Source organism: Ailuropoda melanoleuca, chromosome 2 (assembly GCF_002007445.2).
Source record: "Ailuropoda melanoleuca isolate Jingjing chromosome 2, ASM200744v2, whole genome shotgun sequence".
Taxonomy (NCBI): Eukaryota; Metazoa; Chordata; class Mammalia; order Carnivora; family Ursidae; genus Ailuropoda; species Ailuropoda melanoleuca.
The window spans coordinates 11,183,862-11,243,786 of NC_048219.1; the positions used below are offsets into that span (position 1 = coordinate 11,183,862).

General features: G+C 49.9%; 1 protein-coding gene across 4 annotated transcripts; it reads right to left on the minus strand.

Annotated features, from left to right (window-relative positions):
- Positions 1-23,279: 23,279 nt before the first annotated feature.
- AK2 (adenylate kinase 2) lies at positions 23,280-43,351 on the minus strand. Of its 4 annotated transcripts, XM_002921854.4 has the most exons (7): positions 43,160-43,346; positions 35,176-35,301; positions 32,564-32,674; positions 32,340-32,434; positions 27,469-27,541; positions 26,083-26,278; positions 23,280-24,174 (listed from the first exon to the last, which is right to left on the minus strand). In XM_002921854.4, the coding sequence occupies exons 1-7, from the start codon at positions 43,256-43,258 to the stop codon at positions 24,170-24,172; spliced, it is 705 nt and encodes a 234-aa protein (XP_002921900.1). In that variant the 5' UTR covers positions 43,259-43,346; the 3' UTR covers positions 23,280-24,169. The 4 variants fall into 4 exon arrangements, with proteins under 4 accessions (XP_002921900.1, XP_034504617.1, XP_011226559.1 ...); XM_034648726.1 differs by lacking the exon at positions 35,176-35,301 and having other exon boundaries at positions 43,160-43,351; XM_011228257.3 differs by lacking the exon at positions 23,280-24,174 and having other exon boundaries at positions 25,917-26,278; positions 43,160-43,348.
- Between the last annotated feature and the right edge of the window lie 16,574 nt (positions 43,352-59,925).

Sequence of the window (59,925 nt, forward strand, 5' to 3'; positions counted from 1 at the left end):
GACACTAGATAGTTGGAATCAGAGTGATGGTAGGGCAGGGCCAGAGCCTCAGGGGCCGGTCATGGGTGAGAGCAAACTCGGTTTTCCTTCTGTCTGTCCTGCACTAGCCTATCCTGGCCCTGGTTACCAGCTAAGGGCAAGGGATATTGCCTTTCTCACCCCAAGCTAATTCAGGCCACCCAGGCTCCATGCCAGGTCCAGTCGTGCAGCTCAGTCTGGGAACCATCTTTGGACCCACAAGTTTGGCAGCTACCTCCTACGTGGCATGGGGGGGTTTCCTGAGCTCCTGCCCAAAAGGAAGCTATCCAGCTCTGGGTGTTTCCCTGAATACCCGTCAGAGGACCTCCTGATGCTGTTTGCAGAGATTGCACTGATGGTAAGCCCTGGGTGGTGCGTTGTGCAGGCATCAGCACAGTTAACACGTCCCATTTCACACCCACTACAAAAAATGACAGGGGTTGCCATTTGCTGGGCTCAGCCGAGCAACACGTGCTTTGTGTCTGTGATCTCATTTAATCCTCATACAATCCAGAGGGATGGGAACGCAGGCCCGTGTTTTACAGATGAAGAAATGGAGCTTCTTCAGAGAGGTGAAATGACTTGCCCAAGGTCCCAGGCCATGACGGAGTCAGGACTCACACTCAGAGCTGGTGCCACAGTCTGGGAGTTCAAACCACTATAGGACTGTGTCAGAGCTGGAGGGGCTCAACCTGCCCCCAGTCCCCACTTTACAGATGGAAAAATCAAGGCCCAGAGAGAAGTGACTGGCTCCAGGTCACCATCGCTTGCCAGCGTCAGAGCCGATTCTAGGACCACTTCCCCATAAGCCTCACCACAACCTTCCAGAAAACAGAACGTGCCCCAGCATGAACAAGAAATCCTGTCTTAAGAAATCTCCAGTATTTCCTAGGAAGTGCAACAGTGCCTAGGGTTGGCAGACAAGGATGTCCTAGAGGTCTCAGAGCTGGGCCTGGAGTCCCAACCCTCCTCTAGGCAGCAAGGGGGCTGTGGGTGTCACTCTCTGGGGCCTACAGAGAAGGCATCATCTCTAACCATTTGCGTAGGCCGTTTGTGTGCCCGTAATATTCTCCTTCTCAGCTGCTCTGGCTGATTAATGCCCACCTGTCCTTCAGGTGTCGGTTCAATTTAACTTCCTCTGGGAAGGCCTTTGTGAGCGCCGTGGTCCCCCAACCATGGAGTCTCATGAGTCCAGCTCTTTTCCATAATAGCACTGACCACAGCATGCCCTGTGGACTCACGGCAGAGGCAAGTTTAACGAACACCAACTTCAGAACTCACCTGCCAACCGCGGACTGCAGGTGCACCTCCGGAATTTGCTATCATCCTTACAAAAGCCAGCGAATCTTTTAACACTCGCAAAGATAATGATTGCTTAATATAAAAACAGGTCGGATCACCCCTGCAGCTGCCGGGAGCACCCCCAAATTCCCTGCTCAATCTCAATTCATCTCTAAAGATGGGGTCTATTTCTTAAGGTCAGAGCGGCGTTAATGTCCCAATATCTCAAGACAGCTTTTCCTTTGGTCACCTCCTTCAGCCCAGGCCTCAGACCCAAGCATGCACAAGATTTATTGTGCATTACCGGTAATTTAAGGACTTTCAGATGCAGTTTTGAATGATTTGCCCTTTCCACCTGAGGGCTGCCTTTAGAGGCGAACCTCCGCCAGGCACAACCCTCACCATGTGAGAGAGTATGTAATTTCTGTCCTCCCCCTCCCGCCCCAGACCAGAAGCCCCATGAGGATCGGGTTGGCTCATCTCTCTGTACCCATATCCAGCACCATGCTGGGCACCAAGCGGGCACCCAGTGTTTGTGGAGGGAATGAATCACACTTGCTTACTTGTGGAAATAAGACCAGCGTGATCTGCGCGTTCTCACTCCTCAAGGCTGGAAGCCACCTAAACACCTACTTGCACTTGCTCTCCTGCATACCCAAGGCCGGAAGCTGTGCGAGTGTGAATGTGGGTGGGGCAGATACATTTGTGTCAATTTCCTATTGCTTCTGTAATAAATTACCATAAATCTAGTGGCTTAAAGCAATGCCAGTTCTATTGTCTTCACAGTTGGAGGTCAGAAGTCCAACATGGGTCTTACAGGGGCGAAAATCAAGGTGTTGGCGGGGCCTGCATTTCTTCTGGAGACTCAATGGAAGAATCCGTTTCCTTGCCTTTTTAGCTTCGAGAGCTGCATTCCTTGGCTTGCGGCCCTTCCTCCGTTGTCAAAGCCAGCATCACAGCATCCCGAGATTTCTCTCTCGGTGCTTCTGCCTTCACGAAACACATTGCCTTCTCTCTTAGAAGCACCCTGTGATTACATCGGCCCCACCCTGATAATCCAGAAATGGTCTTCCCCCTTTTTAAGACCCTTAATTTATTCACATCTGCAAAATCACTTTGCTCTATCAGGTTATGTTCACACGTTCTGGGGGTTAGGACCTGATATCTTTGGGTGGCCATTGTTCAGCCTACCTTGCTCCATTGAGCGAGACACTCAATACATGTTTGGTGAATTGCATCATAAGAAAGAGAAGAACTACCGCCCTGGCAGAGAGCCCAGAGCAGGAGAACCTGGGGCTGCAAGAACTGAGAAATTCTGGGTGTGGTATAACCCAGAGCCCCTCCAACGTGGCATCATCCCCACCTCCCCCTGGGCATCGTTGTTGCTCTGCCCCTGGAACACTGGTGACTCCTGACCCCCCGCCTCTTCCAGGCATCAAACTTTTGGTTCATGTTTTCTATCTTGAAGAAAAAATTTGCAAGTTTGTTCCCAAACGATAAAATCTTGATTTCTGTTTATCAATTAATCAAACAGAAGAACAGATTTGTTTTGATTAAGCATGAACTTTGGAGTCTAGAAGACCTGGATTCAAACCTGGGTTCTGCCACTTACTAGCTGTAAACAATACTTTTACCTCTGGGAGGAGCCTCAGATATATGTATTGTTTTGTTTGTTTTTGATCTGTAAAATGGGGATAATAACAGAACCTCCATTGTAAGGTAGTTGTGACAAATAGAGAAGATAGTGTCAATTGTGGTTTTCGAAGTGTGGTTCCCAGACCAGCTCCTTTGACATTACATGTCAGTTAGACCCACCCCTGACATACTGAATCAGAGACACTTGGGATGGGGCCCAGCAATCTATGTGGCAACAATCCTTCCAGAAGATTCTAGTGTAGCTCAAGCTTGAAAGTCATATATATAGAAGGCATATAAATATATGCCTTGCTTCTATATATGCCTATATCTAATTATATTATATATTGCATAACATACCATATGCTACATACACACTTAATATAATTATATTATATTAATTTATTAATAATATATTTNATATATTATATATTATAAATTATATGATATATAATATACATTATATGTTATATACATTATACATTGCATATTTATGATATATAATTAATATATATTAATAAATAATATATTACAATAATATAGTAACAATATTATATAGTATAATATAATATAATATATTATAATAATTAATATATTACATCGATATATTAATAAGTTATATATAATTATATGATATAATTATAAAATAAAATATATTATATTACACATAATGTGCTAGGTATAAGGCATACAATAAGCAGTCAACAGAGGGTTCTCATTATTCTTTTTTTTTTTTTAATTTATTTATTCGACAGAGATAGAGACAGCCAGCTAGAGAGGGAACACAAGCAGGGGGAGNGTGGGAGAGGAAGAAGCAGGCTCATAGCGGAGGAGCCTGATGTGGGGCTCGATCCCATAACGCCGGGATCATGCCCTGAGCCAAAGGCAGACGCTTAACCTCTGTGCCACCCAGGCACCCTGGGTTCTCATTATTCTTATCACCAATGTTTACTATTGATAATTCTAGCACATTCTCTTTGAGATGTTAAGTTGGGTATGTATCTCTCCCCCTTCATATCCTACCAACACTGTACGTGTTAGGGAGGTCTCCTACTGCAACCTATCACCTATATAGCTGCCCTTTAATGAAGTGGTCTTCCTGTCTTTCTTTGCTCACTATTTCTCCAGACAGGTTAAGTCCCCTGGTCAAGCCCTGCCCATACCCACATGCCAGCCGTGCATGCACTGTAAAGACCTTCCCCACCTGTCTGGTCTCCAAGGTACCTCATCTGTGCTTAGGGCTGACCAGCATGTCTGAACCTCAGATGAGGGCTGACCAGCCCTGAGGCACAGGGGAAGTTTCCTTCTCTAACCTGGGACCTACGTTTCTCCTTCTCTGGCTGGCTCTGGCAGCTACCTCACCCTGCTGACTCACTCTGCTCAGAGGTTGACCAAAACCCCCAGGCCTTTTTCTCAGGAACTGCCTGAGCTCTGGTGGCTTGGGTCACCCCAGTCCTTGACATGTGCAATTCATTTCTTAAAAATAACATTTACTTTCGAATTACAAGAGTAATACATCCTTGGTGGAGTAATTTAGGAAACAGAAAGGAGAATAAAATCACTGGTAATGGTCACTTTCAAATGGACTGATTTTCAAAAGTGATCCTATATTTTTGTAATCAAGAAAACCCCCCCACACTTAAGCAATTTTCATTTCCGGGGGGAAGAAAGGGAATTGGAGAAAACAAAACTAATGTACATGGGGTGGGGGGTCCCTGGGTGACTCAGTTGGGCAAGTGTCCAACTCTTGATTTCTTCTCGGGTGGTGATCTCAGGGTGGTGTGATTGAGCCCTGCATGGGGCTCCTTGATCAGCGGAGTCCGTTTGAAATTCTGTCTCTCTCTCCCTCTGCCCTGCCCCCCACTCGCACACACATGCTCTTTCTCTAAAATAAATAAATAAACAAAAAAATAAAATATTTAAAAAACTAATGTACATGGGGATAATCGCGAATTCTAGCATATATAGATATCTCTGGTCTCATATACAATTCAAACATATGTCAGTGTATAACAATGTAAACTCATCTTCCAGAGACTACCTTGCTAATATTTGGGGTATAGCCTCCAGGACTTTACAGTTAACATCCTGTGTGCTGAAACTTAAATTTAGGTCTAGGGGATGCAAATTGGTGCAGCCACTCTGGAAAACTCTACAGAGGTTCCTCAAAAAGTTTAAAATAGAGCTACCCTATGACCCAGCTATTGCACGACTAGGTATTTATCCAAAAGATACAAACATAATGATTTCAAGAGGCACCTGCACTCCAATGTTTAGAGCAGCAATGTCCACAATAGCCAAACTATGGAAAGAGCCCAGATGTCCATCGACAGATGAATGGATAAAGAAGATGTGGTATACATATACAATGGAATATTACTCAGCCATCAAAAAGAATGAAATCTTGTCATTTGCAATGGCATGGGCAGAACTAGAGGGTATTATGCTAAGCGAAATAAGTCAGTCAGAGAAAGACAAATACCATGATTTCACTTATACGTGGAATTTATGAAACAAAACAGATGAACATAAGGAAAGGGAAGGAAAAAAAAGATGAAAACAGAGGAGACAAACCATAAGAGACTCTTAATCATGGGAAACAAACTGAGGGTTGCTGGAAGGGAGGTTGGTGTGGGGCTGGGGTAACTGGGTGATGGGCATTAAGGAGGGCGCTTGAAGGAATGAGCACTGGGTGTTATATACAACTGATGAATCACTAAATTGTACCCCTGAAACTAGTAATATAGCATATGTTAACTAAATTGAATTAAAATAAAAATTAAAAAAAAAAAGAAAAAAAGAACATTTAAATTTAGGTCTAAACTTAGCACTACATTTGGAGATAGACCTGGTCAAATTCTGGTTCCCATATTTATTGGTTGTATTACTTTCGACAATTTATTACATCTCTTGAAGCCTCCGTTTCCTCATCTGTAAAATGGAGGTGATAATATCTATTCCCCAGGATAGTGGTAACATGAAAATGAATGGAAATAAAACACACAGGAAGAGTCTGCGAAGAGCTTAAATTGGGGTGGTTACTATTATTAACCGTTCACCTGGCCACCTGCTGTTCCGGTCCAGATCCAGGTCAGATGCCGCTCTTCTTTCTAGTCTTCCCTGGCAGCTCCCATACCTCTGGCTCCCTTTATCTTGCCGCTGTCCATCTTTCTGTTATAGCATCAAACACATACTGCTGTGCCCCCTACAACCTGAAGCTCCTCCGGGGGAGAGACTATGTCCATCTTGTTCATTTCTGTGTCCCCCAGGGCAGGGTTCAGCAGGAGACGTGACCCAGAGTGGCTGTCAGAATGCATCAAATGAGAGAATTAGGAGGGTCTTCTAAGAATTTGTTAAGGAATGAATGAATACACACCGGGGAGACAGAATGCGTGAATGGACGAATGCATGAATGAGTCGGGAGCGGCAGGCGTCGCCTCCCAGTCTAACTCCCTTTTCTCGCGGTGGGTGGGGGAGCGAACCCTCTTCTTCCAGGTACCTCTTCTCAGGTGGGGGGCGGGGCTCCTGCCTGGCCCGAGCCCGGGCGGAAACCCCGCCCCTCACAGCGGGAGTGTCGCGGGGGGCGGGGCCGGGCGGGGCTGGAAGGATCTGGGAGGCCAGCCCCGGCTGGGAGAGAAGGGGCTGGAATCTGTGCACCCACACAGCCAAACCCCCACAGTCTGCGGCCCCACCCAAGGCGTGCTCTCTGGAGGGGCCCCAGCCTAGAGGACCGAAAAACTGAAACCTCGGATGGGAGGCTGCAGCCGGGCCGAGTCCAAGCCCAGCCATCTCGTTCACTCGCTGTGTGACCTTCGTTGACACAGGTCTCCGTCCCCGCTCCAGTTTCCCCCACCCCGGGGAACCCTTCCCGCTTTGGCATGATTAAGTCTTAAGTCTTTCCCAGGCAATCTCCAAAAAACTCTCCGAAAGCAAAAGCAAAAGCAAAACCTGATACCTGACAGCACTGAAGAGACCTTTAGGAGGAGCAGAGAGCTGAGTCAGACGGAAAAGCCGCCTCTCCCCGTCCCCACCCCCCGCTCCTTCCCTGCCTTCTGTTTCCTTATCTAGAAAACGGCCGGAGGGCAGTAACGCCCACAGGCTGGCCGCAAGGCTCGTGGGGGCTGTTGTACGTAAACTGCTTTGACAGCGTTGGGAGCGAGTTACTCCCACTCTCCGAGCCCCGGTCCTTCCTGAGGCCAGCCCCGCACACCGTGGGCTTGTGTGGCAGGGGCAGGGTCAGAGGGCCTCCTGGTACAGTCCTGAGCCCGTTCGAAGTTCGAAGGCACCTCGAGAAGCTAGGCTGGGTCCCCTGTGCTGAAGGCCTGCTGGCCTCTGGCCTGCAGGGAAGGGAGTTCTTAGAGAAGGAAACGGTTGTGGTAAGACAGAATGATGAAGCAACTTCACGGGGATGCGGGTGAAAAGCTCCCTGCTCCCGGCGTGTTCCTGTCGTGAACGTGGGGCAACCACCGCAGTCAGAAAGACCCCGGTGTTCATGGAGCGCTTCATAGAGCAGCAGCAAGCCTTAGCTTGAGAAGCCTCGGGCCAGCCACCTGGGCCTCAGAACCTTCCTCTGCTCAGAGCGGTTTCCCAGGGTCACGCAGAGGCTGGCCCACCACCCAAGCCTGTGTTCTGCTCCTCCAAAGGACGGCCCTTGGGAAATAGCCTAGGGAGTTAGCTCCGGGCTTGCCGGGTGTCACGGGAGGTTTCCCCTCGCTGGACCCCAGTACTGGGTGAGAGGGAGTTGTACCTGGCTCTGCTGTGTTGTGATCTTGAACCCAAGATCCTATGGCCAAGTATTTTGGAAACTCTTGGGTTGGGGACAGTAGAAAGACCCGTGGACAGATGAAAGGACACCCAGGATAGCTGGAGGGCTTGGTCACTATTCACTGAACAGCTCCGAGAAGACCCAACCTTCCTGTGTTTCTCCTTCCTCATTGGCAAAATGGGGACCTTTTAGGCCTCTCGTTCCTTTTCTGTAAAACAGGAGGGGGATGGGCTCCAAGGGTCTCAGGTCCTGTGATTCTGCTTCCTAGCTGTGACCCTTGGCAAGCCACTTCACCCCTCCATCTTAGAAACGTTTTAGTCTCCCCATGTGCCCAATGGGCATTGTGCCCCTCCCCACTTCCCAGGGTTACTGAGTTCAAATGGGGTGAACAGGAAGAAAGCGGACACTGATATAGGCACAGCCCAGCTTCATGTCCCCCCACTTCCTGAGGATTCTGGGGTGTGCTGTTCCCATGGTGCTGGCTGGAAGTGATCTTGGGAATCCATCCCCCTGAAGTTCTTCTGAAAGGGCTTTAATGACTCTCTATTGCCCCAACGGGATCAAGGACCATTCAAAACCCTCTCCCACTCATACCTGATTCTCCTCACTCTCCAGGATATACCAATAACATTGTCAAACAAACCTTCTTCCCCCAGCCTTTTATTCATGATTTCAGGGTCCCAGCTGTACTTGGCATCAAGATCTGCCCGTCCTCCAACTGTTTTCGAGATTAGAGAAGGCTAGCCCCACATACCCAGCAGCTGAAGCCTGGAACCTGGGGGGTGTTGTGCTGAACTCCTTTTCCTCACCACCCCCATTTATACTAGCCCACCTCATGAAGTTTCTGTTCTCTGGGAGCCCACCCCCTGTGTCTCTCATAGGTACCCCAGGACCTTGTGGGACATGCGAGGACATTACTGAATAGCCTCACACCTTCGCTATGCTGGGCCCTGTGCTGACCCTGGGGGCACAGAGGTGGGTTAGTCTTTATCCTTAGGGGCTCCAGGCCAGTGGGGAGAGGGTCATGTAACCACTCCCCTGGACTTGCCTATTCAATCACTTTACATTTTAAGCCCCTACACAGTAGAACGTAGTAAGACCTACAAACATGGGTCAGAGAGAACTGGCTGAGTGACCATGGGGAAGCCTTCTCCCCCTCTGGGCCTCTGCTTTGCCATCTGCATAATGGTGTGGAATGGATTCAAAGAAAGGTTGGGTGGGGGCTTTTCCAGTTCCAACAACCGTGGAAGCAATGCCTCTCCAAGCCAGGGAGCAGGAGGAGGAGGGAGGGAAACCTAGACACAGTTGCTCAGATGCCCTCTGACTCAGGAGGTCCCAGTCCCAACGGGCAGTTCCTTGGAAGTCCCACTCTCTTGCCCTCGCCTCTCCTCCCAAGGCGGTGTAAAGCCTTGGTAAAGCCTTGCCTCCAACAGAGAAGCGCTGGTTAGCTCCTTCCCAAGCCCCGCTGGGCCATCTGACTGGCCCACAGCCTAACCTGGCTGGTGACGGGCTGCTTCTCTCCCGCTGGCACGGGGCTGGACTCCAGGCTGGGAATGGAGGGCCCCGGATCTCTCCTGCTGCAGCGAAGAGTTTGTGAGTCGGACAGACCTGGGTTCAAACCCAGCCGGGCCACGTTTGAGCTGTGGCGCTGATAGTTCATGTCATGTGTCAGCCTGACCAGCTCACAGGGAACTCAGACTTGGACCTGCGCTGAGTGAATACAGAGGCTTTGGGCAGTTTCCTGGCCCACTCGGAGCCTCTATTTTGAAATTTGTAAGAAATGGAAATCATAATTCCTTGCACAAGTACCACTCCCTCCTTTAGAATTCCCATTATTTATGGAAAAGAGCTCCGAATCTTCTTTGCAAGCATTTCCCCGTTCTCCACCCCGTTCCCTTTTCAGCCCCCATGCCTTTGCACCAGCTGCTCCCTCGCTGTGAAGTGCATGCCTAGGCTTGTCTTTTGTCTAGCTGGTCAACTCTCACGCATCCCTCGGGGACCGCCTCAGAGGAGAGCTCTTAGAGCCTTCCCGGACTCCCTTAGGAGTCCTCTCGCAGTGCCCAGCACAGCCCTTGGCTGTCACATTATTCATGCCATGCTGGGGTTGTGGGGCTGCGTGTCTGTCTCCCCAGACTGTGAGCTCCTTATCTCTGTACAGAAGTGGGTGATGGTTTCCCTTTCTTTGTGTTGCTTCAGCATTTTTTCAGTTTATGAAGTACTTTCTCAGATGCATGATTTCACTTAAACTCACAGCAACATGGGGAAGGAGGCAGAGCCGGGATTAAAAGCCCCCAGCTCATCCCCAGACAGGGCTTTTTCAGAAAGGAGAACTCGGATGCGGTGGGGTGGGGAGGGGGGGGAGCAGGGGTTGTTTCTTTGGCTTTCTGAGGCCTACAGCTCGGCAGGGGCTGGAAAGGCAAGGCCAGGTTGGGTTGGAGAGGGTGGGCCCCAGGCTAGCAGAGGGTGTAAGGGCAGATGGAGGCCACAGGACAGGGGCAGATCTGACTCCAGAGGTGTCCGTCTCTGTGGGGTCCTTGGCAGCCCTCCTCATTTCTCCATCTTTAATCTTTAGCTTAGTAAAGTGTTGCTTGGAAGGCCAATGCGGAGAGCACAGGATAATCGTGGGGTGAGTGCCCTGGGAATGAGAGGCACCGAGGAACTTCACAGACACAGCCAGTATGCGCACCCAGCTTGACTCACACACTCTAGCTGTTCCTGTCTTCCTCACGACTCATCTGTTATTGTGAGAACCCCCATCCCCAAGGCCAGAGCATCCAAAGACCCTTCATCAGAACTCGAAAATCCTCTCCACAAGGGCCCAGAGAGCCTCCCGCTGGGCCCAAAGAGGCCCATCCCAGTTCAGGGCTTGAGGGCCCAGTGCTAAAGGGCGTAGAGCTTCCTACAGTAGAGAGGCCTTTCTGATGGTGGTGCCCACATCCCCTGGAGAGGATTATGTGAACTTTGTGTGGGGCTCACGCTCCATTTCATTCAAAAGCAGTGCCGTTTGCATGCTCAAGGGCAGAAAGAACCACAGTTCGGTGTCTGCTCTGAGCTCTGGGCTGCCAGCAAGGCTGGGGAATCTGCTTGGGGTTGCTACTCTCCCTCAGGCTCAGCACGGGGATGTCCCCAAGTCAAAAATATCTCTTGGGTCGTTCTCATGTCCCTCCAGGAAGTTTTTTCCAGGAAAGTCCCTTGGGTGTCTGTCATCCCAGGGATGTCCTGACCCAAGGCAAAGCTGGGAAACATAGCGGTGATTTTCCTCCACGATTTTACCGTGTAGCTTAGAGCCCAGAGATGGGGGTTCTTGTCCCGGTTCTGACTTGCTGTGTGGACGTAGGTGAGTCATTCGGACCTCCTAGGTTTCAGTTTGCCTCTGAGTGGGGATTGTGGGCCCCACCTCACAGAGGATCCAGTAAGATCAAAGATACGGACATTCCTCACTGTTGACCTTGGAATGATGGGGGAAGATGACCCATGGGAGCTGGTGGGCTGGCAGTCAGAGCCCCCTTCTGGCCAGGTGACCGTGGACACTGTCCACCCGTGTTGCTTCTCGGAGGAAGCCGGCTGCTCCCCATCTCGAGTTTAAACAGCAACATCTCTTGCAGAGGAAAAATGCCTTTCCTGTCCACCCAGAGAGACTGGCTTCCTGCTATAAAGCTCTCCAGCCACCTATATGTTTCTAAACAACGCAAATAATCATAAATAATTCATTATTGGCATGCCGACATGTTTAGTGCCTGTCCTCTCAGCCGGACTGCGGGCTCCAGGCCGGAACCCTGTCTGCCCTGTTCTCCGGGGGTCAACACGGGGCCTGGCCCACAGGAGCTCAGTCACCGTTTCTGCAGGCACCTTGACTTCAGCTGCTCGCTGGGCTGCGGGAGGAACCCGGAGGATGGAGAAGGAGGCCGGAGGTGTCTGAGTGAACGGGCTCTCTAGGAAGGTCTTTCTCTGAGGCTAGAGGGAAGGGAGCGCCCCAGGAGGCAGGATGACTTTGGCATGGGGGAAGGGAGGAGGTGGTGCCGGCAAGCTGAGCTTCCAGAGGCTTTGCCTCACCCCGCCCCCTGCCCCCACCAGATGCCTATGAGGTCTGTGGGTGGGCCCTGCTCTTTCTAGGCTGGGATAGCCTGGGAACCTTCAGATGTGGCTTGACATCTGGTGCTCAACTCAGCCCCTTGCTGCCTCTGGCTGCCCGCTCAGCTCCTCTCCTGTACACCCGCTCCCCTCTCAGCACCTGCCACGCGGAGCATGCTTCTTCCTCCACAGACCTGGTCTTTTGTCCCACCAGGCCTTTGTACACACTGTCCCCTCAACAGCAATGCACACCCCTTCTCTGCCAGGAAGATGCAAGACACACTCGGCTCCACGCTCTTCCTGTTGGGAAGCCTTGCAGGCCACCACAGGCAGTCAGTGGCTCCTGCCATGGGGCCCCATGGCCCCTCGGGTCTCCTTCTCTCTATGCGGTTCAGGGCCTGCCACACGGGACTGTGAGTGGTTTCCTATCCATCCCCAACCCCACAATTGATTGGGAACCACTTGAAGACAGGGATCAGCTCAGCTCCCCCTCGCAGCCCCAGCACACAGCACAGGGACTGGCACCAAGGAGAGATCCTAGGTAATCTAGGGCCTGGGTTTCTTGGCAGGAGAGACTATTTGCAGCAGCCACAGTGTCCGAGGCAATACGTGGCCAGAAGATCAAGGACAAGGGCAATCTTATTTATTCACCCTCTAGGAAACAGAGGCTGAAGAGGCAGTAGGGATTTGCCCAGCATCCCATAACACATCGACGACCAAGCGAGGCCCCAAGCCCAGGGATCCCAATGCTTGGCCCCCAGCTCTGGGCTGTAGCAGCCTTGCACAGTGTCCCAGCAGCAAGCCAGGGTGCCTGGAGGCCCCAGGGGCCCCGGGTCTGCAGCTGCTCATTCCACACTGGCTCAGCCCTTCTGGCCGGGCTCTCAGCCAACTGCAGCACGAGGCTCTGTCTGGCTGCCCCTGCCAAAGGTCGCTGTCAGCAATTTGGGGAGGTGACCAGGCCACTTCCCCCTGGGTGGCTCAGACACGCACAGCAAGGCCTGGAACAGTGTCTCCATTGGGCTATGGGCTCTTCCAGCCGGACAGTGTCCTCCTTGCCAACCTGACTGAAACCGAGCTAACAGTCTGAAGTGCGCACAGCAGAGCCGCGCACTATGCGCTCAACAAACATTGACTGGCACAGCGTCATTATCACTACTGTGATAACGGGGAGCATGCGGGTGGCCCGCGGTGTGCCAGCGAGGGTGTGCATCCAGGCTCCCCGCCTACAAAGTCAAGCAAGGTACTTAGCTTCGTTATGCCTCATTGTTTTAATCTTCAGAAGAGGACTGTGGGAGAATTAAATCAGTTAATATGTAAAAGGTAATTAGAGTAGGGCCTGTAAGAAGTGATCACTGAAGCGTGTTAACCGTTGTTATGAAGGGGCCCAAATCCCTGGACTAATAATGCGGCCTCCTCCCTGGACCCTCTAACCCCTCTCTCAACATTAAAACACCGACTGACCACATCAGCCCTTCTCTGTTTGCAAAGCTCCAGTAATGGGCTCTAAGATGTGTGTCTGAACCCTTCTGCATGAGGGTCAAGTCAGCTCCTCCTTTGTCCCGGGCTGCTTCCTTGGCCTCCTCTCCCAGCCCCCTCCCATGCCCCCGCGGGGCTCCAGCTCTAAGAGACCCTTGCTGTCTCTGGAGCATCGCTGCACTTTTTCATGCCTCAGTGCCTTGTACAGCTAGAGTCTTTCTCTCTTGCGCCCCCTACCCCCCACGAAAGCCCCTGCTTGACTCTCAAGGCCCAGTTGGGATGGTGACTCTGCAGGCCTCCCCACTGCGCGCAGGTGAAGTCATCGCTGGGTCCTGTGTTCCCCCCGTGTCACCCACTGCCATGTGAATTCTCCCCAGACTGCCCTGTGCTTCTTGCAGTCTTTCTGGCTGGCTCACTACCAGCAGGACGGAGCAGAAGCTCAGCGTTTGCGGAAGTGGACGACTTCCAAACACCCATCCAGATGCAGCTCAGGGCCAGTTCGTGTGCTGGGCACTGGGGAAGCAGAGACTGAGGCCTGCTCTTTGTCCCTGAGGGAGCCCCAGTCATTTGGGGAGGTAGGACAATTCTGTGTATTTATAAATAGAAACGTGCCAGATGGCTCGAGTCGAGTGTGGGCCCAATCACATTTCCAGGAGATGAACTGGAGGTTGCCAGGTGGGTGTGGAGAGGCAGGAGACCCAGGGAGGAGACATGGTGGAGTTGATTTCGGGGACCTCTTAGTGGTTCCATTTTGCCGGAGCATAAAATAGAAAGGGGAGATGGAGCTCGGCAGGCCTCTGTGTGGCTGGCTACTGAGTTGAGACTTTGCCCTGCCGGTGACATCCCTTCCCTGCCCCCTGTTCTAGGAACTCTTGGCCTGGGGATGGATTTCTAGGGCCTTTCTTTGCTTTCCACAGGAGCTTTGTGTGGTCAGGTAGGAACCTAGAAGGGAAAGGCAGCCTAATTTATAAAACATGTTTATTTGACACAAAAACTTTCTCCCCAGTGGCTGCCTGGGAAACTCCCACCCATCCTTCAAACAGGGGCTCAGATGTCCCCTTCTTGGAGCCTTCCCCAGCCTGCCTGGGCTAGGTTCCTCCTTCCCTTCTTAGTACTTTTTCTGTGTCTCTGATTTTATACTTGTCTCCCCTGTTAGACTGGGAGGTCCCCGAGGGCAGGCACTGTCTCGTTCACCTTTGTTTCTGGGTCCAAAGGGCTCAGCATAAACAAGAGTCAACTTTTTAGTAAGTTTAAGGTATACAGCATGATGGCTCGGTTTACATATATTGCAAAGAAGAGTAAATTCGAATTGATAAATGTACTAGATGTTACTGCGTCTACTTTGCAGATGAGAAAACTGAGGCTCATCAGGGGAGTGGCACATAGAAGGCTGCAGAGTGAAGGGCAGAAGCAGGACTGAGCCCAGGTTTTGGGAGTCCATCCGGTGGGGAAAGAAGGCATGGCTTTGGACAGCTAAGGTCGGAGCTTGGCGCACTTTCAAAGGAATCATGCCTCGGTTCTGATCCTTGTTGCCCTGCCAATGGCATGCCTGAGAGAGAAGGGAAGAGACATACATTGGGCGCCTACAGTGTGAAGACCTAGTTTGGGACACTCACATACAGAATTGTACTTAATTTTGAAAAAGCCACCACCATCCTCAATGTGCAAGAGAGGAAGCTGCAGGGCACAGGGGGAAAGTGGCTTGTCCACCGTCTCCCAGTCAGGGAGAAGCAGAGCCGGGATCTGAGTTCCAGGCTCAGTGCCTCCACACCAGGGGTCAGGGGCTCATAGGAACAGGAGCCCAGTAGGACTCTCGAAAGGGGAAGACCATGTGGTTTTGGGTGGGACTGGAAGCCCACTCCTAGGATTGTGCCCTCTGGCCCTGGCAGCACCTCCACCTTGCCCTCGGGGCCTCTGCCCAGGGCTGTCACCCCCAGCTGCTCTCCTGGTCTCCCTGGAGCATGTGAGGGACTGCATGGCTGCTACTGCGGCCTGCGGCTCTGGCCCAGCTCCAGCCTGCGCCCGCCCAGGTCTGCAGCTCCCCAACACCTGAGCCAGCCCGAGGCAGAAGCAGCTGGGACCAGAGGAGCAGTGGGGGTGGGGGTGGGGGATCTGACCTGCAAGGGAGTCATAACAGCCCTAACCAGCACCCCAAGGCAGGGGGACTCTGGCCCACTCCCATCACAAGGTCACAGTGACTTCCTTTTTGTCTCTCAGCTGCTCTGAAGAGGTGTGTGGACTGGGGTGTAGCAGAGGATAGGACCCCAAAGGCCCCGCTGGGTGGGGCTGAGATTTCCACGTCTCACAGGCTACAACTCTGATAAAATCCCTCAGTTCCTGCAGGGCCACCAGGTGCCAGGTTCTGTGCTGAGAGCTCTATCGGGACTCATTTATTTCTCACAACAGGCCTGGCAGGCGCATTACAACCTCACCACACACGGGAGGGAGATGAGGCTCAGAGAGGTTGAGGGACTTGCCCAGGGCACACAGCTAGGGCACAGAGAGGCTGGGATTGGAGCTCAACCTGGCTTCAGAGTGAACAATGTTCTAGCCATGTCATTTTTGGGGTCCAGACTCCGGGGTTCTAGGCTCAATTGCATTCTTGGGCAAGTCTCAACCTCTCTGGGCCTCTGTTTCTCCTCCCATAAAGTGAGAGGATTGGGGCACCTGGGTGGCTCAGAGGGTTAAGCGTATGCCTTCGGCTCAGGTCATGATCTCAGTGTCCTGGGATGAGCCCCACATCCAGCTCCCTCCTCAGCGGGGAGTCTGCCTCTGCCCCTCCCCTCACTCATGCTCTCTCTCTCACATAAATAAAATCTTTGGGGAAAAAAATTGAGAGGGTTAGACCAGGTTAATCTCAGGGCTCTAACATCCTGAGTCTATGCTGTCCCTCCAGCCCTTAGAAGAGGTCACCATAGCAACTGTAAAGGGAAGTTCACGGTGACAAGCCCCCAAGATACAAAGATGAAGGGCAGGAGGAGCTCACAGAAGTCTAGCAGGAAGACAGTCGGACGCCCAATTCCATAGCGGTAGGTGTTACAGAGCGTCGTGTTATGCGGCTCAAGACGAGGTAGGGTTTGGACAGGTGGGCGGAGAAAGAATTCCAGGTGGAGGACACAGGCTGGGAGATGAGACTCTGGGAGCTGCTTTGACTTTTCACTCCCTCTGTGAGGGTGTCTGAGGTCAGGCCACTCCACTAGGGCACAGACTTTCTGTGTGACCGCGGCCCCCTTCACTCACGAGCACCGTGGCTTACCGTGAGACCTCCGGGTTTGTCTGTAAAACGGACATGACAAGGATATTGACCTCGCAGTCACCGTAAGGATTCACTGAGATGACGCACACAGAGGATTTAGCGTGACGTCTGGTACATGGGAAATGCTCAACGCGTCATCGTGGGATGCCCTTCCCTCCTCTCCGCCCACCCCTTACTCCTCACTGCCTCAGTCTCCCCTCCCCCTCCAGGAAGCCGCCCTTCTGACTGCTGCAGCCTGCACTTGCTGCCTCCTCCGCCTAACTCCTGTGACCCTTGTCTGTGCTGCACAAGTTGGCGTATTTGGTTCAGTTGGATTCCTGTTGGTCGCCACCCCGGGATCTAGACTGCTCTCACTTCTCTAGAGTCTTAATTCCCATTGGGAATTTACATGGTTTCAGGGAAGCTGAGTCTACTCCCCCCCCCCCCCCCCATTCTAGGGGTGAGGCACACACTCTGGGCTAAGCCACTGAACAACCTCTGACCTTAAGGGTTAATCCCCAGGTGGGCAGGTGACCTTACTCAGTCCACAGTGAATCTGAGGACTTGCTGGGAATTCTGGGACACAGATTCTATCTTCTCTGTGGCTCCGGATGGTGTGGAGTACAAATGTGAGGTCTGGAACTGCTGCAGCCATCTTGTTATCATGAGAGAAGGGAGCCTGAGGATGATGCTGAGGGTGCAGAGCTAGGCGGCCAGTGGAGAAATGGAGTTCTGATCAAACCACGCCTGACTGCTGGGCTCCACTGGACTTTTCAGTCACATGAGCCAACAAATTTCCCTTATTGTTAAGTCAGTTTCTATTATTTGCACCTAAAATCATCCTGATTCAAACCCCATCTAGTTAAACAATGTTGTTTACCAAGAAATATAATTATTCACTTACATGTTGAGTAGGCCTCTGCGCTACACCAAGCACTATGCTAGGTAAGCCGTACTGATGTGGTCCCATCCTCCTCAAAGAACTTACAGTCTAATGGAAAGAATTGGGGATTAAAATGCCTGCGTTGGGGGCTCTGATGTATGTAACCTGCTCAGCATCCATCCCCCCTCCTTTAAATAGCAGAACTCTGACTTTTCTTTGGATACCGTCTAAAGACCTGGTCAACTGACCACAGGGAACTCATTCAGTGATGGGCATGAGAGTCAGCCCTGAGACCGCAAGCTTGAAAAACAGGTCCTGTACTTCTGCTGGGGCTTACTCAACGGGGGAAACATGAGGCTGGGGTTTCCTCGAGCTGAAACAGCTCTAAGACTAGTTAATCTCTGAGCGCTGAAAGCAATTCACTTCTCTGACTTCGCTCCTTCACTCAACCAGATGTCAGCGCCCCTTCCCATGCCTGAGCCTGTGCTCTACCATGGGGAAGGAGGGATGAAGCGGATATGGCCCCTCCTTTTGAGCTCAGTCTGAAGAGAAGGACAGATGAACAGGTAACCCACAACACAGCACAGCTATACTAGGAGTAATCAGCTTAGCTTGAAGGCCTTCATTGTTGTTGGTAATTCCATGATGTGTTACACATAGGAAAAATTAGAGGACTCAAGAAAGATTTAAAAATTAAAATCTCCTGGGGCACCAGGCTGGCTCAGGCTGTGGAGCGTGCACAGTTCTTGATCTTGGGGTCGTGAGTTTGAACCCGATGCTGGGCGTAGAGATGAGTTAAATAAATAAACTTAAAGAAAAAAAAAGAAAGAAAAAGAAAAATCTCCCTTAGTTCCACCACTCAGCTGTAATCGTGGTTAATATATTTTTTTTAAAGATTTATTTATTTATTTATTTATTTATTTATTTATTTATTTGACAATGAGAGAGACAGCTAGAGAAAGAGGGAACACAAGCAGGGGGAGGGGGAGAGGAAGAAGCGGACTCCCAGCGGAGGAGCCCGACGTGGGGCTCGATCCCACAACGCCAGGATCACGCCCTGAGCCGAGGCAGACGCTTAACGACTGAGCCACCCAGGCGCCCCCACGGTTAATATTTTTGTCTACAGCCTTCCAGATGCTTTTCTATGTATACACTTAAAAAAACCCCGACTGAAAGCAATGTGGCATACTGAGTTGAATCCTGGAAGAGAAGAAAGGGCACGAGTGGAAGAACTGGTAAAAACCAAATAAAGTCAGAGCCTAGTAATGTCCCAACGTTCATCTCAGTTTTGGTAAATACCATGATCATGTTAACAGCAGGGGAAGCTGGGTGACGTGTATGCAGAAATCTCTGTGTGCTATCTTTGGAACTTTCCTGTAAACTGAAGAGTATTCCAAAATAAAAAGTTTACTTTAAAAAAAAATGAACTCATTCTCTATTGTTTTGTAATCTATGTTTATTCACTCAATAGTTTATCTTGAAATTCTTGTCTTAAAATGATTTATTTCATGATCGCACAGGATTCCATGAACGAATCATCATAGCCTATCTCCCCTTTGTTGGAAATTTAGGTTGTTTCCAATTCTTACTGTGATAAAAAATGCTGCACATACTTAGACTTAGTCATTTCCTTAGGATATACTAACAAAGTGGAATCACTGAGCCAAAGCCGGCAGCTAGGAAACACTCACTGAGCACCCAGACCATCACTGTTCTCAAGCCCCTGAAATACGTGAACTTGAGTCCTGACAGGCACACCAAGAGAGAGGCACTGCTCTCATTCCTTTATTCTAGGGCAATTTTCAGAGGTTTTCAAAGTGTGAGGCAACAAGTTCCCACCAGAGACTCTCAGCCCACTGCAGCACCTTCCTGGTGTCACGGCAAACTCAAGTGCACATGGATCTAGCCCATCCCATCGTGCTCTTCCGGGCTCCCTCCTGTCTGGCCTCCAGGAGGGCCATCCCCACCGGCAGCCGCTGGAGCGGTCCGTGGAATACGGGCAGGTACCAACAGCCCGACGTGTGATTTCAACAACAGCTCTTGTTGTTTCTGTCTTCAATGACAGAACGTCCTCCTCTCAGTGACCTTTGGCCATTGTAGGGGCCGTGTCCAATGTGACCCGGTAGACTGCCACATCAGCAGCCCTTCAGAGGAGCCTCGGTTCCTATCCCCACCCAGGGGCACATCCGGCCAGTCAGGAAACACTGCAGTGAAAAGCAGCCTGTTCTGGTTTGGTGCAGTACTCCTAGGGGGACGGAGGGGGCACTGGGGAACAGGGGTAAAGACACACGGTCTGAAACACCTGGAGGCAAAGAGCCATAGGAAAAAAGGTAAATAGGATCATTTCTTGGGCGATTTTTCAATTTGTAGGGACTGCGCCTCCCACAGATGGGTGCTGTGATCTTCCTCTTACAGACGAGGAGGTTAAGCGGCTCCCCAAGGCGCGCAACGAGCGCCGTCGGGGGCCTAGATCTAACCACAGGTCGTCTCTGTCACCGCAGAACCCATGCCCACATCACTAGGCACGTGACTGAACACAGCTGACGATGAAACCGAGAGATTCCCTTCTTTCCGGTCTCACCACAGTAAAGAGTCACCCAACTCAGGGTCAAAGCACTGATGCCATGTGCTTGGGACAGGTGGCAGGTATGGCATGAGGGCCAAACTTAAAGCGGCCATCAACTCTGTGTGCGTATCCTTGTCTCTGGCTCTTCTGGGTTCTTGAGCAGAAAACTTCCCTTCTGTTGTCCCTATGCTTCATTTGAAAAACACGGTTTCCAAGCAAATATTTCCCAAGCACCCTTGGAGTTCACTAGGTAAAAGCAGCCCTTAGTACTAGTGGCCTCTGCCTGGAATGTCCCACACTCTGCGCGCAGCCACCCACCCCAGTCCCACCTCCTCCTCTCTACAGCCTCACCTCCCATACCACGTAAGCAGCCCTTTCTTTACTCCCCACTTCTTTCCCAGACTAGACTAGAGGCAGTCTGGAAAGCCTCAAGACATGTCCCAGCACATTAACACTGAGCAAAATGACTGAGATTGGGTGAGAATTTTATTAAGAAACCCTGACAGAGGAAAGCGTAGCAAGGAACACAAGGGGTCTCCTCACAGCCAGGGCAATAAGAAAAATAGTAGAAAATGAAGCATTTCTTACCTAGTAGAAGAATGCAGACCAACTAAACAGGAAGCGAGATGACCTCCTAGCTCTAAGCTCAGAGAGATGTGTCCCCGAATTCTTTATCTAAAGGAACCCTTACAGAGTAAGGATTTGCCCCACAGCAATCTTACCCCCAAAGCGCAGAGATGTTCAGTCTGAGGGCACCTGCGCAGGACCTGGTCTTGCCCCTGCTGTCTGACGCCTTGTCTTCCCACTCACGCCTGCTCTCTGCTGGGGGCTCCTTGTCTCCACCGGGCACCCAGAAGGGGTCTTCTGTGAGAGAAGCTCATCACACTGCCCTGCGTGACTCTACACACAGGGCTGCCATGGTCCTGAGATGTCGCGAGGACAGCGGTCCCTCAGGATCATCAATCACGCGATGCCGTTAGCTGCGTGGGGCTGCGGAAAGCAATGGCTGTGAAGTGGAGCCGGTACAGACACCCTCCTGCTGCCGCCCTTTCCAGAACGTACTGGCGGGGAAAAGGGGCTCCTCTCTCCCCCCGTAACTCGCTCCTCTGGCCTTCTGGAACGGGAGTGGTTCCGAATGCAGTACACTGGACCTTCAGCTCCCACAGCAGGGAAACCAAGGATGAAATAGAAAACAGTCTTACCTGAGGCAGCGCTCCCCACGCGGGTCTGTCACCATGCCAGGCCAGCCTCCTCGAGTTTTCTTCTTCTTTCATTCAGATCCACGGCTCGTCGACGCCGCTGCATCACGACTGCCTTGAGAGTCTGTCCCCGCTCCCAGCCAAGTGTCAAAGCAATGCTGCCGCGGGGAAAGGCTGGGGTGTGAGCCACGGCCGGGCTCGCTCTCGGCGTCTGCCGTTCCTCGATGGGCGAGCCTCAAAGTGCACACGCGTCCCGTGGAGACAAGGACAGCACTCACTCCCACAGGCTTACCGACAAGAGGAAGTGAGATGGTGTATGCAGAACCTATCTTACAGTGAGCATTAAGTCTATGTGAAACGATCAGTAATTAGGAAGATACAAAAATACGGAATTCTGCATACAATTTTAGAGGCCCATGGACTTTGACGGGATCCTTAGGTTAAGAGTCCTTGGCCCGGTCCCCGAGAGTCTGCAAGACAAGAGCTGTCGCCAAGGCTTATGTTTTCTCTCTGCACACCATCAGCACGTCCTGGGTGTCTGCAGTGTGCCGGGAATCCAGGTCACCGTGCTGCCAGCACCCCTGCGGGACAAGCGTCCCTGCTGTTCTTCTGATGCGGAGATAACTCGCTCGAGGACTCACGGTGGAGAGGCGCGGCGGAAGTCTGCCTTCAGACTCACTGCGCTGTCTTCCTAAGAACGACTGCTGAGGCTTCCTGAGGACCATGGTTGCTCCTCATCCCATCCTGTCTGCGATGCTCTGTGCCCACAAGACAGCCTGAGACGCACTGCCTGGGTCCTCGGACTGGCAGCGAGCGGCCACGAACTAGAAGGCACCCGGAGGGGCCCACCGTGCTGTAGAGCTGCACAAGTCGCTAAATCACTTCAGCAGCAAGCTCAAGGGACAGACTCGGGTGTCAGAGACTGCTTTCGGCGTGCCGACTCGGCCTCTTCCGTGTGACCTCACCGCTCTGGGTCTCGATCGCCTCACCTGTAAGACAGGACAGCTCTGACCACGCGGATGCCCCAGGAGGGCCGAGCGAGGTCTTGGCTACAAGGCATGCGCACAGTACCTGGCCTGGCGTCAGCGCTCCAGGCACGGGAGGGGCTCCAATCAGTTTCCAGGTGAGGAAACCAAGCCCAAAGACGTGAACTGAGAGGTCTCCTGGTCTTCTCTCGGGCCATTCTCAACCACACCACGCAGTGGCCTCCTGGGGCTGGGTCCCCAAATCTTTCCCCCAGTTTGTTGCATGATGATCAGAGAAGGGAAGAATGTTTTCATGGGGCATTTAAATAGCTCAGGGAATGAGAAGATCAGAGTCAGTCGTGTTGGCACCTGAAATGACTGCAGAGGGGAGGGGAGGTGGGGAAGCAGAGGGAGGAGCTGGCTCAAGAGGCGGCATTTAACATGCCAGTGACCACTCTGGATCTCTCCAGAACAAGAAAGCCCGAAGAACGGCAGTGCTTCTAGCCCAGCTTCCTCTGGTTTTGGGAATAGCAGTCATTTCTCAGAAGCCGCCCCAGCAGGCGCAGCCCTTCCAAACAGCCTGAGAGCTTCAGCTTGGCACTTCTGCTGAGCAAGAAATGGCTTTGCAAAGAAGCAACCAGGAGTGTTAAAGAGACAGCTGAAGAGACAGCCAAAAATCTGGCTAGGGATGAGAAGCACTGGCTTTCTAGGCTGTGGACAGCTGTCCACTCAACAATTATCCAGCCCGGCACGAAGCAGGTATTTTTGTATATATTCGGATCCAACTAACATTTATCAAGTGTCTGTTGTGTGCCAGGCGCCAAGCTTCTTTTTATAAACTTCATTTAATGCCAACAAGTCTGAGAAGGTGGCATCACACTCCTCTTTTCTCAGACAAGGAAACAGGAGCAGAGTAAATGATTGGCTGGGATTCCTTGCACATCCTCTGAGCTCCAAGCACAGCGGGGTCTCCACGAAGCCGAGCTGCCTTGTCCTCGGGGGGCAGAAAAGCCAGCCTGCCATCTGAGCCCAGGCTCAAGAGGTATGGCTCATCTTAGGAGCGCACACTTGGACCTCCCTGCCTTGTGACTTCTAGTGACAAGAAGGGGCTTCCAAGCCAGTTTCAGAATTCAAGGCCATTTTTTTCTAGCCCAGATGCCCTCAAAAAAATGCCACAACAGGGGATACAAATTTTTAACATACTTTATTGATTTAGGGGCCAAACAAGGCAGCATTTGGTCAGTTAAGAAAGGCACCTCATTGAAAATAATACATCACAGTGCTGACAAGTGATCCCAGTCACAGGATTTGAGGACGGAAGGGACAATCTTTGGATGATGTTGCTTAGGACTCTTGCTCATTTATTAACAAGGGTCCCTTCCCACATTGTGGATGCAAGACGGCAAGAGCGCAGGGATGCTGGGTGGCTGCTGGGAGCTGACCCACGAGAACGGGTGGAGTGGTACACAAGCGGTGTGTCGTTAAGGAAAGGAGACCAGCCCTGTCTTCCCCACTCCAGTAAACTTGATTGGCTGAGCCACCACCCCCATGAACACGGGCCCCCATCTCTTTCCAACGTGGAGATGTTCTTTTGATCTCATGGCTGGGGAACTAGGGCCAGGAGTCAAACCCCTCCTGTTCCAAGCTTTCGGAAAGACAGGACAACAGTTTTGACTTCCTGCATTCACAGACTGGCAACCCAGGAGGCTCCGAGATAAAAACTGAGGTCTTAGGGCATTTGGCTTTAAAAAATATTGTCACCAATCCACAGTAAATGAAACCTGGATTCCTTAGAAACAATACTGCACCTTCCTATTGCTATTTAAAACCTCTAATCAGTTTTTTTTTTTTAATTAATTTCCCCCTTCCTCCGTACTTTTTCAGACTCTTCTATGACGTGTGAAAGAGATGGCCTCACTATCACATTGCTGCTCTTCATGACTCCTTTTGGGCCCTCACCATTCCTCCCTCTCCATCCTCACCCTGACCACCCCTCCCCTCTGCCCAGCACCTAAGAGCAGGGATCACGCCGCGGGGTGATGAACAGTGGTGCAGTCTCGCCTGGCCTTCTGTTACTAGGCTGAAATAGAGAGGAAAGAGAGAACAAAATGGGTTTTTAAAAACCAAGTAAATATCAGGGAAGGCTGGCATGCATGCCCCAGCAACCAAATGCATCAGACACTGGACATTTCTCTGTCCGGAGAAAACTCTCATGCCTGCTGAGGTTAAGGCTGTGTAATTAAACGAAGCAAAAATCTAAATCCTGACCACCCCCAAAAAGGCATATGCATTCTGCATGTTCTAGGTTCACCAGCAGCCCAAATATGCACACGTGAATGTATATGGATGGGTGACAAATACTGGAACAAGGATCACACACATTCAATTAGCAAACATTCAAGGTCCGCCACCACGAGGCCAAGTGCCTGCCACTGTCCCCTGTGAAAGGGGAGTCGATTCCAGGGATCTGTGAGGCCTCCCTCCCCCAGAGAAGGGCTCCAGACCCCAGCAGACACAGCTCATAGTTTTGGTTTCACTCCTCTTCCTTGAAGTCATGTGCTTCCCAGAAATGCCCCACGCCAGACTTGGTTTCTGTTTAGAATGGGCGGAGTTAGTTTACAGGCAGGGAAGCAAGCAGACACTCACTTGAATCAGACCAAAGGGAAGCAAATGGTCACGTACCCATGCCCAGCTTCCAGGTGGACAGGGGACAGGCCCTCTGAGAGTTCCACAGACAGAAGACTCAGGTCAGACGGGGACCGGGACTCTAGAGCCCACTGTATCAAGTCAGCAGATTATGGTGGGGGAGGCGGCATCATTTACTGGGCCTGCCACTGGTTTTCCAATGGTTTTTCCAGAGGCCACTGTTCTGTGGCCTCTCCCAACAGTCTATTAATTCACCTGTTTGCCACAAGTGAATTAGCACAGCATGGACCTCAGCAAACAATAGTTGGGGAGCTGAAGTTAGGAATAAAAGCTGGTCAATGTCATAGGTGATCTTATTTTGGGGAGTCTGTGGAGAGAATCTGAGATTAAAAGAGACACATCTGATCGGGGTTTCATATCCTGGAGAGGCTGGGTCTGAGTAAACGCTAATGAAAATGAGGCCAAGAATAGATCACCTCCAAATCGCTGTTTTGTTCATACTTGGAAACTGAGGCAAACATTAAAAATGAAAATAAACAAACCTATCCTGGTCTTTTTGGCAAGTGGACTGGCTGCTCTCAGGCGCCCGACCTGGATGCTCAGAAGACAGCCTGAATTCAAAAGTACCGTCCACTTGGGTTTAATTCTTGGGCAACAATTCAGTTTTCACACACGGGTCCCAAATGATCCCTACTTTATAGCACTGTGATGCAGATCACAGAAATATTCCAACTCAGCCTGGATCTTTCGATGGTGATACCTTTCTATGGTAAATGCCTTTTCTTTTCCACTTCGGAAAAAAATGAATAATCCCCATCCACACACTGACTCGTGTGGCTTTTCATTGTGGGGTAGAAAACAAGTGGAATTCCCTGCCAACAATCTGCCACCGGGAACTTTGGCCCCGCTTGACTCTCTGTGATCCTGGACTTCGACTCAGCTGCGGGAGATGGACTAAATACCATGAGGTTCCAGAACTGCGGTGCCCGGCAGATAACTGAGTTAGGTTATCTTGGTAAAAATAAACAAAAATCAAGAGTATGGCTAAAGAAGAAAACAGCTGGTAAAGCACCCTTGCCTGTACCTCAGAAAGAAGGAAGAGCGTACGTGTACTTAAACCAACGCGCGCGCGCGCGCACACACACACACAGATGAGATGAGAGTTGCATGCGCGCCAAAGATACATCAAGAGTTTTAATTGGTACATCAAACGGTATTCTTGCTGGCCTGAGGAAGCTTCCCTCTGCCTGCTCTGCAGTTCCCACCCACTCCCTCAATAGGGATAGGAAGAAAGAAATTCCTTTTTAGACCCAACATTAAATAAACATAACCAAGTCTTTACATGTGGCTTTGGAGAAGGCCGCTAGGATGCTGGCAAACACGACGTCGGGGGTCTGGGTGGCGTCAATGACAGAGTGGATCCCTCGTTTCCTGTAGTACTCCACCAGCGGGGTGGTCTGCGTGTGGTAGGCCTCCAGGCGGATTTTCAAGGCCTTCTCATTATCATCTGATCGGCGGACCAAGGGTTCCCCAGTGATCTGAGAATAGGAAGGGGGCAGTGAAAGTCTGGGACTGTTAGCAAGGTTTCCTTACCTGATGCCAGATGCAGATTTGCGATGTTGTCTGCTCCCAAAGTCCATCGGAGGGAAAGAGAGACAAATCTAGATCCCCTCCACTAAAGAACTCTAAAGAGCTTTGCTACTCTCAGGAAGTTGGTCCCAGGAGCAGACCAACCAGTCCACGGGAGCTGGGGAACCTAAGGCAGCAAAGCGGGAGGAAGGGGATTTGTGGGAGGAAGACGGGCAAGGCCCTTCTCTCACAGCTTCTGCTCAGGCTGCTTGCCTTCTGAGATGAACACTTCTAAGACCAGAAGCAAGAAAGACAGAGGCCCCTGAGACCAGGAGAATACATCAAAATCAGAGATGCATTCGCCACTGTAACCTTAGTCACCGACGTATTTGGTGTTTTCACTGGGGTGTCGGCCTTCGGTGTCCTGAAAAGTGGCAAGTGAAATGAGAAAGAACTCTGAATGGCAGAATTCCCAACTGTGGGAAATGTGACTAAGCTGACACGAGGGCCTGGAAACCTGTAGGACCTGATGAACTTGTTTGAAGTGACAAAGGCAAACCCAGGAGATTCTTACTACTGCCTACATGTTCTAAAACAGACGAAATGGACTAGTTACGGCAAATGTTACAGTGAACATGTATGAGACCCTCCCTGTTACATCTGCAAGCAACTGAAGACTGTCATGAGAGCTTGGCAACGTCAATCAAGCCCAAACAGTCTGATCCTGTAGGACACAGCAGAGTCACTAGAGAGAGGGGACATTCTTCCGAAGTAGGACCAGTCAACACGTTTCTCTTCAGTCCCGTTCTCCCAGCTTGGCTCTGCTTCTGGGCTTCCAAGCAGCCTTCTCCTGAGATTAGTCAATCATTTGGGTTACCATGATACCAGAGAGGGGCTTCTTTGGACCAAAGACAGGTATAAACCGGGCACTGTGAAGTAGCCGGTACTGGTGGCTACCTCAAAGGCAAACCATAAACCACTGGGGGAGGCGCTGTGTAGACAGAAAAGCCACAGCTCATGTGATTTACTTGGTAGTGATATTTCTTATGGTTAAGTTAATAATATTAGTAGGAATAAAAGGAAGATGCAAAGTACAAAGAGCAAAAAGGAAGGAAGGGGAAGGAAGGAAAAGGAAATTTCCTGTCCTGGGTTTACATACGTCATCTTTCATGGGTTCCTTTGGGGGGTTGAACTCCTCGTGGTAGGAACGGCCACTCAGAGGGTGAATCAGCCTGGAAGACAGCAAACAAACAGGAGTCAGGTTGCCTGAAAGTGTCCCTGCACCCAGGGGTCCCCAAGTTGACAAGCAACAACAGAGGAGCTGGACGTGAGGACTTCCACCAGGCACAGACCCAGCTTAGGCGTCTCCTACTTGGGACGATAACTGGCTTTCCAGGAGAGCTTATGCCAGAGGGAGTATGTTTTCTATTCTGACCCAACGTGATAATGAGTGTCTGGCTGCCGAGGCTGGCGTAAGTATCTAATTCAGGAACTTGGGGCTGGTCTCGCACAGCCATTCATTCTCTTCACCCACTCGCCCAACAAACGTTTACTAAGTGCTTAGTCCGATTCAGGCCTTACACTGAATCCAGGGGCCACACTGCAACGAGCCAAGATCCCTGATCACAAGCAGTGCTTACTCTAGTGGGAGGGACAAATGTGGGAAAAACCTAAAATAAATGTGACGATCCTTTAATAGAAATTTGTACGATGTGCTACAGAGGCCAGCGGACAAAGAAGCTAACCCTATTTTCTATCCCAGATCAGTTACAAAACCCAGAAAGGTGCGATGGAAAAATGTCCTGCAGATGCAAACGCCATCAGACCGGGCAGCAGCCCTCTGCGATCACCTGGATAACAGGCAGCCCAAGCATCAGAGGGCCAAGCAATAGGAACACTGGCACCAGGAGAAATGACTTACGAACCAAGTCATGAAATGGCCAAGGATTCAGTTTAGCTGGCGCCAATGTAGCCGGGCACCCCTTCTGTGCTGTGCCCCCCTGAGCCGCAAACCCGAGCTCCTGACTCTGAGTGGCCACACCACAGGAACCCAGAAACCCAAGAAGGGAAGGAGGCAGGCTGAACCCTGCTCTACAGCCAGGACCTGTCTGGTTTCCCAAGTTTGTGCCAACCCAGGCTTTCTTATTGAACAGATGTCTGCTTTCCTCATGAAGGTCTGTTAACCCAGAGCTTCCCAACATTTTTCACCTCTTGGCACACGCAGAAATATTTATGCAGTACTGGTGTGATCCCCTCCGGAATAACCCAGGCCTACCCCGCCGCTCTGATGGCTGAGGGGATCAGTATCTCAGCACATCAGCAGGGGAAGTCCAGGTCAGACTCCCAAAGCCTGGGCAGGGGCGCCTGGGTGGCTCAGACAGTGGAGCGTCGGGACACTTGGTTTCAGCTCAGGTCAAGATCTCAGGGTCGTAAGATCGAGCCCCGCGTCGGTCTCCACACTCAGTGAGGAGTCTGCCTGAGATTCTCTCTTTCCCTCTCCCCCTCCCCACAGCACACTTTTGGGAGGCCAAGTGGTCCATTTACAGCATTGGTGGGGGCAAGGGGATGGCCGAGTAAAATAAGCTATACTGAGTGGCCTGTGCCTGTTGTCTGGTGACAGGAAGTCAGGTCCTCTTTTAGTTGAGTCACTGGTGAGGTTCCTCTGGTGCCTCCACTGGGAGACCCAGGGAGAGGCTGCTGGGCTCGGCTACAGCTTTCCCTCTGAGAAGGGCTGCGAGCATGAGACATGGACCATGATTCTTCACTTTCTGGAGAGCACAAGGCACGCGGCAGCCAGGCTGCACCAGACACGACTTTTTCCTTTCCACATCCCTACATCTCTCGCTTACTCCGATTCCCTCAGCCCTCCAGTGACATACGACACACTGCTCCTTCCCCGCTCACGGACTTCATTTTAAGAGGAATGCCAGGCTCATTCCCTAGAAGGGAAATGAAAGAAAGTCCAAGATCCAAGTTTTCAAAGTGGGACTGGTCTCAGCACCAACCAAAATAGCTCTAAGAGCCACTGAGCCTGACCTAGCGGTGGAGGTCGTGATGGGGAGGGATCAAGGCTAGGGTTCTAGAGCCACTGCCGTCTTGAGTATGACACTTCAGGTGCCTGCTTTCTCATCCGCAAAGTGGGGACGGCTTGTACACCAGGACAGCCAACTGGTAGGATACTTAGGATATCAGAGAGCCAACACTGAAGAAGTTAAAACCACTAACCACCAAACCATACATACAAGTGACCCTAATATTGTCAGAAGTGAGGTCAGAGCTAATCAAAAAGATATTTACAGTGGGGTTTTATCATATCAGATTTGAATAAGATCCATATTGAACCAACTAGTTCCTGCCTCTTTTTTTTCCAACCATCACTGCAGTGGACCAGGAGGCAGAAAACGGGCTTTCGGTGTTAGTTCTGCTACTGATCCATAGAGGGAACTTGAAAAAGACAACTTTACCAGTTTGGCGTGTCCTGTTCCCTCCTCTGTGAGGGAGGGGTCACACCACACCCCTCACTCCCAAACCCAGAGACTGAGTCTTCTTTGTCCCCTACAACAATCCTGTAGTTTGCTCTTCAGAATCTCTCTGGTCCCCACCAGCCAACCGCAGTTAAAAGCCTCCACAACCCCACATGGGGATCACCAACAGCCTCCTAGGTGGGTTCTTGTCCATCTCGCCTTCCCCCCAATTTAGCCTGTATGCCAGGGCCAAACTAACGTTCTTAGAATGCTGTTTCTGCCATAACACCTCATGGCTTAAGAACATCCCATGACTCCTGATCCGTCTACCCTCTTCACCTTGGCAACCCTTCCCCAGTCGAGCTCCCATCCGACCTTCCCAACAGCACTTGTTCTACCACCCAGCCCCCCAGATCACTCCTCCAACTCTGGACATTCTGCCACCAGCCCCAGCTAGAGGCCATCCCCTAACCCATACTCATTCCCGCCTCTACTCCCTTCCTGGAGAGCCTCACTGAAATCCTCTCCATCCAGGAAGGCCATGTTTGACATCGCATCTCTCCTAGGTAGCCTTCCCTTCCTGCTCCCAGGCTCGTTTCTTAGGACTACCCACTGTGCTAACCAGCCCAGGTTTCTTGTATGGCTTGTAGACTCTCTGAGGTCAGAGGTGGGCATATTGTTCTTTTGTACCTTCCCCTGGCCCCCTTCCCGAGTCTAGTACGGTGCTGCACACAGAACAGGCACTCAGGAACATGGGCTGATTGATGCAAAGGCCCCCAAGGTCAACTAGTACTGTTAACATCTGCTTTGTACATCAGGGACCCCAGCCCTGGTGATGTGCCTCCCTGTCAACCTTACCACTTCTTGGCCTGCCTCTACTTTGTCTGTCTATTCTGCCAGTGGGGACGCGAAAATACAAAAGTTCCTGCATTGAAGGTTCCTATGGACTAGCTGGAAAGATGAAACCTAGACATCTGAACAAAAAATTAATATAAGGTGGATCCCACTGTATCTAATGCAGCTTCTCAGGAAAACACCTGTAACACTCACCCCACTGTCTGTTTACGTGGCTACCTCCCCCCCGAAGATATGGACGGCAGACCCATGGGAAAAAGGGCAACCTCACAAGGAAATCAACTTAATAAAATTTACAACGAAAAAACAATTTTCCCTCTAATTAAATCCAAAAGTTTACATGTACTATGATGGTCACAGCATCAAATCCACAGCAGACAACTATAAAAAAAACACAACTGTACTGCAATAAGGGGACAAACAAGTACATGATGGCTCGTCTACTGTGAAATACCAAGCAGCAAATAAAAATCATGGTCATGGATGTCTGGTTCAAGACGGTAGGCTGACCACCTTCCTGAGACTCCATTAAAATGACTAAGGGATATAAAAGCCATAACCCACAACAAAGATGAGAATGGGAGGAGGGTCTGTCAGAGGCTGAGAGCTTCCCACGTATTTCTGGAAGACACAAAGCAGATGGCGGAGTGGATGGTGAAACAGGGTAGAGGAAATCGTAGCCTAAAGCAGTGGACCTTTCAGAGCAAACTTGTTCAGAAACAGAAGCATGTTTGTGTTCAATGGGGACCACTACAGAGAAACAAGTACTTTAAAGATTTTATTTATTTATTGTTTTAAGTAAATTCTACACCCAACATGGGGCTCCAGCCTACAGCCCTGAGATCAAGAACTGCACGCTCCACTGACTGAGTCAGCCTGGCGCTCCAAGAAACAAGTACTTTATTTATTTATTTTAAAATATTTTTCAATTTATTTTAGAGAGAGAATGAGAGAGCAAGGGAAAGAAAAAGTGAGGGGGTGGGCAGAGGAAGAGAGAGAGAGGATCCGAAGCAGACTCCATGCCGAGCGCGGAGCCAGTCACGAGGCTCCATCTCACGACTCTGAGATCACATGAGCCAAAACCGAGTTGGACACTTAATGGACTGAGCCACCTAGGCGCCCCAGAACAAGTACTTGAAAACGAAACATGCAACAAAGCAATAGTGGGTCTGGCTGAGGACGCTGCACCACGAGCAAAATTTTCCTCCGTTTCCTAAACTTTGTGTAGGTGGTCGTATTATTTTCACACTACAAAACCGACAGCAAGGTACGGCAGCTTCCAACTGAAACCAGATTTCAGAGCACTGCGAGGGAGATAACCGTGTAAGGAACGGAATCTTTCTGAAGCACCCACCGTAAGCCAGGCTCGGAACTATGCATGTCGTGGCATCCAAAACGCACGACGGTTTCCTGAAGCAGGTCTTATTAACCCCACTCTACACAGGCGGAACCAGCCTTGGAGAGCTTAAGAAACTTGCCTAGGGTCACGGTAAAAGGTGACAGGCCTGAGATGCTGTCTGACTTCAAATCCCTTGCTCTTCTTTCCACATATCCCCGTCCCATGTCACCACTTCAGTGGATGTCACCAAACAAGACCAACCCATGTTAAATGGCACTACGCGGCCTGGCTGAGATTGGGCAAGAGCAACTCTGCTGGTCTGATAAAGCTCTGAGGAGGCAGGACCAGGGGGGACCTTCAGAGGACAAATACCTTCCTGTGATTCTTCGGATCAGCAGAGAGTCTGGGATGCTGAATTCAATCACAGAGTCGAGCTTCTCTTTCCTCTTCTCCATGAGGTCGTCGAGCTGCAAGAGAGTATACGGCCCACCTAAGCTACCAGAGCTTGAGCGGGGCCATCTCTCTCAAAGGAATTACGAGATAAAGGGCCAAGAGTTCGTTTTCATGCATCAGTGACACAAATGCAAGGCACCCACCATTTCTGCCTGCCTCACGGTCCGAGGGAAGCCATCTAGAAGAAAACCATTTTTGCATCGAGGGGTCTCCAAATTCTTCTCAATGAGCTCCACGACCATTTCATCGCTCACCTGGAAGTTAAGCACAAGACAGCCTTGGGTTTAAATCTGTTAATTAGGTGACGTGAGCCCAACTCCAGGGCCACAAGTTGGCATCTGTATAACCTGATTACTAAACAGCATGTTTTCTTGACCCCAAAGAAGCAAAAAAAAATCAGAGCAAATGTGGAGTGGCTCCACATTCCAAAGAAAATTCAGTTTCATGATTTTCGTGGTTGCCACATATGTGTTCTCTTCCCTTGAGATTCCAACAATCTGGGTGAGGGAAGAGGATCCCACTGCCTGTCACCTGGACAAGAAGGAGGCTTTTGTGTCTTAGGTTCTGAGGCCCTCTCCAGCCATTAGTCAGGGTCCTTTCCATCAGATAACAGCTCATCAGCAAGCAGCTGTCCTCAAGGCACAAGAAAGGTGAGGGCTTCTGGCTGAGAGATCACTGAGGAGGGCTCCGTGGGAGAATGGTACCAACTGTCCCTATTTCACAATTCTGTTTAGGCTAACAGTAAAGTGGTCCTGGCCATCCTGGACATGAAGTAATAGAGAAGGTCACTGAATTGGCAAAACTGGGTCAAAACCAAGGCACTGAGGTGCCAGCCCAATACACCTCTTAGTCTCTCTAAAAGCCCCAATGAGGACTCCTCCCAGTTTCCAAAAACCAGTTTTCCTCCTGAGCTTTCACAGAAAGAGAAGTTCCCTACCAGTAGGACAGCAAGAATGCTAACGCTCTTATCTCCTGCCACCGGCTGTGAACTCTGCGACAAAGTGAAGGCTGGAGATAAGCAATCTCACGGCCATATCCCAATTTTTTTCTCAGTACAAGATCTTCTGCCAAGACCCAAAGTCCAAAATATCTAGCTTTCTGGCTTAGCTCAAGGTCTCACAAACACAAAGGGACAGCTAGAGGTAAAGGGGCAGGTGGGCGGGCAGTGGTACCCCTGATACAGCTACGGGATTTCAAAGCCTGCCGGGAGGTAACTTGGGGATAAAGGCAAAGCCCAGCTCCCTCCCCAACCGACATTCTAAGATATGAGAAGACCAGAGGGCTAAGTACCAAATGGCTTCTGAAGGTGATTCCCAGATGATAAATACAACTTTTTCTCCTCCCCTTTCTCCTAAATGGTAAAGCTGATCATTTTCATGTATGAACTTAAAATAGGGAAATGCCGGGCGCGTGGGTAGCTTAGTCGGTTAAGTGTCTGCCTTTGGCTCAGGTCCTGGGATCAAGTCCCGCATTATTGGGCTCCCTGCTCAGCAGGGAGTCTGCTTCTCCTTCTCTTGCTCTCCCTCTCTCTCTCTGTCAAATAGACAGATAAGATCTTAAACCAGGGAAAATGTTAAGGAAGCAAACGGTTCATAGCTCTGTAAGTACTTACATCACGGTGTTATCTTCTTGCTCGTGAGTATTCTATACTATAATCATTCTTTTTGTAGTTTAATTAAAATGTTTTCTTGGTGTTCCAGTTTATTAAAATGCCTGAAGGTGATTCCCAGAGGCCAAGTCCCAGAATAACTCAGTTACAACTAAGCACTGGCACTAATCAAAGAAGATTTAGTGAATAACAGATTGTAATCGTCCAATTACAGCAACTGGACTAAAAATATAAGAAAATGCTATTATATCCCCCAAATAGGAGGAATTACTTTTGTCAAACACCAAGCAACTCCACTGTTAGAGACACAGAACACAGAGCCCCCAAAATAGAGTTAAAACCCTGTTTTCCTGCATCCTTTCTTGGATACACCCTTGAGTCTGGCCTAGGGATGGCAGTTTCATTTTTGGCTCTAAACACTGGGCATATTACAAAATGCATCAGGGGCGCCTGGGTGGCACAACGGTTAAGCGTCTGCCTTCGGCTCAGGGCGTGATCCCGCAGTTATGGGATCGAGCCCCACATCAGGCTCCTCCGCTAGGAGCCTGCTTCTTCCTCTCCCACTCCCCCTGCTTGTGTTCCCTCTCTCACTGGCTGTCTCTATCTCTGTCAAATAAATAAATAAAATCTTAAAAAACAAACAAACAAACAAACAAAAACCAAAATGCATCAGCACAAAGGAACCTCAAGAATACGGTAAACAGGGGCACCTGGCTGGCTTAGTCGGTAGAGCACGCGACTCTCAATCTCAGGGTTGTGAGTTCAAGCTCCACATTGGGTGTAGAGCTTACTTACAATAAAAATAAAATATATATTTTTAAAAAGAATACTGTGAATAAAATAAATGCCAGGCATTCACAATACACCACATAACCCGCTACTCTGCAAGTTCATGTAGTATGTGTTTGTCAGAACACCCCGCAACACAGGGCTGTCCGACAGAACCTTCTACAGTGACGGACATGTTCTAAACCTGCGCTGGCTGACAAACCCCTGAAAGGCGGCAAGTGAGATGGAGCAGCCGAATTTTCGATTCAATTAAATCTAAATTAATTTCCACGGTTCCACACAGCTGGTGGCCCCCAAATGAGGCAGGGCAGATCGAGACTCAGGAATAGCCTCACTCATCGGGACCACCAAACCTACCAGTTTCCCGGCATCCATAGTGGCCTTCAGCTTTTTCCCCAGTTCTGAGCCAGATGCCACCATGGCCCTCAGCATGTCCCCGGTCGCCAAATGGCAGACGCAGAAGTTTTCGGCCAATTTGGGTGCCTGTGGAGAGGAAGATGAAAACCAAGATACAGGTAACACGGCAGGCCCTGGTATCAGGCTGCCCAGGTGTGTACCTGGCCCCGTCAGTCACTGGCCGTGTGAACTCTGGCAAATGCCGATTTCCTTACCTGTAATAGAAATAAAAGTACCTGATGCTATATTCTAACGTAGAACGATAATAGGGTTATAGTACGAATTCTATGACATAATACCTGTAAAGCGCTGAAAGCTGCACCTAGCACCCAGGAAGGGGTCATAAATATTAGCTATTCTCGCGACAGTGACACAAAAGCCTCAGTTTACAAATGGGAAGAATCAAAATAGCAGTATCAGTACCTCACACGGCTGCTGCGAAGCTTGCTTATTTATTTATTTATTTAAAGATTTTATTCTGAAGCAATCTGTACACCCAACGCAGGGCTCAAACTTACGACCCCGAGATCGAGAGTTGCACACTGGCCCGGCTGAGCCCGCCAGGCGCCCTGGCTGCCGTGACGTTGAAATGAGTTCATGTATATAAAGCACTCAGGACAAGGCCTGGCACAGGATGTGCTGAATGAATATTTGCAAAGGAATGAATGTGCCGCTGTCAAGTACAGTGGTCACGGGCCTGGGAGGCAGCTGCGGCCAGGGGAGGAACGTGCGTTTCCCCCAGGCGCACCTGGTTCTTCCCCTTTCCTCTCAGAGGCTGTTTCCTGGTCTGTTTAAAGCGAAGGCAAAAGGGCTCCGTCTCCGAAAGCAGCTCTGAGGATCAGACAGGACACAGAAAGAGCATCTGGCTGGCAGTATTTACTTATTTACGTAGCAGCTTCAGGAGGCAGTAGAGCCTTTTGGTTAAGAGCATGGACTTTAGGGGCGCCTGGGTGGCACAGCGGTTAAGCATCTGCCTTCGGCTCAGGGCGTGATCCCGGCATTGTGGGATCGGGCCCCACATCAGGCTCCTCTGCTGGAAGCCTGCTTCTTCCTCTCCCACTCCCCCTGCTTGTGTTCCCTCTCGCTGGCTGTCTCTATCTCTGTCGAATAAATAAATAAAATCTTTAAAAAAAAAAAAAAAGAGCATGGACTTTAGAGTCACAATTCCTGGGTTTCAGACACCAAAAATCGCTAGATAGGTGACTTGAGAAAAATTATACCACCTTACTACGTGTCAAATTTCCTCTAAGTCACATGGAAGCAGTAGCAGGACCTCCAACACTGGGTTGATGGGATCAAACGGCGTTCGACATCTGTACCAGGGACAGGCACAGAACACTGAACATTGGCTAGTACTGTGACTCCTGCCCTAATTCCATGTTCATTCATACAGAAAGAAAACACTGATGCCTCTTCCTAGAACCCTGCTGGGAACCAGAAAACCAAAAGACACGGACCCTGGCCTCTACAGGCTCCTAGTTTGGTGGACAACACAGCAGAATAAAGACTAGAACAGGAAGAAACTCTGGACGGTCCAACATTGGTTTTGTAGTGGCAAACCCCCGGCAGAATTCACAAGGAACAGAATCAGTTCAAGAAGCTTAGTACTTAGTGTTCTGGTTCAACTGTTTTATAAAATAAGGAGGGCTGGATTCTTATTCAAACCAGTGCATTAAGAGTTTTCTTAGTTGCACACAGAAAAGGGAAATAGATGGGGCTCAGTATAGCAAATTCTAGTTTGTGATTCATGGACTGATTCAGTTCAAGCAAAGACATGACTTCATAGCAAAATGGAATCCAGATGAACAAGGCATTAAAAACCGCACTTTGGAAAACCAATGAAGGTCAGGATCCTCTGGCAGTGGAAAACTTCTGGTTCTCCGGGCTGGCGTGGTGGCTGCACACCCAGCTAACTGAGCTTTTCTGCCAATCTTTCTCCTTGGTGGCTGAAGTTAACTTGAGTGAAAATTTTGGAGATCAGGCTTGTTCAAGGCGGAAGGCTGACCAAAATGCCAGAGTCGAGCTGTTACCACAGAACCTAACTGGTCTGTTTTTACCATCCCCAAAACTGCAGGATTCTTATTGCTGTTCCAGCTGATAGGACTCGACAGCTGTGTGGAAGAACATTCCACTAGGGAAGACATGGCAAGGCAGAATTATAAGTCCTTCATCTGAAGTCAGGTTTACACAGGAATCCTGGCTAAGGCACTCAACAGCTGTGTGACCTTGGGCCAGTTACTTCACTTCTCGGCATCTGTTTCCTCACCAGTCAAATGGGGATGCCTACTTCATCAGGCTGTTGTGAGGATAAAGTGAAATAAGTACCCAAAACATTAAGACACACAGTAGGCCTTTAATAAAAGACCTCCCTCCGTGGTCTTTTTTTTTTTTTTTTTTGCATTACTCTTTTTGCATTACTCTTTATTTGCAAACTACAGAAGCAGCCAGATTAAATAACTTTATTATATTCCCCTCACACTCCAAGCTTACGCTTTAGAGCATTGCTTCTACTCCACATCACCTGGGGGTGCTCCTAAAATGCAGATTCTGATTCCAATGGGTGGGGCCTGAGCATCTGCATTCTTAACAAGCTTGCAGGCCTGGCTGTGCTCTTGGCCCCTGGACCCCACTCTTGCTGCTGAGGCCCTGAGCCACTTGTGTCTCACTGGCCACGGACTGGGAAACAGGCTCATCACCTCTGTGACAACCCTGTGGAGGAAGGCGTAGGCTTTTGGCGGGCACAGGTAAGAACGGCTAAAACCGCCGGAGAGGTAGCATGGTGGGTTTCATGTTTTCGGTCTTTGGTGTATTATCACCATCATCTGAGGCACATGCCAAAAATACAAAGCCAGGCCCGCCCTTAAGGTTTATGCCTGAGCAGTTCTCAGGCAGCACTCTGGGATTCTGAAGCAGTTTGTGAAGCCCTGGGGCGGTGGCACAAGATGGGGTTTTTGGTGGTATGGATCTGGGTTGGAAACTGGGACCTACAACTTACTCACTGCGCCCCCCTGAACAAGTTATGCAGACTTCTTAAGGCCTCAGTGTCTTCATCTCTGGAGTACAGATAATAATGTCTACTTTCAGAGCCATTATGGGGATTTTGATAAAATTATTTATGTAAAAGCATTCAGCATAGTGCCTGGCATTTAGGGAAATAAAGGGAAACTATTAGTTGTTGAGGTCTGATTTAATCTTAAACTCACGTGTTTTCTCACCTTGAAATTCTCTCTCTGCCTCCCGTCTTTCCCACTCCCACGTCCCATGCTCCTGAATATGCATCTGGAATCATCTCCTAAAATGTTGGGCATGCTCCCCGCCCCGCTCCCCAACACACACACACTCAGAAGCCTTCCAAGTCTCCTTAGTGCAACAGGGGAGAAGTCCAAAGATCTTAGTCTGGCACTCAGTGTCCTACACAATAAACTTCCTACACGTCCCAAGCTCTTCAAATTTACCTCCACAGGTCCCCTAGCTGTATGCCTTGCACCGCTGCAAACAGCAGCTCTATGTGATTCCCAAATACATACCATAAGCATCTCTGAGGACCTTGGCTCCTCTCCCTTCTGCCCCTCCCTGTAGGCAAATTCTGAGCATCTCTCTCCCCAAATACTCCCAACTATCCCTTCTTCTGCTGATAAGGACTCATCAACATCAGCTAACTTTTGAGTGTCTGTAACATGCCAAGCAATTTTTCCATGTACTGTTTTACTGTATTTAGTATGCATGATATACAATAAGCCCATGAGGTAGGAACTATTTTTATCTGCATTTTATAAATGAAATTCAGAGGCTAAATTGCCCAAGATCAGGTAGCTAGCAACAGCAGAGCTGGCAAGCCCTAGCTCTTATCCATATTATACGGCCTTATTAAAAAAACAATAACCCACAGAGCCTTAGTGGCTGTCCTTGGGAAAAGGGTGTGTGTGTGTGTGTCCAGAAGGGAGCACAAGGAGGACTTCACCATGCTGGCAACATTCTGTTTCTTGATATGGATGTAAGCTACACAAGTGTAATTGTGAAAATGCACATTGTGAAAATTCATCAAGCTGCTCACTTATGATATTTGTACCTTTCTCCATGTATATTATACCTCAATAAAAAGCTTTTTAAAAAGCACAGAAACCTGTGTTTGAATATCAATTCTATCTTAACCATGTAACCTTAGGACAGTGATTCTTTGAGACTATTTTCTCATCTATAATTTGGGGATAATATTACCGACATTACTGGCTGGGTAGGAGGAAGAATGGAATACTCTTGACAAATTATAGTTCTTGTTCTAACCCTGAACTACCCTAGCATTTGTCAGAGTCACTCGCCTTACACTTCCCACATGGTACTCTGCCCTGGTACGCATTGTATGCGTGCATATTCATTTCCCCCTCTACACCTAGACTAATATCAGTAGTGTAAGATGGCGACTCTGCTCAGGAATCAGTCATGAGTTCAAATCCTACCTTTGCTACTTCTTTATGTATACCCTGGGGCAAGATACAGCTTCTGGGCCTCAGTTTATCAGTAAAAAGGCATGGATAAGGACAGGACCTACCTCCTAGGGTGGTCGGGTTCAATCAGATGACACATGCGAAATCTTTGACAAGGGATAACTGAGCAAAGGGTGACTATTTTGTTAGATTGTATCTTCTTGAGGGCAAGGGCTGCTCTCTGCATCTCTGACACCAAAACTATCAAATACAACATGCATAGGGTAGGAGAAAAATCTAACCCAGGGTAGGAGGCAGCAACAGGAAGAGCAGGGGCTTGGAGCCATTCAGACAGAGGATCTGCCAGTTACTTGCTATGAAAACTAGAGAACAGGCCCTTTGAACTTCAGTTTCTCTAACTGTAAAGAGGAAAATAAAAGTATGGGTCTCACAGAGGTGTCATGTCGCTGCACTAACAAAGCTGATGGAGACTGACCTGCGAAATGAAGAACTGGTGTAAGCTGGACACATGGAACGAAATGTGAAAAGGGCTGGCAGAGAAAACAGGAAACACACCCCGGTCATGCTATCTGGGAGCTGCTTTAAAATAATGTGAAGGGAGAGTGGATGGGGAAGCAATGGCCACCAGCTGATGGTTGCTGGGGCTGCCTACTGGGTACATGGGGACCAGTCTTTTGTATTCAAGCTCAGGGCACCTGGGTGGCCCAGTCAGTTTAGTGTCTGTTTTTTTTTTTAATTAAGATTTTATTTATTTATCTGACAGAGAGAAAGACAGCCAAAGAGAGAGGGAACACAAGCAGGGGGAGTGGGAGAGGAAGAAGCAGGCTCCCAGTAGAGGAGCCTGATGTGGGGCTCAATCTCAGAATGCCGGGATCACGCCCTGAGCCGAAGGCAGACGCTTAAGGACTGAGCCACCCAGGCACCCCAGTTTAGTGTCTGACTCTTGATTTCGGCCCAGGTCATGATCTCAGGGTGATGAGATCAAGCCTCATGTTGGGCTCTGCAATGGGCATGGAGCCTCTTAAGATTCTCTCTCCCTCTGCCCCGCCCCCCACCACCTCCCTTCTCATGTGCTCTCTCTCAAAAAAAAACCAAAAAACCCCCACAAATTCTTCATTAAAAAAAAGTGAGGGGCACCTGGGTAGCTCAGTCGGTTAGGCATCTGCCTCTGGCTCAGGTCATGATCCTGGGGTCCTGGGATCGAGTCCCATGCTGTGCTCCCTGCTCAGTGGGGAGTCTGCTTCTGCTTCTCCCTCTGCCCTCACCCCCGCTCCCCCCATCTTGTGCTCTCTCACTTGCTCCCTCTCTCTCAAAATAAGTAAATAAAATCTTATTTAAAAAAACCCCACAAAGTTAGGCAGTGGCGCCTGGCTGGCTCAGTCAGTGGAGCATGCGACTCTAGATCTTGCGGTTGTTGAATTCAAGCCCTGCGCTGGGGGGCAGAGCCCACTTAAAGAAAAAGTAAATATTAAAAAAAAAAGTTAGGATGTGTCTGCAGACTAAACGCTGCTGGAGGCAGCCACTTTGCAACCTCTGATTTATGAACACTGCTGTTTTTTTAAAACTCCATAAAACTACAACCACTAGTATTTCTATTGCCCCACTTATGAAAAGAAAGGTGTATAAAGGTTAAAAGACTTGTGTTTCCTCAAGTCCCAATTACATCCCCTTCACTTCCAGAAAACCTTCTCTGACCAACGGCTGCCGTATGCACACCCTTGTAAAGCAGTTCGTAAGTATAATTTCCTTCAAAACTTCCTGAATACATCACCCTTTACCCTGAAATACATCTGAGTTGGGGGGAGGGGAAATGGATAAGATGAGGAAGTCAATAATTACTGAACGCCTATGAAGTGCCAGGTTGTCATCTAGGTACCTAGGGGTGCTTTACACATGTATAGAACACAATCTTCCAATATCCTTGTCCGCTTTTGGTTTACATGATTAAGGACCTTATCAGTCTTGTTCACTCCTCTCCAACGTTTGGTACTCATGAAATGTTGAATAAGTACGGTAGGTATTATCACCATTTTTCAGGCGAAGACATTTAAGCTTAGAAATTACAAAGCTTGCTAAACTATAAAACCCTTGTCTCAGCACTCGGATGGGTTGTTCATTACGCAACTAATGAAATTATTAACTTCCGTATGAATTAAGAAAAAATAATTGTGAACTAAGAAAAAATAATTGGTGCATTTGAGCTACCCTGTTTATACTCACTCACAGCAAAAGTCTGCAGAGTCTGGGATTAAACATTCCTAGCCTGCAGTTTCCCTAATAACGGAGCATGGTAGCAACAGGAAAGGCATTCAAAGTTACTGAGGTCAAGGGGATTAGGTAACAGTGAGTTCCAAGGATGAAGCAGCTCCAGCCATAGAAAAGGGAAAGTGGTCGTTCTTGACCTAGTGCCCAGAGCCAAAAAGCAATTACCACAGGAATGAACTGAATCTCCAGACTTCCTTGTCATCCTCCACCTTAATCTGTCCTTCATCCATTTCCAACCTCATCAAGTGCCAAGTGACGTGCCGGGTGCCAGAGGGGTCCCAAGGGTGAGTAAGACAAGATCTTTTCAAGTGCTAGGGAAAATGGGCACAGAGATGTCCCCAGAACACCATTCACTTAGCTGTTCAGACTTTCAGGAATTCCCTCTTAAGCACCTAACAACCAACAAGAACCTGTGGCCTGGGGGGCAATGCCAGACCTTATGCAGGAAGGGGACATTCATAATCCAACCTATGGGCTTTCAAATCTTAAAACGAGATCATAAATCCCAACTCTGATCTATGGGTTCATTACAGCCCACACACCAAGTGAGGCCCCATAGTCTGCTAAAGTAGAAGGCAACTTTAGACTCCAAACGCCCGGAGCCCCATGGCTCCTGAGGTTCCAGACTGCATGAAGTCAATTCTGCTATCTTCGAAAAGCAACCTGACCTCTCTGGGCCTGCTTTCTTACCTGTATATTGAGGTACTCTCTCCCATTTCCCCAACTTAACTGGCTCTGGCAGGTCATACGTCATTTCTCTTAGAACTCCTAATCAGCACACGCCAGCTCCCCCTCTGCCCCACGTGCTGGGGATGCTCCTCCACCTCCAGTCATTAATCCTAACAAGCAAGGGTCCCCCACCCCGAATGCCTGGAACATAACCCTGGACAATCCACTCCCATATCGCAGGGAATCTGGGGTCCCTGACTCCACTCAGGCTGTAATCTAGATGCCTCAACCGAAGGCTCACCTTAAAGCTCAAACCTTCTCAGCTTTTAACCCCTTAAGAGATCTAAATCAGTCCTTTGATTCCCCCAACATGACATCTCAAGTCTTGATCCCTGCAGAAGGACCCTCTCCCAAACGCCTAAGCAGAACCCCAGGGGCCGGCCAGGACCCCCCACACCCTCCCCAGGCCTAAGCCCACGGTCCCGCGCCAGGGCCATCCGGACCGCCGGCCGCCCTGACCTTGGAGTTCCACAGGCTCCGCCGCCAAGCCCGGCCCTGCAGCTCACCTGGGTACCCTTGCCGGCCCCGGGCGGCCCCAGCAGCACGGCCCGGATGCCTTTAGGACACTCTGGGGCCGGTTCGGCTGCGGGGACGTTGGGAGCCATGGCCGCCAAGCCTCTCACCGCTCAACGCGCCAGCACACACCTCGCAGGTCCAGCGCTTCCAGTCTAGCGCGCCGCGCACGCCACGCACGGCTCGCTCGCCGCTAACACGGGTCCGCCGCCACGTCCGTCAGGTCGCTCCGCCCGCCCCCGAGCGTGATGGACACTTCAACTTACCAACCATACAGCCTGACTCGAGAAGGCTGCTTTTGACTGGATAGAATCCGTAAGGGAGTAAGGAAGGGGCGGGCCATCATATTCCGAGGGGGGTTGGGGCTCGCAGCGGGTGTGCGGAGTGGGCGGGAAAAAGTGAAGCAAGACGGGAGGCCAGGCTGAACTTCCAGGTTGGCTTTGACAGTTAATGACACCGGCAACTCGGGTGAAGTCCTATGAAATTGCCTCTGGGAGTGCAAATGGGTGAAATAAGTCTTAGAAGACAAATTGATAATATGTATCAAATATCCTTTGGCCCAACCACGCACTTCCAGGAATTCAAGATATAGTCAAAGAAAGATATGCATGAAGATTTATGTAACACAGATATTACTTGTAGCACTTGCAACAGCCAAAAAGCCAAATAAACAAGCCAAAGAAGAAAACTAAAACAAAGGCAATATCTCAAACGCTCAGCAAGAGACTGGTTAAATAGATTGCAACAAATTTGTATACTGAATCCACCCCATTGTATAAACTATTTAAACACACGGGAAAATGTTCACCAAACAGGATACAAAATTGCAGTTACAACAAAATCTCACTTTTGAGTTACAAGTGATGATCTCTGTACACTGTGATTACAGGAGCCTCTCCCCTTCTTTGTGCATGTTTCTATTTTGAAAAAGTTCTATAATCAGTTCCATAATAAACAGATACTACTTTTATAATAAGAAAACAACCTATTTAAGTCAGGAAAAGGTAGTTTTTCTCAAAACAGATAACCTTCTCTTGAATAGGAAGAGAATTTCTACAGCTTTTTGGTGTGTGAAAGTTTCATCCACACCCCCTATGAAGCAATCCCTGAGACCCTGGCAAGACCAGCCCCAGGGGCCCCTTTGGACCTTTAGTCAGGAGTGTGATTATGAAACAATTATGTTTCCCCACAGGCCCTCAGCAACTCATTTTCTACATCCTGGGGGTGAATTTGCTCTCCCTTCAGTGTGGTCTCTTCTACTTTACCAAAAAGAAATGAACATTTATTCTCCCTCTCCACACTGGACTTCTACAAGGTGCCTGTCCTTGAAAGAAGCAGAGATTGTTAAACCCATTGTTCAGGGAAATATGCAGTGGTTAGCCCAGAGCCACCCAGGGGCAGGGTCACAATTTAGACTGTGGATGGTGAGCTGGTGTCCCAGGGAGCACAGGGTTTGTGGGGGTGAGGGGGAGGGTAGGGAACAAGCACATCTTTTCTGGTGAAAGCTTTTATGTAGCCCAAATTCACTTCACTCCAAGAAAGCCAGAGTTTATCGAGGTTTACTGTGCCCAGGGCACCAGGCAAGGGGCATAGGAGCCGTCTTCCCTTTCTACCACCAATCCCTACAGTGATTTCTACCAGGCACGGATCCCTCAGGAAGGAAAGCAACAGAGACTACACAGAAACACACAGTGTAAAGTTCATTCATTCAAATTTTAATAATGTCGTAGTCTTTGGGAGCATTCTAAAGACCATAAGGGGGATATTGACAGCCCTGGGGAAGGAAGGAGTGCTTCATTCATTTATTCACTCAACTTAATTTGTAATAATAACTGCTGCCATCTACCTATTATTGGGTACTGCATGCCAGCCCTGTGCTAACGCCTTACATGCATTACCTCATTTAATTTGCACAATAAACTATATGTGTAATTACTTTATTTTCTGCATTTTTTTAAATAGAGGAAATTGAGGCACAGAGAGGTGAGCCTGTGGCTGAGCAGATCTGAGCACAGGTCTGTCTGACTGGCTGGCGCCCAGCACTGCCAGATAACAAGACAGGCAGTTTCTGCAGACGTGGGACCCACGGTGCAGCTGGGTTCCAGCTAGAGGGATCCTGGATGGTTCTGTGAGAGGGATGGACCTTGAAATGTACAGAGGATTTGGCTTTGGGGTGGGAGGGGACATTTCAGGCCGGGAGAACATTCAGAGCAAACCATCAGAGGTGAGAGAGAGAGAGCGAACCTATAGTTTTCATCCAGTGGGCTTTGGGGAATTGGGAAGTTTCTTAGGTAGAATCATCATGATCAGATTCACATTTTATAAGGATCAGTTGCAGGACAAACTGGAGAGGAGAGAAAGAGATGAATGCAAGAGAAGCTAAGAAATACCTCTGTTTGTGTTTTGTGGTAGGCAGAACAACCCCTCCCTACCCCCTCAAAGATGTTCTCGTCCTAATCCCTGAAACTTGTGACCATGTTATCTTACATGTCAAAAGGGACTTTGCAGATGTGATCAAGTTATGGATTTTGAGATGGAGAGAGATTATCCTGATTATCTGGGTGGACCCAATATAATCACAAAGATCCTCAAAAAGATAAGAGGGAGGCAGAGAGCCAGACAAAGAGGCATGATGACACAACCAGAGGTCAGGGTGGTGTGATTGTTGACTGGGGACCACAAGTCAAGGAACGATGGCTGCCTCTGAGTCTGGAAAGGCAAGGAGACAGACTGTAGGAAACAGACATGTTAGACCCATAGGACCCTTTTTGGATTTCTGACCTCCCAAACTGTAGGATAATAAATTCTAACCTCTGCTTGTTCTGAGCCACCAAATTTGTAGTAATTTATTACAGTGGCAGTAGGAAACTAATAAATGTTCTTTGGGCACAAGAACAGAAACAGATTCTGGCTACATCAATCAAGGAAGGAATCCGCTGGGATGATACAGTTGTACAACAGGTGGCCTCACGAATGATGGGAGCCAGAGCTGCTTTGGCTAATCTAAATATCAGGAATAAATGGACAAGACGGAAGGGAATATTTATTCCCGCCTCTGGCTTTTTCCATGTGGAGGGATCTCTTTTAGAGGAATATTCTTGCTTCTGGCCTCTCACTTATCTGATTGCTGAGTTTAGGGAGGATGAATGAAGCTCAGTTCAGCTCTCCCCTCTCTTTTCTCTTTCAGACCTACCCACCCACAAGAACCACGTTTATGTTTTGCTCTCGTCCTCCATGCTCTGAATTTCCCAGGATCTGGCCCTCACAGGGAAGATTATGATTTCCCAGCACTGCCTGAGACTGAGTGGAAAAGATTGTTTTCTGGGGTTCAGTATTTGTAATTCCACTTGTCTATCAGACATAAAGGCGCATCTCCAACAGCATTGTCAGTAATAAAGGTGATATTTTGATCTCCTTCTGTCCTACTTCTGTAGCTACCTATCATTGTGTTCTAAACATGGGCCCGGCTACCCTCAAACCCAACAAATGAGTTCTCATGGTGCTATGATTGGAATGACTCAGCTTGATTGTTCCCAGTATCTATGTCATTCTACTCAAGATTCAAAGCTCTGGCTTGGCTTGGATCTCATGTTCACCCCTTGGCAAAGGTGGAGAGTAGCTTGACTAATAGTTCCCTCACAATTGCGGGAGTGGGAGAAGTCCTTCCCCCAAAGCACATGACGACAGTTTCTGAAATAAGAGGGAAGAGCCGTTGGGCATGCAGAAATGACAGATGTCCACAGCAGGGAGTATTGCAAAAGTCCAGGAGAAAGGGAATGAGGGACTGGCCTATGGAGGTAGAATTAATGGGAACTGACACCCGACCAGATGGGGATAATAATGTCCGAGTCTTCGGGCCAGGTGACGGTGGGGAGGGTGGTGTCATTAATATTCATCTCAGTCATTCTTTAATGGATTCGTTCAACATATATTTAGGGAGCATGTATTATGTGCCCAGCGTTGTCTTGGTGCCATGGATCTGGTGCTGAACAAGGAAGGCAGGGTATCTACTCTCCTAGATCTTGCAGTCAAGGGGGGGAACAAAACTCGAGTAAGATGGCAATTTCAGTCCTGGGATGAGGGCAATGTTGGGGAAGGTACAGGCTATGGTGGGAACACAATGGAGGGGCACCTGTCCTAGATTTGAGGGGGAGTGACATCTAAGAGACACGAAACCTCGAGGATGAGGAGAGTTTGCCTGGAGAAGAGAGAGGGGACACAGGGAGCAGCATGTACCAAGATCTGGAGACAAAGGAGTCAGTGGCAAGTCAAGAACCTAGATACTTAGCAGAGGAACGCCTCTCCTATGTTGAAATCCTACTGCAAAGGGCTCGCGGGGCAGGGGACAGCCACGTCTCCTCCTATAGAAGCTGAAAGGGCAGAATCTTGCCTGCCTTTCTGGCAACGGGGCAGTGAGCACATGACCCGGCCTGCCCAGTGGGATGTTTCTCCCCAGGACTTTGACCTTTGAGGGAGAGAGGCAACGTGGCAGGGCTGTTCTTGGAGGGGACCTGGGAGTCTTGCAGCAGTGGGTGGCCAGGGGCCAGTAGTGGCTTTCCAACTGGGCTTCTCCTGGGCCATGTCTTTGCCTGAGTTCTTAGCCTAAATGCTTTGGGTTCCCATCTGTGTTTGGAACCCACGAGCACCACATGTTATTCAACACAACCCTTCACTCTGTAGGTTAGCCACCAAACAGTTGGCATAGAGCTGAGAGGGGGTCAGCCTGGCAGGAGTTTCAACTCGAGAGGGTGTGGGAAGAAGCAAGAGGGTGGGAGGCAGGGCTTTCCCTTCCAGTAGAAGAGAGATGCCTCAGAGGGAAAGCTCCCTTGCTGCCTGCCTTTAGATGTTATGGGGGCAGGTATCATCATCTGCACTTTATTTTTTTAAGATTGTTTTAAAAGATTTTATTTATTTATTTGACAGAGAGAGAGACAGCGAGAGAGGGAACACAAGCAGGCGGAGTGGGAGAGGAAGAAGCAGGCTCCCAGCGGAGGACCCTGATGCAGGGCTCGATCCCAGAACACCGGGATCACACCCTGAGCAGAAGGCAGACGCTCAATGACTGAGCCACCCAAGCGCCCCTAAAAAAAAAAAAAGAGATTTAAAAAAAAAAAAGATTGCGCCCTGAGCCAAAGGCAGATGCTTAATGACTGAGCCACCCAGGCACCCCTGAATAAATAAAATCTTTAAAAAAATTGGGCCACCTGGGTGGCTCTGTCGTTAAGCGTCTTCCTTTGGCTTGGATCATGATCCCAGGGTCCTGGGATTGAGCCCTGCATTGGGCTCCCTGCTCAGCGTGAAGCCTGCCTCTCCCTCTCCCACTCCCCCTACTTATGTTCCGTCTCTCACTGTCTCTCTCTCTGTCAAATAAATAAATAAAATCTTTTTAAAAAATCTTAAAAAAATAAAGTGCGGATGATGATACCTGCCTCATAGGATCAAGAAAATATCAAATTAGATAATGAATATAGAGTACTTAGCACAGTCTTTGCTCGTGGTAAGCACTCAGTAGATGTTAACTATGACCGCCTGCATCAAAACCATGGGGCAGATGGAGTTGTCCTAGAAGAGACTAGAGAGAAGAGAAAGAGAATAAGGACAAAATCCGAGGAACCAACCTCTGAGGGGAGAGAGGTGACCAGCAAAGTAGTCAGAGGATAATTAGAGAGCCGAGAAGAAAACCTGAAGTTTCATTCTACCCAATACACTCTTTTTCATCTGGAAAACTCCTACTCATCCTTCAAAGTCCAGCCTAAACATCCCCTTCTTTATGAAGGCTTCCTGTGCACTCAACCCACCGTCTCACACTGTGAATTAGTTGTCCTAATGTTCTGGCTCCCATAGCATACCCTTCTTTTCTAGCACTTACCATGATTGATTGTGATTTTCTAGTTTTGTATCTGTCTCCTGCTCCAGACTGTGAATGAATTCCCCAAGAGCTGGGGTGCCCTGACTGCATCTTCCACCCCAACCTAGCACGGGGCTTGGCAGCTGGTGGTAATAACAAAAGCTAATACTTGATGATTGATTATCCTGTACCAGGCACTGTGCTAAGTGCTTTACATACGGAAAATCATTTAATCCTCATGACAACTTTATGAGGTAGATGCTACTATCAGTCTCAACTTCTAGATGAAGAACTGTCAGAAGTGAGAAGTTACTGAAACTCAGGTGGTCTGGCTCTCTAGCCTGTACTGTTACCTACTATGACAAGTTGTCTCATGTGTAGTGGCCACTGATAAATGTTTGTTGGTTGAAATGATAGAAGGAGTGTTACCAAAGCCAAGGGAAGAGTTTCAGGAGTACATTAGTCAGCTTCAGCTAAGTTATGCTGCAGTGACAAGGAACCCCCCCCCCCAATATCAGCTTATGGAAAAGTTTACGTCAGCTGCAGGTCAGCTATGGTTCTGCCATATATCATGGGTGCTGGCTGAAGGAAAAGGCCCTATCTAGAACCTTACTGCTCTCAGGGGAAAGAGAAAAGATAGACAGGATGCTGGAGTGGGCTTGCACGAGGGAGAGCTGATAGTACACATCTCTTTCCAACTCCATGCTCAGTGGGACCACATTGGCAGCTTGAAATCAGCCATGGTGGGAGCATTTATACTATGGAAATCGGCAAATTCTCTCCTCCCACCCCAAGAGCCTGCCGTTAAGCATTCACCAGCACAGCACTAGAAAAGGATAATGATCCTGGCCCTTAAAGCTTCTGCTCAGCTATGGCACAGGTCATGGAATTACCACAGGTCACACACACTCACATTTTACTCGTCAAAGCAAGTCTTATGGCCAAGCTGCAATTGATGGTACCAGGAATATAATTCTCCCACTGGGAGAGGTCCACTAGGAGGGGCAGTGAATTATTCGTGAATAATGAATAATGCAGTCTGCCTCTATGAAGGAGTCCAAGATGAAGACTGAAGAAAGCCCCTTGGAACTGGCCTTGAGGAGTTCATCCATGACCTTTAACAAAGGAGTAACTTCACTTGGAAGCTGGGGTGGGGATTGGATTGTGGGGGGTGAGGATGAGTTAAGATGCCTCATTCCTGAGGCTGTCTGGGGGAAGGAGGGAGGCAGGTGAGCTGGTAACCAGACAGGGTGGCCAAGTGGAAGGCAAGGAGCCTTCCAGAAAGAGGCAGCCTGTTTCTCTCAGTGGGCTTGAGTGTCATTTTTAGTATTAACCAATCCCTTTCTGCAACCGTGGTTCTTCCACCTTTAATGCCAGGGATGACACTAGGGAAAGCAAAGAATGAAAGAGAAATGGTCTCATTCTGAGGGTTCTAAAAGCATGAGAAGGGGGAGGGACCGAGGGGGGGGGAAGAATCTCAAGCAGACTCTGTGCTGAGTGTGGGGCTCATTGTCTATCTCATGACCCTGAGATCATCACCTGAGCAGAAACCAAGAGCTGGATACTTAACCAACTGAGCCACCCAGGCACCCAGCATCTATTACCTTTCTGGTGGTAGGGAGGGTCCAAGAAAGCAGAGGATCTCAGAGCCAGAGCCCCACCTCCACCCCAAGAGCCAGAGCCCCACCCCCACCCCAAGATGCAAGACCAAGGACTTGAGACACCCCTGGGGGTTGTCTCATGACTCCATGTGCTGCAGGGGGCAGCAGAATGTGTTGCTGTCCACTGTGGATCGGAGGATGGTGGGCATTGGTGACAGGTGGACTAGAAGTGGCCTCGAGGAGGGGACAGGGAGCGTGCAGCAGGGACTTTTGTGGACGGGCCTGCATGCCTTCTTGGGAGGAGGGGAGTGCAGTGGTCAGCAGCTGCCACTGCCATTGCCACTAGAACAAGCCCACAGTCCCTTATCTGACGCCAGAGCTGATTCAGAATTTGAATTCTTTTGGACTTTAGACATAGGTGATTTGGGACGTGTGCAGTGTGTTATGTAACACTGCTTAGTATGGGAAATATAAGCATATTTCTGCAGCAAAGAGTATGGGATACATAAAGGTTCTAGAGCCTCATATCGTTTAAATCAGCATGTCTTTTAGGTCAGATTTTGCTGTCAAGTTACTTTTGGTACCAAATTAAAAAGTCTTTCCAGTTCCATCCTCGGAATCACCCTGGCTCCTTCCTTTCCTTCCTTGCTCTCCCCCAGATCCGAAGGGTCAGCAAATGCCACCCATCCTATCTCCTTAACACCTCTCATGTCCATCCATCCTTTTCTTTCCATCCCTCCTGCTTCGTCCTGGTGCAGGCCACCTTCCTCTCTCACCAAGACTGGCACACCCACCTCCTGGCTGACCTCCTGCAGCCTCCAGTTTCTCCTCCATACTGCTGCCAGAGGAGTTGCTCTAGAATGCAAACTTTTGGCCCTGGCCTGGGTGTCCCGTCAGGATAGTGATGTGTTTACCTGAAAAATACCAGCAGAATTGAAGAATGCTAATTTCTTTCTTTTTTTTTTTATTTAAGATTTTATTTCTTTATTTGAGAGAGAGAAAGAAAGAGAGAGAGCACAAGCAGGGGGAGGTGCAGAGGGAGAGGGAGAAGCAGACTCCCCACTGAGCAAGGAGCCTGATGTAGGACTCGATCCCAGGACCCTGGGATCATGACCTGAGCTGAAGGCAGACGCTCAACCTACCGAGCCACCCAGGTGCCCAAATGCAAACTTTCTTTAATGTTCTGGGCATGGAAACTGATCTTTTGGAGTCCTCGAAGCAAGAGACAGTGGGCTCCCAGATGGAGGTACGGGGGGCTTGCAAAGTTCCACACTGACGTATAAGCCGCTGCTGCTTCCCACAGAAGGAGGGCTCTGCTGGGTGCAAGAAGCTCCCCCGTCCCACCCTCTGCCCCCCATTCTCAGGAGTCTGGCTCCATTCTGGCCCCTCCTGACTTCTCATGCAGGAGCCGGGTATGTGCCTGCCTGCTTGTCAGGTGCAAGTAATTTGTGCAAAACACACATCCCAGGGACAATTTCTCCGGCATAAGATCAGGCTTCAGTTTGCCTGAGGGTTCTTGCTGCAACTCCAGAATCCGGTGCCGACCCCCAGAGAGTCTGGTTGGTCACCTTCATCCCTGTTTCATCGGCTACCTTGGCCACGGCTGTCTGAAACAAATGCAGGCCAAGAGGCCAGCTCTCCTTGTGCCCACAAATGCAGGCCAAGAGGCCAGCTCTCCTTGTGGCCTCTGACCCCAGCGGTTGCATGTACGAGAGGAAAAGGAGGTCGATGGCTGCTCCAGGGTTCTTACTGTTCAATCTGCAATGAAAGAAGCGTCCATGAGGCTTTCATTTTACTCTTGGTTCTCCAAGAGTAGATGATCAAGGTTCTCCATAATTTAATGTTTAAAAAATTACCATTTATGGAGCAAGACTTTATATCAGGCTGTGTGTTCAGCTCTCTCTATACACTCTCACCGAATCAGTACAATCTTCCCGCTATGTCAGAACTATCACAATCTCTACTTTCTGGCTGGAAAAACTGAGTCCCAACCTGGCTAGTTGGCTTGCTTGACCTCATACAGTTAGTGAAAGCTCCTATCACATAGCATTTTCGGTTGTGATGGATTACTGTTTTCCACAAACACTTGATGTCCCTCCCTATTGATGTCCTTGCCCTCTTAAACTTAGCCCAGAGCATATGACTTGCTTTTGGCCAATGAAATATGAACAGAAGTAACACGCATGCCGCGTCCGGGTAGAAACTTCCGAGAGCTGGTGCAGGACTCACATACTCTCTCTTCCCGGCCTCTGCAGTTACAGAAGCTGTGCTGAGGTGGAGACTTTATCAGCCCAGGTCTCCAACAGCCTACCCTGAGCAGAGAGAACTAGTTGACCCAAATGAGCATCAACTATGAGCAAGGAAATTATTTTGTTGTTTTAAGCTCCTGGGATGTTCCTAGTTGTTTCCTACTGTAGCAGAACCTACGCCATCTTAACCAACCTCTCCCTCACGTCAGGTCAGAATAGAGAGGCTGGACAGGAGACTCTTGCCATGGGGGCCAAGACCCACTTACCATTAGCTCTGAGTCCCAGTTCCCTACACAGTTACCTGCCACAGTGCACCCCTTCTTCTGCGCCCTTCCAGGCTTCACAACCCCACCTGACCTGACACCCACTTTCCAATTTTTGCAACGTGCTTCCTGCTCTTTTGCCACTCAGACCACAATGCTGAGATGTGGTTTTCTAAAGAACTGGCTAAGCCCAAGCCGTCTGAAGAGACTTTCAGCTACTATTTTGAGGTCACTGTGGCCAATGCTGATTTCCATAAAAGCTGCCAGTATTCCAAGAAGATGTTAGCGGTGACAAATGCACACTTTGTTGGGAAATGCTGCACCCTGGACATCGCCTGTGAGGAAACGCTTGTGGAATGAACCAGAAGTTCTGTTGGAAAATGATGATGCAAAACAGAGGGCACTGGGTTGGAAGTGTTCCCAGAACAGCATTTATTGAGCACCTAGTATGCCTGGCAATCAGAACTCTGCTGTCCCAGGATCGGGGACTCAGATGAGAGAGACAAGTGTGAGCACAGGGTGACGATGGTAGAGTGTGATAAATGAGCCTGGCTGCCTAATCTAGTCATTTATTCATCTAATGTGTACTCATTGAGCTCTCCTGATATGCTAGGGGCTGGGCATTAAGTGCAAACCAGACAGGGACCATCTTTGCCCTCCCAAAGTTTATAGTCTAAGAGCCCTGAGAGAAATAGACACAGAGCGCTAAGGGAGCATCTAGCAAAGGCAAATAACCTCATCTGGGGTAGGGGCCTGCTTCCAGGATAACTTTGTGAAGGACGTGACTCCAGTAAAGAGTCCTGAAGGACAATGGGGCGCCTGGGTGGTGCAGTCGTTAGGCATCTGCCTTCGGCTCAGGGCGTGATCCCAGCGTTCTGGGATCGAGCCCCACATCAGGCTCCTCTGCTATGAGCCTGCTTCTTCCTCTCCCACTCCCCCTGCTTGTGTTCCCTCTCTCGCTGGCTGTCTCTATCTCTGTCGAATAAATAAATAAAATCTTAAAAAAAAAAAAAGAGTCCTGAAGGATGAGCAGGAAGGAGGCAGCAAAGAAGGGGGAAGGATATTCCAGGCAGAGGGAACCGCTAAAGCAAAGGCTGGAAGCATGAATCAGCTTAGCACATTTGCTAAGTGCAAACAGTTTAGCATGACTAAAGCAGAGAGTTTAAACTAAAGAGGAACAGCAGATAAGGCAAGAGACCAGGCTGAGAGGGGCTACATCTCCAAGGGTCTTAGGTGCTGGCTTTAGGTGCTTGGAGTTCACCTGAAGACAGCAGGAGCCCTTGCAAGAGTTTCGAGCTAGAGTGTTTATTAGTTGGGAAACAGGCTGAGGTCCTGCCACGGAGACGCCAAACTAACAATGACTTAAACAAGACAGACGCTTACTTCTTGCTTATGTGAAAACAGATAGGTAAGCCAAAGTGGGCATGGTGGCCCCACAATCATGAGGGACCCTGGTTCCTTCCGGTTTGTTGCTTTGACATCTTCAACACACAGCTGCCTTCTTGTGGTCCAAGAGGGCAGCTCCGGCTCCCACCATCACTTCTGCCTTTCAGCCAGCAGGGAGAAGCACGAGGGATGTGGAAGACATACCCAGGACTTGCCCACATCACTTTCATTCCCATTGTACTACCCAGAATCCAGTCGCATGGCTGCTGCTAGCAGCCAGGATGCTGGGAAATGTAGCTTCTATTCTGGGCAGACATGTGTTTCGGTCAAAGGCAGAGGCTCTATTACTAAAGAAAGGATGGAGGCTGGGAACAGCCAGCTGTCTTCAACAGGGAGCGACGATCCCATTTGCCTTTTGGAAAGATCGCTCTAGGAAAGGGTGGAGGCAGGTCTGCATGGCAAAGGACCAGAGCCACAGAAATCAACCAAGTGAGAGCTACTGAGGCCTGAACCAAGGCAGAGGCACCTGGGGTGGAGGAGGCGGACAAAGGCTAGGGGAGAGTTGGAGGTGGAATGGACCAGGACGTGGTGTCCAACTGTACTTAGACGCACGTCTAATTTTCTGTCCTTCTCACAACACTGTCACCACCACATAATCAGTGCTTATGAGAGTGTAAATGTAGGAGGCGAGAGCTGGGGCCAAGGACGACAGCAGTAATAATAACGGCTCCTGGAACTAGCTAGACTGAGCAATATCAACATGTAAAAGTAAATACCGGGGCGCCTGGGTGGCTCAGTCGGTTGGGTGTCTGCTTTCAGCTCAGGTCATGATCCCAGGGTCCTGGGTTTGATCCCTGCAGGGAGCCTTCTTCTCCCTCTCCCTCTGCCTACTACTCCCCCTGCTCATGTTCTCTGTCAAATAAATAAATAAAATCTTTAAAAAAAAATAGGTGTAAATATCAAATAATTTTTTTCTTTTTTTAAGAAAAATAACTGCTACCAACTGGTCCTCCAGCTGGTTTTTAGTTATTAATGCAGTTTCTTGTTTTGGGCATTAACTTGGTCTTTCTAATTCCTCTCTCCCCTCCTTCTTCCCTCCTTCTTTCCTACCTTCCCTCCCTCCTTCCTCTTCCCCCTCCTCCTCTTCCTTGTCCTCCTTCTCTCTCACTCCTTCCTCTTTTCTTTATCTTTTTTGGTCTTTCTATTTTCAAATGTTAATCTCGTGCAGGATTCCAAGTCCCAGCAGGCAGGACTGGTGGTGAGCGGGGAGGTGGTCACAGTCTGCCCTCTCCTCCCTGCCCTCTGGTGGGGAGGAACAGAAGGAAAATAGGACCCGCTTCCTTAGGTGTCCCTTGCTCGCCCTTAGCGGATCCCTTCTTCACTGCTTGTGAGGGGGCTGAGGTCCTGTTGTCATAGCTGCTCAGCTCATTGTCTGTAGACGTGGAGTGTGGGGCTGGGGGCCACGCAGGCCATACTGAGAAAGGACTCGGTGACAAAGAGCTCCCCTCCACTGGGCTTGGGCGTCCCCTCTTTGCCCCCAGCAAGCCTGTTGCCCCCATCACATCTGCCCTCTGTGGCCCCAGTCCCGGGGCCTGGGGACCTGGGCAGAAACTGTCTTTCTTCTTCTTCTCACCCACTGGCCACCTGGTCACACCCTTGGCCTTCTCTCTCCGGTGTGCTTTGCCCTACTTCAGTTAGGACGGGGGCAGGTCAGAAGTGCAGTGGCTCAGCTGACACCCAGGGGAATGTGAGGCCAGTCCCCTCTAGTGGTACCCCAAACTCGACGAATAATTTTCTGGGCTCTGCTCCACTTGTCTAGTGCCATGTACTAGACCACCCCGAACTTTGTGGCATAAACAACCATCAGTTTTACCAGCCTCGTGGATTCTGTGGGCCAAGAATTTGACAGGACACAGGGGGCACAGCTGGACTCCGCTGGGGGTAGGCAGCCTCCGAGACGCCTCCCAGTGCTCATGCCCTTGTGCGTTAGTCCACTCCCGCTCTGTATCAAGGTGGGTCTGTGTGGCTAATTGAATATGGCAGAAGTGATCATACGTTATAAGTTCGAGTCCAGGTTATAAAAAATATTGTGGTTTCTGCCTCTCTGTCTTTGGCATCACTCGGGGGGAAGCCAGCTGCCGTGTTATTAGGACACTCATCCATGGAGAGGCCCGTCTGGAGAGGAGCAGAGGCCTCCCGCCAGTGGCCACGTGAGGGAGCTTGGAAGTGCCTCCTCTGACCCCAGAGAAAGTCTGAGACGACTGCAGCCCTTGGCCGACAGCTAGACTGCAACTTTGGGAGACAGTGTGAGTCAGAACCACCCAGATATGCCGCTCTCGGATTCCTGGCTGTCAGAAACTGTGTCAGATGATAACTGTTTGTTGTTTGAAGCTGTTACACTTCGGAGTCATTTGTTATGCAGCATTAGGTAACTGATACACTGCTCCAGGATGTCGGTGCCCTTAGCTGAGAAGACTCAAATGGCAGGGGGTTGGGATCATTTGGGTGGCCGGCGCCTTAGGTGGCATGGCTCAAAGGCTCTGTCAGCCTTGTTGTCTGGAGGGCGGACATGTGGCCTGTCCATGTGGCGTGGCTTCTTACGGCATAGTAACTGGGCCTCGAGAAGGAGCGTCCGTAGAATAAGCTTTCCAAGAGAGCTGTTGGCCTTGCCTCTAAGTCAAGTAGGCTAATTTCCACTGTATTCTGTTGTTACAGGTGAGTCACTAAGGCTAGTCCAGATTCCAGGGGAAGGGATTTAACTGGTTCTCTCTTTTTTTTTTTTTTAAGCTTTTATTTATTTATTTGACAGAGATAGAGGCAGCCAGTGAGAGAGGGAACACAAGCAGAGGAAGTGGGAGAGGAAGAAGCAGGCTCACAACGGAAGAGCCCGATGTGGGGCTCGATCCCATAACGCCGGGATCACGCCCTGAGCTGAAGGCAAACGCCTAACCGCTGTGCCACCCAGGCGCCCCTAACTGGTTCTCTTGATGGAGGAGTGATAAGGTCACATTGCAGAAGAACAAGTGGGATGAGAGGTATGAAGGCCATCTTTGCCAAATACAGTTGGAGCCCTGCCTCAGGGGGAAGAGCCAATCCATTGGTCTGCCCCTCAGGAAGAAAGGGCTACGTGGCTTTATTACTGGCAACACACCTCCAGCCCTTGGAACAACTCCAGTTCTGCTGAAGTGGCCCTTGTTATCAAGCCCTGGGAGGAGGCAGCCATGCTCTGAGCTTGGAAGGTAGAGTAGTGCATGCCTTTTCTTCTCAGCTCTGGCTTCTGGGGCTTGTTTCCCTTTCTAGATAAACGAGGAAGGTCCCAGCTGGCCCTTCTCCCACCAAGGCCTACCACCGTTTCCCACAAGCCACAATGCTAACCAGTTTCCCTCAGTCAGTCCTGTACTCATCTACAAGCTGGGAATTAGGACTTCCTGCTTTTGCAGAGCGGGAAGTAATCTGACCAAGGTCACATCGCCGAAAGTGGTAGAGCAGGGACTCGGCGCCCTGACCTCTAAGTCCATGCTCTAGGGCCTTGGGATTCCAGAAAGCCTACTGGGCATTGGAGCCTTAGCCCTGGTCCCCTCAGGGCCCTGCTGAGGGTGAGGCCGGTGTGAGCCGTGTGAGAGGGAGGGACTGGACTCTGCCTGAGGGTTTGGGCTAGTTGTCAGGTGTGCTTCTGGGTGAAAGGGCAGGAGAAACAAGAAAAGGAAAATCCATTTTTACTTTCTTTTCCAGCCTATCCCCAGTTAATGAGTTTTTCAGGGGCCAGAGGGTGACCTGCAGGGTGACACCCCTGGACTCACAGCCCCTCTGCATTTGTTGGGCTGAAACCCCCTCTCTGTCCTGGAACCTCTGGTCTGAGAGCGCTCTGAGCTCCTGGGACCTGTGGATGCTGGATCTCGGAGTGATTTCTGGCTCCAGTGAACAGGTCCCTGGCCAGTGTCCAGCCTGCCCTGCCCCTCCTCTCCCCATGACTCCTACTTCCCATCGTGCCACACCTCCAGATCCCAGGGTGGGATGGTTCCTAGAGCCAACTGCCTGCCAGGCCCCGAGCTCGTGCTGGGGAGCCAGAAATAAGTGAGATACAGCTTCTGTCCTCAAGCAAGTCACAGTCTACCGGAAGGAGAAACGTGAGGTGTTAACTGCCCAGTGTCAGGTTACAGGCACGTTGAATAAGGGCGAGCATCATAGAGGGGAGAGTGGCTAACTCTGTGATAAAAAGCAACAGCATGGATGAATCTTAGAACCACCATGCCGAACCAAAGCGTACTGATTCCATCTTTATAAAGCTCCAGGGCAGGTGAAACTCCGGATTCCGCAGAGATAGAAGCCAGATCAGCAGTGGCTTGGAGTGGGGGGAGGGGCGGCTGAAGAGGCGGGAGGGGAGGATGCTGTGCAGCGTGTTCTGAGGCTGAGGAATATTCTGAGGCGGTGAACATGTTCTAAACCTCGATAAGAGTGTGGGTCACATGAGAACAGCTGCTTGTTAAAGCAGAGCGGTTTGCCTGAGATCTGTGAATTTCCTCCTATATAGATTATACCTGTGAAGCCTCCCGGTGTGCACGCCCCCGTGCACACCCCGTCCCCTAGACGGTATCGCGTTGGTCTTTCTGGCCCGTAGAATGTGGCGGAAGGATGGTGAGTCACTGCTGAGATTAGGGTATAAAAGACACTGCTTTTCCATCCTAGTCTCTCTCTCTCATAGATTGTTCTGGAAGAGGCCGTGCGCTGAGCATCCCTGTGCAGAAGGGCGTGTGGCAGAGGAACTGAAGCCTCCTGCCAAGGGCGAAGTGAGTGATCTTACAGTCAGTGGGTCCTTCTGACCCAGTTCAAGCCTTCGGGTGTCTGCAGCCTTGGCTCGCTGCTTGACCACAAACTCATGAGATGCCCTGAACCAGGCCCCTCAGCTAAGCTGCCTTCCGATTTTGCCTCTCAGAAGTTGTGTGGGGTAATAAATGCTAATTGCTTTAAGCCATGACATTTCAGGAGTTATTTGTTCTGCAGCTATAAATGATGAATACAATACTTCAATAAACTAAACATGGGGGGAAAACAGCTTCGAAGTGCTCTTGGCCCAGCTGGCTTTCCGGAGGACCTCCAAGACCTTTCCGGGCCTCAGCGTTCTGGGCTCAGTCTCAGGAACAGGGAGCTGAGAGGCCTGGAGCTCTGTCTAGACACCAGTTCCTGGTGTTATTCGGACCCACGGCCACAGCTCGACCCACGGCACCAGCCCCGAAACAGCTGCACACAGTGCCCAGCCCACACCAGCTATGGGGAGAAGACTCCAGAAATTCTCCTCCATCCCCGTCCCGCACCCCTCATGCCCAGGTGTACCTGCTGGAATCCACATAGGCCTTAGAAGCTAATCACAGGGGCGCCTGGGTGGCTCAGTCGTTAAGCGTCTGCCTTCGGCTT

Coding starts and splice junctions, on each gene's coding strand:
- AK2 (XM_011228257.3), bottom strand. CDS start 43,258: ATGGCTCCCAACGTCCCCGCAGCCGAACCGGCCCCAGAGTGTCCTAAA. Junction 32,675..35,175: donor CTATGGATGCCGGGAAACTG/GTAGGTTTGGTG, acceptor CTTAACTTCCAG/GTGAGCGATGAAATGGTCGT. Junction 26,279..27,468: donor AGGAACCCATGAAAGATGAC/GTATGTAAACCC, acceptor TCCTATTCTCAG/ATCACTGGGGAACCCTTGGT.